The sequence below is a fragment of the Hippocampus zosterae genome, chromosome 1 (assembly GCF_025434085.1).
Source record: "Hippocampus zosterae strain Florida chromosome 1, ASM2543408v3, whole genome shotgun sequence".
Taxonomy (NCBI): domain Eukaryota; kingdom Metazoa; phylum Chordata; class Actinopteri; order Syngnathiformes; family Syngnathidae; genus Hippocampus; species Hippocampus zosterae.
In genome coordinates this window covers 22,314,920-22,387,008 of record NC_067451.1, presented here as the reverse complement: position 1 = coordinate 22,387,008, position 72,089 = coordinate 22,314,920, and the positions used below count along the sequence as shown (strand labels likewise).

The 72,089-nt window shown below is 43.7% G+C and overlaps 3 protein-coding genes across 5 annotated transcripts in view; all 3 read left to right on the top strand.

Moving 5' to 3' along the window:
• Nucleotides 1-8,035, top strand: part of spon2a (spondin 2a, extracellular matrix protein) — a 21,631-nt gene extending 13,596 nt beyond the window's left edge. For both annotated transcript variants that reach the window (XM_052081208.1, XM_052081199.1), the window contains exons 5-7: nucleotides 3,562-3,753; nucleotides 4,132-4,303; nucleotides 7,197-8,035. In XM_052081208.1, coding sequence (XP_051937168.1) covers nucleotides 3,562-3,753; nucleotides 4,132-4,303; nucleotides 7,197-7,384 — 552 coding nt within the window. In that variant the 3' untranslated portion in view covers nucleotides 7,385-8,035. The remainder of the gene's footprint in view (nucleotides 1-3,561; nucleotides 3,754-4,131; nucleotides 4,304-7,196) is intronic.
• An 8,018-nt stretch (nucleotides 8,036-16,053) lies between these two features.
• On the top strand, nucleotides 16,054-40,171 carry kdm3b (lysine (K)-specific demethylase 3B). Of its 2 annotated transcripts, XM_052079888.1 has the most exons (25): nucleotides 16,055-16,574; nucleotides 19,110-19,265; nucleotides 20,045-20,158; nucleotides 20,364-20,469; nucleotides 20,684-20,808; nucleotides 20,888-20,947; nucleotides 21,339-22,034; nucleotides 23,688-24,894; nucleotides 24,968-25,184; nucleotides 25,288-25,502; nucleotides 31,125-31,277; nucleotides 31,423-31,530; nucleotides 31,616-31,743; nucleotides 31,817-32,114; nucleotides 32,192-32,445; nucleotides 32,664-32,936; nucleotides 33,070-33,241; nucleotides 33,342-33,432; nucleotides 33,561-33,691; nucleotides 33,825-33,944; nucleotides 34,789-34,812; nucleotides 37,267-37,406; nucleotides 37,517-37,693; nucleotides 37,790-37,924; nucleotides 39,157-40,171. In XM_052079888.1, the coding sequence occupies exons 1-25, from the start codon at nucleotides 16,371-16,373 to the stop codon at nucleotides 39,235-39,237; spliced, it is 5,385 nt and encodes a 1,794-aa protein (XP_051935848.1). In that variant the 5' UTR covers nucleotides 16,055-16,370; the 3' UTR covers nucleotides 39,238-40,171. The 2 variants fall into 2 exon arrangements, with proteins under 2 accessions (XP_051935857.1, XP_051935848.1); XM_052079897.1 differs by lacking the exon at nucleotides 34,789-34,812 and having other exon boundaries at nucleotides 16,054-16,574.
• Nucleotides 40,172-41,259: 1,088 nt separating this feature from the next.
• On the top strand, nucleotides 41,260-55,726 carry reep2 (receptor accessory protein 2). Its single transcript, XM_052081281.1, has 8 exons — nucleotides 41,260-41,620; nucleotides 43,764-43,836; nucleotides 45,311-45,387; nucleotides 45,606-45,726; nucleotides 45,830-45,943; nucleotides 50,420-50,600; nucleotides 51,932-52,101; nucleotides 54,024-55,726. Exons 1-8 carry the CDS (start codon nucleotides 41,589-41,591, stop codon nucleotides 54,090-54,092), a joined length of 837 nt encoding a protein of 278 aa, XP_051937241.1. The 5' UTR covers nucleotides 41,260-41,588; the 3' UTR covers nucleotides 54,093-55,726.
• The last annotated feature ends 16,363 nt before the right edge of the window (nucleotides 55,727-72,089 follow it).

Genomic DNA, 72,089 nt, shown 5'->3' with positions numbered 1-72,089 from the left:
CTGCCTGTTTTCCAGCTCTGCAATGAAACTGATTCAGATGATCAGCTCATCAGCCAGCTCTGAGGCAGCATTCAAACGATCCTGATGATTTGAATCAGGTTTGCCACTCCTTGGAGAGCTGGAAAACAGTCCGGACATCGGCCCTTGAGGACCGACTTTGGTGAAGGTGAGAATGTAACCCGTCAAGTCCTTGTAACCAAGATCTTACAGACCACCCCCCAAGAAGTGAAATCCAGTTGGAGAAATAATGTAGAATGGAACTGTTGGTAGAATGGAACTGTTATCTTGGTCCCTTCCATACATTTTGAAAAATGAACCAAAAAAAAGTGTATCCAGTCCTCCAGTGAATTGTATTACTGGGTACCAAACACTTGACCGTTGATTTCCGTCACCCAATCAGACTTGTGTTTAACCAGCGTAGCTACAAGCGCCCACATGTACCCTGAGCAGACTGGGCTCTGTATGCCTGACGCCTGTCCCATCGAATTCGGTCAGATTGTCAGATGACTTTAAAGTTAATAGTTATGCTGCACTCATAAGTTTTCTTGAGAGTTACATTACAAGAGAAATACAGCTAAGTAATTACATGGAAACATTCGGCCATCTGGCGGCACTAAAACTTTTGAGGCAGGTTTTATTTTCTCTGGACTATATTTAGATATGAGGACTAACACCAGTCTGATTTTTGGATGAGCAAGAAGGCGGCGCAACCATAAGTCTACAAAGATTGTGTAATACCTCAAGAAATAGACATGACCCAACTGTGATGGCTCATTGTGTACACAAGTCTGAAGGCTTCTGTAATGTCGCACCAGGGTGCCAAAGTCAGATAGTGTTACTGCATTCCTAACAGCTTAAGTACCTGGAATAAGTTGCCATACACTTTCAGCCACTCACCTCATTTATGTCATACTTAATTGGCGGAAGAAACAATTTGTAATCATTACACATTCAAATTTTCCTTTCAAAATCTTCAAAAAAAGTAAATGTGCATTCTATTGTTGTCAGATCACCATCTTTAGCAGTCCTTATTAATGGACCAAGTATGAGTACTAATTTTGCTGCTCTGACTTGTACATCAAGTTTGCAAGTGGACCTCAGTGTTGCAATGCACTTTTCCTAATTCAGGGCTGGAAAGGTCCAAATTCCCAGCTGTTCCGAATGGAACATAAATAACACTTCACATCCTATATTTGTATCTTGAACCAAAGCCCAGGCTATTTTTATTAAGCCTGGTGAGAAGTTCGCTTTGGGATGTCGACTGCAAATTTGATTTCTCGCAACTGCAGCTGTACTGAAAAAAATGGGAAAGGTCAACGGGGAACACTCAAGTGGCTGGGAATACATTGAATGCACCAGTCGTTTCCATTGTTTCATTTTTCTTTAATTAAAAAAAAAGATATATATATATATATATATATACAGTATATTAAGGGTGTGGAAAATAATCGATATTAATCGATACATCGATGTGCACGTCCGCGATCCGAGTGCATCGGCTCATTCACTGGGTACGACGCGATTGACGGGTGAAATCGCGATTCATCACGATGCATTGATGGGTATCGGTGAAATCGCGATTCATCACGATGCATTGATGGGTATCGGTAAAATCCGATTCAATCGCCGTTTTATTCATGTTAAACGTCACATATCTGCCCTTTCCTAGGCGCAATGAATGCACCATCATTGCTTTGCGTTTTGTGTTGAATACGGACGGTAGCCGTGCGTCACATACAGTCCAGTACACAACGAGCGAAACATTATGGAAGTTAGCGCACGCTATATATATATATATATATATATATATATATATATATATATATATATATATATATATATATATATATATATATATATATAATTTTATATAAGACACTCAGTGAGAATAGTCTGTTTGTGTTTACACTATAGCAACAGCTGTGAGTCTCAGGTGCCAAATTGTTTACATTTTCTTTGCACAAAACCCAATTGTGAAAGGGCTTAAATAAGTTGTTTTACAAGTTCTACTCTTTATAAGGAATAAAGTGGTATCCTTTTTGTAATACCATACTGAATTCCATCTTTTTAAAAGCTTTTTTTCTTTGCTTATTTGCATCATGTTTAATTGCACAATATCGCAACAAATTGCATTGTATCGTATCGGATCGCATTGATTTGAACTTAATGTGTATCGAATCGTATCGCATCGTGACGACGGTGAAACGTATCGCATCGTATCGCCAGAAAATTCCATGTATCGTTTAAGTATCGCATCGCTGGCAGTGGATCGTGATCTGTATCGAATCGTCCTCAGTGCTGAGATTCACATCCCTAATATATATATATATATATATATATATATATATATATATATATATATATATAGTAAAAACATATATATCAAATATATATATATATATATATCAAAAATGATATATATTTGATATATATCAAAAATACATATATATCAAATCTGCAGATGTTCATATTGAAAACAAATATTTTATGTGTACATTATAGCCCATGTGGCTCATTAATAAGTGGGTCAGTGGTGTGTTTTTATAGGTATGAGCCTGGTGACCTACATATCGTTATTGTTTATTCCACTGCCTGAACTCGGGAGCCCTGAAAAGCATACACAATCTCACATTTTGTCATCTGTTTCCGATGCCTGAGGCTCTTTTCGAATGACTAGAGGATGATGTGGCGGACACGCAATGTCGGGTCACACAGTTGCGCGGTTTGTAGAACACGACAGAATTGTCTGTTGACATCTTAATTTGTTATTGAATTTTTGTGCATGCTTTTATTCCAAAGGCTATGCTTTTCCGTCGATGCTCAAAACCGCAAATATCTCAAACACAGACAGTACGACATGTCTGTTATTTTGTTTATCTAAAGCAGACTGATAACACAATACAGTTGCCATTGTGAGTCCAAATGGCACAAAGCACAAGGTAAATAACCGTCCAGGTCCACTGGAGATTGCAGGACGGTTCCTTGGTAATATTTCTGACTGGGAGCAATTGGTGAATGGAAAGGATGTAAACAGATGGAGTTTTGAAAAGCAACAAGGCGATTTTGACATTGTGCTTGTTGAAGCACTTTATTTTTTTTAATTATTGGATTAAGAACATTAATTTGCTAATGGTGCTTTTTACATCAGGTTTTTCATCACTGATATCACTTAACAAAATGAATGCAATCCATTGCACACTTGGTAAGTCTCTCTTGAGCATATCTTTTACCAAGGCCAGCAAATCGTAAACACATGTGTCAGACTTTGTTTTATTGAGCAATCATCAAGTGCAAGGACAAAGTGTAACTATAGGTGCAAATCTGTCTGCTGAATCTCATTAGGCAGTTGGTCCCAGTACAAGTAGACTCTAAGTGCAAAAACTAAAAAATACATTCTTTTATCTGCACAAAAGAAACCAAAGTCTGCTTCTCAGCTCCCATTGGCAGTGTGAGAGAGAGATTGGTTTCAGATGCTAACCAATCGAATTCTTTGATAGAAACACCTCTCTCTGTATGATGCAGACAAACCTTCAAAGCCTTATTATGATCATATTGTTTCAGCTGTCTCTGATGGTGAAGGTGATCCCCAGCCCTGACTGGTTTGTTGGTGTGGACAGCCTCAACCTTTGTGAGGGCAGTCAGTGGAAACAGGACGTGACCGTTGACCTGCAACCTTATGACGCCGGGACAGACAGCGGATTTACTTTCTCCTCGCCCAACTTTCCCACCAGCCCCCCAGAAAACATCTCAAAGGTAAATTGCCTTCTTAGAATGTTTACTCATACAGAATGTGGAACTTTGAGTACATGGATACTGGTTGTTTATTTCACATCAAGAGTTTACTTGTTCTGTTGGCCACTATGCCGTTGTTTCCATTGTGTGACAAGATGAGGTCACCGCCTTTCATCATCTCGTATGAGAAATAGATCACGAAGTAGGATTTCACCACGTTTCCCCTAAAAGTGAAAGCTTGGCAGAACTCACCTGACCTGGAGCCATTATAAAAACAACAATAATAAAAAGATCCTTCTTACATAAGAAAAGGCGTTTAAAGGTTGGGCCGTCGGACATTTGTTGGCTCCCCTGTGAATGATGACTGACTGTATGTTTTTGTTTCTATGTGTCTTTCAGATCACCTCTCAGATGCCAAACCACCCCGCCAACTCCTTCTATTATCCACGCTTAAAAGAACTTCCACCCATTGCCAGCATAAAGATCATGCGGCAGAGCAGATCTCTTCACCGCCAAGTCCCCATGTCCAATCATATCCTCCCAAACTCCATCAGTCCTCAGAGATTCTCAGGTGAGCCTCCCAGAGGAGAATTAACTGAAAAAAAACAAACCTGATGTTGAGTCACTGTGAAGCACTGGTTCAGTAGCCTTCCAATGATGTCATAGCGTTCCCATTTGATTGGCCCTTCCAGACATGTAATAATTCAACAAGGCTGTTATTGTGTGGTTCGCAGTGTTTGAGAATTGAACTGCATCGTCCTGGGAGGTGCTTCTAATATTGTGATAACCTTAAGTGGTGTCCATACTTAACGTTTAACTTATCATCTTAAACAATTTTTTAAATGTGAGAGACTGTTAGAAGAATCTATGAGCAAAATTGTATCATGTTTAAAGTTTCGGTTAATTTGGGCATGTCTAGACATGCTCAGCGCAGAGGTGTCGGCCGTTTGGGCGGAGGGCCTTTTTCTTGAGTAATCACGTCAAAGCAAGGGGGGGCGAAGGCTAGATTCAATCACAGAGTGGGAATAAACAAATTGGGAACAAAGAGTTGTTGAATACCAAAAGACAGTTTGGGAACAGCTGTCGCGCCCAGGTGGACATTGGTCATCAGCCAAGTCTGTGACTTGTGTATTCGGGTAGATCAGATCACTACAGAGGGGCCGGACCGGGGGGCGCGGTATGCTAATCACTGGGGCAGGGTCTTTCTTGTATTTTGCAATAAAAGTTCGAACCGGCGGAGAGGGAGCCGAGTGTGATCGCGGAGCAACAACCGTCGTTCGCTCTCAGAGGTCCGCTCCCGCCGATATTGAAGACAATTTTCCTGTGTGCCGAGTCGTTTCTTTAACTTTGTCCGAGAAAATCTCTGACAGAGACCCCACGTAGGATGAGGAAAAAGTTGGAAATTGTGGGTTTATTACCCTTATAATGTGTGGTGTACTAGATGACTAAGAGCACACCAGACACATAATGATCCACCAACTATTGAAAGTATCCTCCACCTAACCGGCGGCACAATGCCACAGGCCTCCAGACTGCCAGAAAATAAAGAGCAGAAGCGCTGTTGCCAATTTAGCACGAGACTTTATGGCTTTTCTGAATCCTCTAGCCACATTTTTTTCCCAAAAAGTTGTAATTCATTCATTCATTCATTCATTCATTCATTCATCTTCCTAACCGCTTGATCCTCACTAGGGTCGCGGGGGGTGCTGGAGCCTATCCCAGCTGTCTCCGGGCAGTAGGCGGGGGACACCCTGAATCGGTTGCCAGCCAATCGCAGGGCAAAAGTTGTAATTATTGCCTTTAAATAAGTCTTGTCACACCTCGCACCACAGGATGATCTTTTAGCAGCATCAAAAGTCAAGCTTTGCTGACTAGTATGATCAGAAGGAGGAGCCTCTTAAGAGAACATGCTGATGCAGTATATTGGCATAATGAAGGGATTCAGGAATAAATAATTGGCGACAGTGAGCATGACCCTACTGCATTATGAGCATTAGTCAACTGAATAGGCGTGCCTGTCCATGTCTTCCACAACATTTTGTCACAGTTGCAAACAAACGGCTCCCTTGTTTGACTATTTGCCAGAGTTTGTAAACGGGGGCAAAGGAAAACAGTTAGCTTATCTCAGTCTGAATCGTCCTCATTATGAGTGAGCTTCATTGAGGTTCGTTGATTTGTAAACTGCTGACATTTTACCCATCCGTTGGATACTCATCTATGCACAATGTATTCCATAGTTTTAAAAATCTTCACGATGCAACATAACATAGGGATGTGTTATGTAGCACGAAATTGCAGGAGAACATTTGGATACATAAAAAAAATTCTAAATAAACATTTTCTTGCTTTCATTGACCACAATCTCAATCTGAAACGGATGCTACACACCTCACTGTTAGCGGAACAGTGATTTAACGCATTGATCAGATTTGGAACATTAGAACACGTACCTAATGTGCTGCAAGAATTCTGTTTTAAGGTCAAAAGAAATGGAGTGCCCCTTCGTACTTTGTGTTAAATAGTTGGGCCATTCCATTTGCTTGTTGTAAGTCTCTCAAAATAAACTTTGAGTTCTGTCTTTTTTCTCATTTAAATCTGATAATACACATATTGAAATGTGTATTTGCCCAGGTCAAGCAACTTTTTGATATCATTGTTTTAGTTTTACTGAAATTGTTCATTTGAGTAACAGGACTTAAAATTAGAGGATTGAATCTGAAATGCACGTATTGTCGCCACATGGCATCGACGCTCATAGCATGTTGGCACTAAGCACATTTCAAGGATTCAACCAAAACACATTTTAAAAATAAGCAAATCGTCTTAAAATAATGCAGGTAGGTCTGCATCAGGCTATTTTCTCCCTAGGATCGAACTATGTACTGATTCAGTGGAATGGTGCGATTATCATTCAAGGAAGCAAGGTGGATCGTGGTTCACACATATGTATATCTGAGGTTTGGGGCTCTAATCTCTGCTCTGGCCCTTCTGTGTGGAATTTATTTGTTCTTCCCGTGCTTGAGGTCTGGTTCAACTTTTTCAGGATAATTATAAATTACTGCATATTTGTACCCAGGTACACTGAAATAAAACTGTGGTTTTCAATTTCGTGGATAAGTAGTGTTGTTGTACAGTGATCCCTCGCTATTTCGAGGTTCGTTTATCGTTGATTTAAAAAAAAATCCATATACAGGTACATGGAGTACAGTACTGTATATGTTACTCTATATGACTTGCGGTTGTTTTGCAGCTTCTCGCGGATCGTTTGCTGACTTTTTGCGGACTTAAAAAGTATATGTATATAAATATACTGTATGTTTATTTGTCGCTACTTCACAGATTTTCGTTTATTACGGGTGGTTTTGGACCCCATTAACCGCGATAAATGAGGGATTACTGTACTACCTTGTGAGAATTCGTTGAATCGGCGTTTCATCAACATTTATGGTTTTCCACCAACACAGTGACTCCACTCGACTGTGAAGTGTCTCTCTGGTCATCCTGGGGCTTGTGTCTGGGTCCCTGTTCCAAAGGCGGCATCCGCCATCGCACACGCTACATCCTTCTACGGCCGGCCAATGCTGGCGTCCCTTGCCCCGAGCTGGAGGAACAAGCTGAGTGCATACCACACAGTTGCATGAAGCTCCAGTAACCCACAGAGCACAGGTGCCGCCAGTATTCAACACTGGGACTCATGTTATTACTGCTGGACTGAGAAAACTTTCTGCATTATTCCCTCGGTAATGCAAAGGATTTTCCTCCCTCTCAAGACTGCATTTAATGTGTTTCCTATTAATTTTAGTGTGTAGTTCTCCCTTGATATCAAACATAGCAGACTGTTGGACCAATGGTTTAAAAAAAACCCAAATAAATAAATAAAAACACTTTTCATGTGAGGTGTTGGAGCTGAGTTGAGCAAAAATGTAATGAAGTCAAATGTGCCCTCATAACCTCCATCAACTCAGTCAAGTGCATTACCCGCTGTGGCACTGTTACACACGCACAGCACATTCTTTTCACTGACTTTTAGAATGAAGGCATTACTTTACATCACACATACATGCTGATCACATGCAGCGCTTTCCAAAATAAACTCACCCCCAGCTGCCGAACAAAAGCGATGACCTGAAACACCCATCCATCCAGTAAAAAAGCATATTTGTTTTTAAAATGAGATGCCATTTTTAAAAAGGGAATATTTATACAATGCTCTTTTTTGTTATTTTAATAATGAAGTTTTGTATATACTGTATTGTAACTCATGTATCACTCATGAATAAACGTTACATGTTTTTCAAAATAGGACACTTCTCTGTAACTGTCAGTTTGGGAAAACTAGCATGAGACAAAAGCAACATGGAGAATACACATCTGCATTAAATTTGACACTACTGTGTGTGTGTGTCTGAGCATGTGTGTGTGTGTGCATGTGTGTGTGTGTGTGTGTGTATGTGTGTATATATATATTTCCTTATTTGTTTCGGAATCATTATTTATTCAGTCGTTTTTCTCTCTTTTCGTAATCAGCTAAGATTGATTTCAATTTGCTTTCATAAATTTCGTTTTTAATGTGATACCGTGATGAAACTGGAGGTTCAGATAGGATGGGTGAGATGGCGCGACGTGTCCACCGGGCTGTATAGCTCAGTTGGTTAGGTAGATAGCTTCAGTGTGGGTCCTTGGGCAAGATCCTTCACGCTAATGCCTACCTCATACAATGATGAGAGACAATAAAATGAATGACATGCAGGCTCAGATGTCGCCCGGCCAAACAAGGTCTGCGTCAGGTGCTGGGGAACCAGTGCACCTTGATGAAAAATAGGCTACTGGAACAAAGCGGAGATGGGCGAGATGCGATAACATGGCTCTGTTGGAATGCTACAACTCAAACAATCCTAGTCAGAGGGATTACATGCAGAGAATGTGGGCTAAATGGTTACTTCGAAACCCACAGTCACGGTTGACCACGAAACAAATAGTAGCTCAGTGTTCCAACATCCACAAACGGCAACTGCTGTCACACCTTGAGATTTATGAGGTACAAGGCTGGTTCCATGGTGAAGGGCCCCAGCCTGCCAGATCAGAGGAGGAGGTCAGACCAGAGATTGGGAGGCAAGCCCCAATGACTGCAGATGATGAGATTGGAGGCCAGCCCCAATGAATGAAATGCTGAGCGAGGCAGCAACTGACCTGAAAGCTAAAATCATGGCAAGAATGAAAGCTGGGCAACCTAGAAACCGATTACAACGGCTATGTGAAGTACCACCTGAAAGTCTCATGGAAAGTGTGAATGCAACACTGATCCCTACCGTAACGATCACGGGAACCAATGAGCTGATATACGCTTCAGCATCAGTGATCCTTGAGATGCTTGGCTATAAGAGCAACCAGGGGAGCCATGAGATGTTACCCACCACGGAGAAGACTGTTGGAGGCGAAGATCAAGGCGGCTCGGAAAGATGTGAGTAAATTGACGGAAGCCCAGAGAGGTGTGATGAAAAGGCCGTTACCCGAGAGATACATCCAGATGACCATACCTGAAGCACTCGAAACTGCCAAACAAAGGCTCCAAGCCTTGTCCAGCCGCCTAAAGCGGTACACGAAAGAGAATAAGGCCAGATGAATAAACAGGCTGTTCGCAACACAACCTGCGAAAGTGTACGCTCAGTGGCAGGGTCCTAACAACAGAGCTGACCCACCAAGACTGGAAACTGAAAGGTACTGGAAAGGCATATGGGAGAAGGAGGTTGCACATAACAGCAGTGCACAATGGCTGGTGACCCTGAGAGAGGAGCACAGCAACCTCCCTGAACAGAACCCAGTTACCATAACAGTGGCAGACATACAAGAAAGAGTCTCAGATATGAAGAACTGGACAGCACCAGGCCCGGACATGGTCCACACCTACTGGCTAAAGAAACTCACAGCACTCATTGAGCGCCTAGCCGTACAAATGAACCAGCTGCTGAGGGATGGGACTCACCCAGAATGGCTAACCGAAGGGCGAACGATCCTGATCATGAAGGATCCCTTGAAGGGTGCAGCCCCATCCAACTATCGGCCAATAACCTGTCTCTCCACAACATGGAAGCTCATGTCAGGCATCATTGCGGCTAAGATAAGTGCACACCTGGATCAATACATGAGCAAAGCACAGAATGGCATTGGTAGAGATACCAGAGGAGCCAAACATCAGCTCCTGGTTGACAGAACAGTCGCACAGGTCCTGACGTACCAACCTGTGCACAGCCTGGATTGATTACAAGAAAGCCTATGACTCAATGCCACATTCATGGATCACTGAATGCTTGCAGTTGTATAAGGTGAACAGGACCCTATGAGCCTTCGTTGCGAACTCCATGAGGATGTGGAAAACCACACTTGAAGCCAATGGCAAGCCACTTACCCAAGTGTCCATCAAATGTGGCATATACCAAGGTGATGCACTCTCCCCACTGCTGTTCTGCATAGGACTGAACCCCCTAAGCCAAGTAATCACCAAGACAGGCTATGGATACCGCCTCAGAAATGGAGCTACAATCAATCACCTCCTCTATATTGATGACATAAAGCTGTATGCCAAGAGCGAAAGGGACATAGACTCCCTGATCCACACGACCAGGATCTACAGCAGCGATATCGGGATGTCATTCGGGCTTGAGAAATGTAGTCGGATGGTGACTAATAGAAGAAAGGTAGTCCGCACTGAAGGGGTCTCACTCCCTGAAGGAACAATAGCAGACATTGATGACAGGTACAAGTATCTCGGTATACCACAAGCCAATGGCAACCTCGAACTGACAACAAGAAAAGCGGCTATGGCCAAATACCTCCAGCGAGTGAGGCAAGTCCTAAGAAGCCAGCTCAATGGCAAGAATAAGACCCGGGCAATAAACAGCTATGCCCTGCCAGTGATCAGATACCCTGCAGGAATAATAAGGTGGCCAAAGGAAGAGATTCAGACCACGGACGTTAAGACCCAAAAGCTCCTAACCATGCATGGAGGGTTCCATCCCAAATCCAGCACCCTGAGACTGTACGCAAGCCGAAAGAAAGGAGGCCGGGGACGAGTGAGTGTGAGAGCCACTGTCCAGGATGAAACATCCGAGCTCCATGAATACATCAAGGAGAAGGCTCCAATGGATGACATACTCAGAGAATGTCTCAGACAATGGGGAACAGAAGATGAGGCGCTGGAAGAAGGACCATCATGGGAGCACAAGCCCCTACACGGGATGTACCACCGGACCATAACTGAAGTGGCCGATCTCAAGAAGTCCTATCAGTGGCTAGAGAGGGCTGGCCTGATGGACAGCACAGAGGCACTCATCCTGGCTGCTCAGGAGCACCAGAGCCATTGAGGCCCAGGTAAACCACACCAAACAAGACCCAAGGTGTAGGTTGTGCAAAGAGGCACCTGAGACGATCCAACACATAACTGCAGGGTGTAAGATGGTGGCAGGGAAAGCCTACATGGAACGCCATAACCAGGTGGCTGGCATAGTCTACCGAAACATCTGTGCGGAGTATGGACTGGAAACCCCAAGGTCAAAATGGGAAACACCTCCGAAGGTGGTGGAGAATAACAGAGCGAAGATCCTGTGGGACTTCCAGATCCAGACTGACAAGATGGTAATGGCGAACCAACCAGATATCGTGATCACAGATAAAGGGCAGAGGAAAGCCGTTGTAGTGGATGTAGCGGTCCCAAGTGATGGAAACATCAGGAAGAAGGAACATGAGAAACTCGAGAAATACCAAGGGCTCAGAGAGGAGCTGGAGAGAGCCTGGAAGGTAAAGGTGACAGTCGTGCCTGTGGTGGTCGGAGCACTCGGGGCAGTGACCCCCAAACTAGATGAGTGGTTGCAACACATCCCGGGAACAACATCGGACATCTCAGTCCAGAAATGTGCAGTGCTGGGAACAGCAAGGACACTGCGCAGAACCCTCAAGCTTCCTGGCCTCTGGTAGAGGACCTGAGCTGAATGAGGGACGGACACCACCCAAGGGGGGGGGGGGGGGGGGTGAGACGAGGAATTTTATATAAAATCTGATTTCTTATAAAATATGAGTTATTTTGGTGGCTGTTTTTCTAACTGGGAAGTGGGTCACAAAAATCGTGCCTCCCCCCTTTCATGAAGTCCTTTGCTGTGCGCATCACCCACGAAAAAGTAAATCGTAATAAACATATATTGTGGAACCTCTAAACGTTCTTGATCCAGAGTCAATTGGCAATCTTTATACAGCACTAGTCGTCCATGCACATGCCAAATGTGAGGAACATCTTTTTCATAAAGCAAAATGTGTCTGATATATTGTGCTTGACAACAAACCTAACATTAGTGCATCAATGCTAATATTATGTCATAATTTAGATAACAGTTTGATTGATTTACAACTCTGGCCTCTCCAGTTGGTTTGATTGTGATAATTGTGCCAGTTTTGCCATGAGATTTCCAGGCCAATACACTTTTGTACTGGCCAAGGTTCATCAGGCAGTCCTTTGAGAAATGACGATCTGACAAACAGCTGCTGGATCGTCTGTCGCCACGGAGGCCAGTGCCTCGGCTGAGGTGGCCACTCAATAGCGCCTCTTTTCCAGATTTGTTCCGCTGTCTGTCAGAAAGTGTGTGTGTTTACTGAGAAAAACTTCGTAAGAGTGCAGCTCCAGTCAGGGAGGAAAGGCCTCTCGGAGCGCTCCTTCTTTGGACACACGTGGGGCGAGCGCACAGAAGTTGCAAAATTTCAGAGCAGTGGAGCTCCAGCCGGAGAGGCCCAAGGTGAATACTGCCTCTTTCCTGGATAGGCTTGTTGGGCATCACGGCTGCTCCCTGAGAAAGTGGGCATGTGCTTCGTCTTCAGAGGCGTTACAGGGGTGGCTCGTCACTTTGTGAGAGAGGAAAATGAGAGCCCAGCTGTTTTCTTGGAATGGGAGGGACTGGTGCTTACAGAGCAGGAATAAGATGGTTGAATTGATTTATTTTTCTTTAGGTTCATTGTCATTCGTCAGCAAAACGGGCGTTCATCAGTGACGGGCTGATGGACGTTTCATCATTACTGATGGAATGCTCTCCTCTGGTATTTCCCGTTAAATGAAAACCATGAATAACTGTGACAAATTGCATATTGATAAAATACCACAAGTCATCAAAGGGTGAGTAGTTGTACTTTGTCTTAGTTTTATTATGTAGTGATTAAGTTCTCTTTATACTTGTATGAAAATGACAAGTGATACATATTTTCTGGGGCAACACGGTGGAAAAGTCGTTAACACATCCTCCGCACAGTCCAAATGTCCGGGGTTTGATTCCGGCCCGGCCTTCCCGTGAGGAGTTTGTATGTTCTCCTCGTGCCTGTATGGATTTTCTCTGGGTACTCCGGTTTCCTCCCACATTCCAAAAACATATATGGTAGGTTGATTGAACGCTCTAAAATAGTCCATAAGTGTGATTGTGGGTGTGAATGTTTTTTCTCTCTGTGTGCCCTGCGAGTGGCTACCAACCAGTACCCCGCCTACTGTCCAAAGACAGCTGGGATTAGTTCCAGCACGCCCGTGACCCTCATGAGGATAAGCAGATCAGATAATGGATGGAAATTGTTTCTCTTGATAACAGATTATTTCTTTTGAAATTACTTATGTTTGGGAACATTTTTTGAAATTATAAAGACCTTCACATGTGATTTGTTATTAAAATACCATTCACCATTTTATGGGATTTGTCCATGAATCCTTACAACTGCGGGCCAGTTGCGCTGATTTGATTTTAAAAATTAGTCACTGCTGACCCTAAAAATTATTGCTCTGCTGTATTTACAGTCAACTTGCCTCCCACGGCGCTGCTGCAATCTTGGGTTTTTTTTTGTTTTGTTTTGTTATTTAGCGCCATACAGTGGCCGCCTAAAATAGGGCAAGTACTATAACGTACATTGTTTTGCACCATTCATTGAGCCACGACACATTGGAGTAATTCACATGACAAAAATCTTATGCACTCTCAAAGAAACAAAAAAACGGTGCGTAGATTTAGTTCTACATTGATGATTTCAAACTGAAAAATACTGATTTACTCAGTGTGAAATCTTGGCCAAGTGGAAACTGTTTTTTCTGCCCACTAGTGGAGAAACATTCCATTGCCCCATCTATCATAAAACATTAACAAAAATACATTCATTCATTCATCTTCCGAGCCGCTTAATCCTCACGAGGGTCGCGCGGGGTGCTGGAGCCTATCCCAGCTGTCTTTGGGCAGTAGGCGGGGGACACCCTGAATCGGTTGCCAGCCAATCGCAGGGCACACATAGACGAACAACCATCCGCACTCACACTCACACCTAGGGACAATTTAGAGCGTCCAATCAGCCTACCATGCATGTTTTTGGAATGTGGGAGGAAACCGGAGCACCCGGAGAAAACCCACACAGGCCCGTGGAGAACATGCAAACTCCACAAAGGGAGGCGGGAGCTGGAATCGAACCCGGTACCTCTGCACCGTGAAGCCGACGTGCTAACCACTGGACAACTGGGCCGCCCACAAAAATACATTTCTTGTAAATAAATAATATTTTCGGACATATTAAGTCAATTTTTTTTTGTTTAGGTCAAATAATTTTCCAAACACATGATGATCTCTCGTGACACCATGTGGTTGGGAATCACTAACATACCAATGCTGCTCACTAGCAATTTTCTTATTCCTGATTGTAAAGTGTCCGTGAGTGTTTTGAAAGGTGCTTATAAATAAAATGTATTATTATTATTATTATATTGTTACTTAAAAATGCACAGTGTCATAGTTTTATTGTGAGGTTCATATACAGAATGCAAAAAGATTATCGAGAAAATCTGCTTATCCTGTTATTCAGGTGCAACAAATACTTTATTGGTTTTACAAGTTACCAATATAAGACGAGGATTGACAGTCTACCTTTTCAAATATAATTGCACCCTGTTCAGTTGTGTTTGCCATTGTCACAGTTATTGATTTAAGAGCCACTACCCCGTTGAAATACCACGAACCCTCAATCCAATCCAAAAACCACAACATTATCTGGTGCAGTTCAGAATCAATGTTTATCTAATCACATGACAAAAACTTAACATGTTTGAATACATTCACTAGAGATATCTATCCATCCGTTTTCCGAACCGCTTAATCCTCACTAAGGTCGCGGGGGTGCTGGAGCCTATCCCAGCCGTCTTCGGGCAGTAGGTGGGGGACACCCTGAACCGGTTGCCAGCCAATCACAGTCACCAGATATACTGATAATTAAATCTTCACATACGTCAGGGTAGGGAACTCTGGTTCATTGAAAGCCAGAACCTATCTATTTTAGATCCATCCCTACTCCAACACAGCTGATTCAATTGATCATGATCGTTTCAGGCTTCTACAGAGCTTGCCGATGAGCTGATCGTTTGAATCAGGTGTGTTGAAGTACGGAAAGATCTAAGTCAGGCAGGATATGGCTCTCGAGGAACCAGAATTCCCTACCACTGATACATGTCCTTGACTACCACCCACCCCTCCCTCTTATTCCATTTCGTCCACAATCTGCGATGGGCATGCACATGCACGGAAATATTTTCCCCGATATTCGAGTGTGTGTGTGTGTTTGTGTGTTTGTGTGTTTGTGTGTGTGTGTGTGTGTGTGTGTGTGTGTGTGTGTGTGTGTGTGTGTGTGTGTGTCGGGGGCGGAGGGGGGTTTAGCTTCTCCCTCTGCACGCACCTGCCGCCCATGGCAAATCTCAGATTTTTTGGGGGGAAAATTAGAGAAGTTCTCCTAATTTCTCCGACCCGGCTGTTGCCAGCTGAAAACGTCAGACAAGTAAAATAACTTTTCTTTCCCCATTAAAAGCAAAAAACGAAAGTGAAAACAATCACCCTAAAAGTAGCAGTGTTGCTAGCAAACATAATGAAATGAAGAGAACATAGACTGTTGGGAATAAATTGACAGTTTGATGGAACAAATATTATAATTTCTGATAGAGTGTAGGCCAGCCCTGGCCCATGACTGACCACCAACCACATCTTCTTGCTATTTGCAGTGTGCAATGGAGTAGAGATGCATTGATGTTCTTAATAGCTCACTAGGTGAACTTGAAGTGTTGTTTTGTACAAAGATCAGAGAATTGTATGCGTTCAACGTTCCTTCGCCTTCATATAGCGTGTGTGACGCTGGTCTCCTCCATCATATAAAGAAAGAGGGAGTGCTTTTGAGGTGGGGGAGGTTGCGTTTTCCCCGCAACAAGCAGTCACCATTCCGCAGTGGTTCCTATTGTTATTTACAATATTTCCACTAGAGATCGCTGCTCGCCCAGACAAGATCTGTGTCTCCGCAGTGCTGGTTGCCTACGAGGAGTGCGTTTGATTGTTGCAGGGCTCAATGGCGGACCTAGCAGGGTAGTCGCGTACAACACCGAGGACAATAACATCTCCTCCGTGTTCATTCCGTGCCGCCAGGTGCACGGCGCGATTTCCAGTTAGCGGTGAGTTTAGCGGTACATTTAGCGGCCGCCATCGGCTGTTTACCTCCTTCCTTGTTTGTCTTTTCGGACTTTCGAGTTCGCATCCGAGCGAGGAAGTTCACACCGTTCGTTCATGCTGGCTCCATAGAGGCGGCTAGTTTGCGGGCAAAACATGGGGGAGTCTCTTGAATTGATCGGGAAGCGTCTACTCTTGCTCCTCGGCGACGGCGGGGCTGCCAACGGATCAGAGTCGCAGCACACGCCGCGAGCCCAGGACTGGCTGCGGGGGACGGTGCGGGCGGTGAGCGTCATCGGCCTGGCCGCCCCGGAGGCTAGCGGAGGAGAGCCGACATCAACTCCTGCTGCGGGACTGACGGTCGGTGTTTACATACGGTGTGGTGTCATACAGTGCAACCAAACCACAACCTGCTGGGGTTAACGATCTCATAATTGTTGTTGTTTTTCCTCACTCGACTGGCGCTTGTGTTAGCGTGGCTACATTTGTTGACATTGTTGCTAACGTCACAGGCAGCCAGTTGACGCTTTAAACTCGAGACCGAGGATTCTCTGGCCTTCGCAATGGTCGCTTTTTTACCATGTTTACTAGTCTCAACCACCTTCGAGGATATTACTCAATCGCCACCACATAGATGGAAATACCATAGCTCGCATTGATTTTTGGCCAAAGAAAGACCATTAGATCGTTTTTGCTCCCCTTCTACATTGACAAGTAGTATTAGCTTCTTGATTGCTAGCTGTCTTAGTCCACTTAAAGGCCTTATAACTTGCGAAGCAGTTCACTTTACATAGCTATTTAGATCGTCAATGTTCATAAACAAGGACAGTTTAAATTTGTTATTTTTTTTAGATTGGAATTGTTTTAGCAAAGACGGCCTATTCTACGCTGTGTATGGTTGCCAAAGAAAGACGTTGAGGTGGGTGACCTACATAAATTAAACCCATTAGAAAACCTAACTGGGGATAATACAACTTTTAAATCTATTGAATGATCTTCCACGATTTTTCAATTTCCTGTACATACGCGGATTTTACTTTATACATCAAATGCATGCATCCATAAGAAGTTGCAAAAGTAGGGACGCTTTAACGTACAGATTTATAAGTTCTACGGATTTCTTACTTGCCTGCATTATTATTATTTTTATCATCAATGCTTTCATTTTCCGTACTTGCTTTTACATTTATTTTCGCCACCACCAACATCAGAGCTCTCTCTAATGGAGTTTTTTTTTTTTGGGGGGGGGGCGTTTTGTCAAAGATAAGAAAACCAGAGTTGATTACCCTTGTAACTCCTTCAGTGAAACATGAACTTGAGATGAACGAGAAATTGATAACCTCGATGTCAAAGTGTGCTTGAGTGCAAAAACAAGACTCCAGAAATGTGTAAAAGGCCAGTTTAAGCTAATTAGTAATTGTCCTTGATGGTAATTATTATCTATATTTTTTTCAATGAGGAAAAACTGCATCCCTACTTTTACACTAATTTTACGTGCAAAAAAATGTAATTTTAAGGATATGAGCAGTGTCTGGTGTTAGCAGGTACATGCCCAGAATTGTTTTGTATCTCAATTGAAAAAGAAAGAAAACTTGAGTGCGAATACTACTCGGAGTGAGGCATGCATTCAAATGTCACTATGCAAAATTCTCCACCTTTAAATAGGGCACAACAGCATCGATAGCATGGAAACAGTGCAACTTTCAGGAATACTGCAATGGAATGGAAGATTATTCTTATTTTTACAAAGTCAGAGCAAATGGGTTTCACCTGTCTATGAATATTCCGACTGTGTTCTGATATCATACATCACTGACATGGAGGCTATAATGTGGAACTGGCCTTTATGTTGACATGAGTGGTTTTCTTCAAGTATCAAACACTGCTCAATTTTCCAGTGGTTTTCATCACATTTATGTTTATCACACTTTTTTCTCATGGATACAAATACAGCATTTGTAAATACCGGTACATTGTTTTATTTTCCGCATTTCAGTTATTTTGAAAGTATAGAACATATGGCTGACATCGGGTTGAAACCTATGTCCACATTTGTTTGATTTGTTCTTTTCTCTACAATACTACGGTATTCATTTCGTCAGTCCCCACGTGGGTGTGTCATTTTTACAAATTACTTACCAATCTTGAGTTAAATTGCGCTCTTTGAAAATGCAATGTGAGGATTCCGCCTGACACCCACAATAGATCCAATTGGTTTGTTACAGCCATTAACCTCTGTGGTCAACATTTTTTTTTTAAATTAAGAAACATTAATCCATAATAAAGACGTATGAAAATACGTCATGACAAATACTCTAAATAGGTAGTGGTTTGATATAAAGATGGATAAGAGAACCAAGTAAAAAGTTTAGAAATTGAAGGTAATCGACTGAAGCCAATATGAAATCATTGAAAAAAATTGCATATTAAATTGCAATGGCAATTAGATTATTTTTCAAAATCCTTTAGCCTACAATGATGAAGTAATCACAATTTGTATGGAAATTGGAACTATGACTACCTCTACCAACCTAATGCAGTAGTTGAATCTTTATTTCTAAAAATATCTTGATGCACTTTTATAACACTTTTAAGCCACATGTATAAAACAAATGAATAACTAACTACGGCTTGAAGTAAATGTGTTTTCTTGAGCCTTGTGAAAACATATTTGTAAGTGCTCAAAATATGTGATTATACACCGGTCATAACCTCGGACTCCTTGCTAAGACTTTGGAGCTTTACAATAAGAACACGCATGCATAAAATACCATCTGATGTCACTGCTTTTTATTCTTCAAAATGAATTATCTGTTGCATGAAGCACATACACACTGACGCTAGGATGATATTTTATTTGCATTGTTTGAGTAACTGACTTGTTGTCAACTGCAGGTGTTTGTGGAGTTTGAGAATGCGTCGCAACGGTGTTCGTGGGTGCAGGTGTACGATGATGCCGTTAAGGCTTTGTTAGTGGAAGATTCAATCGTTTGGGCCAACCGGAGTGCTGCTTGTGCTTCTTCCGGCTCAAGTGCAGCCTGGCCTGCTCTGGTGAGTGTCGGGCAGTGTTCACACTTGAAATTGAATTACGTTTTCACACCAAACTCGGGGGGGAGAAAAAAACCCCAAAACAATACACGGTACACATACAGTACAGTATTTACTACAATCTGCTTAGCATTCACACTGACTTTTTAAAAATCATCAGTCCACCAGTCACATGTAAAAAAAAAAAAACAAAACTAATGGGGGTAAAAGGAAATACCCAACTTCACTTTCAGTGTTATTTCTCAAAGGGATGCACCGATGTATCAGTTGATCATGATGACCATGCCAACAGGATCTTAGAATTGTGATGAAAAAGTCTTCTTTTTAAATGAACACATTTCTTGACTATGGTGTATGTAAGTCTAATTGAAATAAAAACCCTTAGGTTGACAACTTGGCATTAGTGACATCGAAACTTTCAACTTAATGTTTTTCGAACAGCCTTGCCACATATTTCACCTAGATTTTTTCGCCTGTCACAAGGCAGTTGAGTGATGTTGTATCTCAGTCTGAACATGAGGGGATACCAAGCAAGTGGAACTTGAACCCCCGAGTATCGCTATCCGTGCATCCCAAGCCAAATCTTGGGCTTTGAATATTTTGATCTGACTTGATATAACATGACCTTTATTGTTGATGTGTGTTGTTGCCTTGTTCTGATATGACTACTTAATTAGGTTGAGTCATTTGAATTAAAATGTGCGTTTTCCCACTTGCAAGTTGCTCTGCCAAGTCTAAGGCTAAATTCAGTGGTATATGTTTTTCTTTCTTTCTTTCTGTAGGCGTTCCACTCAATAGTGGACAGAGTGGGTTTAGGATCTGTGTTTCCGGTGCAGTATTTTGGAAGCAACAACCTTGAGTTCCTTCCTGATAAAAAGTCTATCCACAGGTTTGAGGTGTGTAGATGTTTCTTTTAGTTGTATTTTTTGCCTTTCGCCTAATTTTAAATGATGACAATCTAAACCATGATACAACATGGACGAAACAATGCGGACATTTGAACTAAATTGACATGAGAGGTAAAATTCAATTAGTGGATGATGTATCTATGAAGAGCATGAAAGCACTGAGACACTGAATACGTTTGGTGTTCTTATGCAGGTTGAGAAAGATATAAGACATCCCCTGTTGTTGGAGCAGCCCTCGGTGCAAACTGCCATTTCCAGCTGGCGAAGTGATTTTGAACTGCAAGAGATTCTCAGGAAGGGTAAGAACTTGCAAGCTCTTTGTGTCTTGTGGCTCCATTTATGACTGCTAAAAAAAGGCAAAGGTTTGGAAACATTTTTTGCATTGTATTTTATTATTTCCTTTTATCATACCAAGTCCACCTTAAATATGGCTTTAAATGGCATATACCATCCAGATCCACTTTTCCCTACAAAGATCTGCAAAGGTGGGAACCCTCACTTTTCTTTGCGCAGGTTCATACACAATTCAAGGACGAAGGGTGTGCGTGTACCAGCCAGAGCTTGAGGAATGCTGGGCCCTGGGACTTGTCTCACAACATGACCTGATCTCACACATAATGGAGATTATGTTGGATAAGGTGATGATTTTTGTTGACAGTTGACGTAAAAATAATTGAGAAATAATGCTCCCACTAACACGACACATTTTTGCTGTAGAATAAAGAAAAGCAGCTGGTGGATCCCCGTGTCATACATGTCATGCTGGGAGATGAAGAGGTAAGGCTTTTTAAATCAATGCATGCTTTTTCTTTATTTACAGGGCTATATTCTCTCATCTTCTGTAGTCCAAAGGGCAATGTAACTCACAAATTTGCCGCAATTTTTTCACAAGTAGTAATGGGTCACTTTGATGCTCGGCATTTACACCAAGAGTAAGATATTGTAATTCCCCGCACATGACAAAGTCCAAATCATGAAAATGTCCACACAGTTTCAATATTCTGCCGGTGCTAAATTTATGTTTGTTGTTGTTACCGTGTTTTGAGAGATAATGATACAGTAAATTGCAATATTGATATTTTGTCCCGCCCTCTACCCTTTGTCATATTTTACCTTTTGGATACTGTTTAATACTTGTATTAAAATAACTTCCAATCACTGTTTTTAGCTTGGCAAGAATGGCCGCCGAAAGATGGACAGTGAAACATTGAAGGGTGATAACAGTCGCAGACGTAGAACTGCCTCTGAGGAGGAAGACATGAACTTGAAGCGTTTTAAAGGAGCGGGAGAATTGGGACCCGACGAGCAGAGATGTGATGATTCTAACAAAAACTTGACTGACGGGGCAGATGTGTGCAGAGGAGACTCTGGTGAAAGAGTCAGCAGTACAACCAAAAATGGCGGCACCTTGGAGGCAAGCTTTCTTCAAGGCAAAGTGTCACCCCCTGCCAATTCCTCTGTCCAGATGGACCAGTCAAATGCCAACCCAACACGTTATTACACCCAAGTGAAAGAAAATGGTCGGATGCTCGCCACACAAGGGGCAGCGGACTCAACCACCTCAGTTTCACATACTCCAACCCCTCCTCCCCTCAAACCAGCACCCTCTCCCTTCTCCGCCACCTCTTTCCCCTCTTTAGGCCAGATGCCAAGCCTGGTCCCGGGAGCCCCAGTCCATAAAGCTTCACCATCCCAACAACCAGTCAGAGAAGATGCCTCAAAATCCTTTTCCAAAACTGCAGCCCTTGTTTCCCCCGGGCCTGTCACCATTTCTTGGTCTTCGCCTGACAACAGCCCGAGTGTGGCGCTGTCTGGCTCTGGAGGCTTTATTGCAAAGGCTCCCACTTGGGGAAGCCAGACGGAGGTAAGACAGCCACAAGTTCTTGTACCTTTTTATATTGTATGTATGAACATCTTGCTGTGCCTGTAAAGAGACATGATTGTCTTGGTATTCTTGTGCTCAGTTCACACGCACACACACATACAGGACGCAGACCTATCTCTATTGACACAGTATGCTGCTGAGACTGTTGAGCTTCTTTTTTTCCTTTTTCCAGAGGGGGTTGTCTGTAATGTCATTCAGATATTTCTCACTCTACCCAGGGCCATGCTTGGAAGGTATCTTTGGATTATTACAATGATGTCCTGATCATGCTTTTTTGGCATCAGAGTCCAAGCCCGAGTCTTTGGTTTTAAGTGTCTACCGATACAAAGTCCCGAACCAATACCTCAGCAATACATTTCAATGTGTATTGGTTCATCTCAGAGATGGTTTTATCACGTCAGTTTTTTGTACTGAGACTCTTACTGGGGTTTTACCATAAAATGAGTAATTAGCACTATAGCCATGACACACTAATTGAATGTTAACTTTTCAGCACAATACATATCTGCAGGACGCTTTATAAAAATGTATTTCCATGTAATTGCCTGGCAAAGCAAATTGCACCAATTTGGTTGAATGGCCCATATCAGCATTACCATCAATTGAGGCAATTCTGTGTTTGTTAAATTTGATTTACAGTGAGGCAAAAAAGTCTTGGGTCCAGCCACCAGTTGTGCCAGTTCTCCCACTTAAAAAGATGAGAGGGCTGTAATTTTCATCATAGACGTACCTCAACTATGCGATATAAAATGAGGAGCGGGGGTGTAGAAAATCACATTGTCTGATGTTTAAAGAATTTATTTGCAAATTATGGTGGAAAACAAGTATTTGGTCACTTACAAACAAGCAAGATTTCAGGCTCTCACAGACTTGTAACAGGCTCCTCTGTCCACCCCTCATACCTGCATTCATGTCACCTGTTCGAACTTCTTTATTGGTATAAAAGATGCCTGTCCTCAACCAAAAACAGGCACTCTCTAAACTAAACTTTGGCCAAAACCAGAGAGCTGTCAAAGGACACCAGAAACAAAATTGTAGACCTGCACCAGGCTGGAAAGACTGAATCTGCCATAGGTAAGCAGTGTCGTGTGATAAAAAGTCACCTGTAGGAGCAATTATTAGAAAATGGAAGACATACAAGAGCATTGATAATATACCATGGTCTGGGGCTCCATGCAAGATCTCAAAATGGTCAAAAACCCCAGACCCACTCGGGGGAACGTCGTGAATGACCTGCACGGAGCTAGGACCAAAGTAATAAAGTAGGTATTACAAACAAAGTAATAAAACAAAGCTTCTACTATTCTATTTGGACATTTGGATTATTTTTAGCCTTGTGACCTTTGTGAAAATAATAAAACCGATCTTTCTCAGCTGGAAATCACGTGATCCCGATTTTCGTTCACATGGTCGGATCAGGACACCCCTATTTGACGATGATTTTAAAATTTTTCTATTTTCTCAAACCAAATTGTACCGTAAGCATAAGCCCCTGTTCGAACCTTATTTTCCTGATCTCTAATGAGATACACTGATATTATTTCACTACCCAGGATGCAAGCTCACTCATAATCAAATATGCAGCATTGCTATCAACCTACTGCATCTGCAATGGATTTTCCTATCTTACAGGCAACTAAGACTGCATTGGGTTTTCGGCTTCCAGCAGCTGTGCCTGCTGCTCCTGTTTTTGGAGAGGTTACCTCACAGACCAACGGAGCCGTGACTGCTTCTGCAACCTCCAAGGACGCTTCTAGACCCTTTGGATTTGGCTTTGGTAGAGATAAAACTGAGACTCAATCCAAACAAGACCAAAATTTGTTCTTCCAGTGCATGACAAATAGTCCTGACTCCAACCCAGGCCTAGCTGGTGCTCAAAGCCAGTCCAAGGACACAAATTACTTTGCTGCCGTGTCAGAAACCCTTAACAAGGAACCCCCAAGCCTTTTCAAGTCTGCTACAGAAGGGATGAAAAAGCCAGAGCAGACCAAAACACTTGACATTCATCCAACAGGTAATGGTGTGCTGAGCAACTCTTCACCTGCCTTTCCAGGCATGGGAAGCTCTTCTGCTGGAAGGGGATCTGCCATTGGGGCTTCTGCAGCAGCATCTGGACTACCAAACCCATTGAAGAGTTGTAATAACGGTGCCTTGACAGGGGCCGTGGTGATGCCGTCTAATTTTAATCCCCCAGAGAGTCATCAGAACCTCTTTCTGCAGGGCTCGAAAGAGCCAGCGAATCCGTTTTTGGCCTATGGGGACAAAAACATACACACACCATTTGTTGGACTCCCCAGAGTTGAGTGCGCCTCGGACAACAAGCCCAATCTTTTCACTATGGCAGAGCCACCTAAGGGAATTCTGTCCTCCCCTTTTGCTGCACTCTCATCTGCTGCTTCCCCCAGCTCTTCAAACTGTCCACCACCAATCACCACACAAAGGGCGCAGAATGAAGACACGCAGATAAAAGAAGAAAAGGCAGTTGGGGAAATGCCATCATCCACTTCTGGCAGCTCTGTTTTTGTTACAGCTAGTCCTGCCAGAGCAGGCAACGCTGTCTTTGGAACAACTGGCCCCGCTAGAATGGATCAGCTGCCTGTGTCTTTTGAGCATAACCCCACTCAGAAGTTTGCCTTGGAGGAAAGAGCACAATCAACCAAGCGTGACTCTGACCTAAGCAGTAACAGCGACCTATCAGACCTGAGTGAGAATGAGGAGGGTCCAGACAAAGGCCAAACCCATGGAGAGTCATCACAGTCTGGGAAGGATGGAGCCATGATGCAAAAAGCTAAAATACAAGGCGCTGGTAAAAGCCGTCCACGAAATAAGCCTTTCAAAGGTAACCTTGGTCTCAGAAAGTCAGAAGCGTAACATTTGATCGAACGTATTTAACATTGATTTTTATTTTCCAGTGGGCCAGTCTGTGCTGAAAGACCAAAGTAAAGTGCGCCGTCTCAAGCAGTCTGGCGAGTCCTTCCTCCAGGATGGCTCGTGCATCAATGTGGCCCCTCACTTGCACAAGTGCCGGGAGTGTCGCCTGGAGCGCTACCGTAAATCTCGCATTGCTGATGATGATAGTGAGGATGACGATGATCCAAATGTGGCTTGTCGTTTCTTTCACTTTCGAAGGTACACCATTATAGCAAGTATTTGTTTTGTACACCTGATGAGTTTTCCACAATATGACAGATAATTGGTGATCGTTTTTCATCCCTCTTTTAATTGGCACCAGGTTGGCTTTCACTCGTAAGGGTATGTTACGTGTTGAAGGTTTCCTAAGCCCCCAGCAGAGTGACTCAATGGCAATGGGTCTGTGGCTACCTGCACCCACTGTACAAGAGGGGCTTGACCTTGATACATCAAAGTATATCCTGGCCAATGTGGGTGACCAGTTCTGCCAGCTGGTGATGTCCGAGAAAGAGGCCATGATGATGGTGGAACCTCACCGTATGTAGAAAGATCTCATATTTGTTCTTGGGACATATACACAAGATGCCAAGTGTTCCGATTTGTCCATATTTTGTTATGGGCAGTTGCCACAGGTTCCGCTGCTACGAATAACTCGAGTGTTCTGGAGACGATATAATGCGAGCTGGGTTAGTTTGAAGTTTGCCACTGAGCGAACGAGTCGCAAAATTTGGACTGTACCAATGAATTGCAATACTGTACCGTTTGTTGGTCATGGTAATTGCATTTTCCTCTTGTCTGACTAGTTTGGGCAGCTCCATGTAAAAGTTACTAATCATCACCTCTATTGCTATGAATTAGCTACACTTCTGACAAGTGCCTTTGTCATGAAAGGAGTAATTAAAAGTATGAAGCCATGCTAAACCACTAAGCTACCATTAAATTCGGTACCAGCCTTTTTTAGCCCCTCCCCCTTATACATCTATATATAAACATTCTCTCCCTCTCTCGTTTATATATATATATATATATATATATATATATATATATATATATATATATATATATATATAGAGCTGTCAGCTTAGCGCGTTTTTATTGGCATTAATTTAAATGAATTTTAACGGGATTAAAAATTTTCTCGCGAGATTAACGCGGCACACGTCACAAGCGGATGTTACGTTGCTCTATAAATACACCAGAACAAAACAACAAGCGCGCTGCAGAAGTCCACGCCCATGTCTGTTTTGCCAGCCAAGGCAGCGCGAGACACCGAAAACGGATACTTAAAGAGTTTATGAATGGAAAGTTTACTTTTAAAAAGTTGCCAGATTGCTCCACTGACAAGATCAAAGTTACCTGTTCTTCTCTCTCTCTGCATCATACAGGTATACGATGTATGCCACTGATGCGATTGTTACTTGTTTGGAACTATTTTGTGTGGAAGGTTACAGCGTTCCGTGTCCATATAAATAGAGCGGGTGGAGCTTCTCTGTGTTCGTCTGACAGTGACGGTGCGCAGAGGCGGTGACATGACAACGAAAGTTCAGCGGTGCAGTGGTAGCGACCTAGCGAAAATAAAACGTCTCCAGTGTTGTCATCGAACCAAGTGTAGTCATCCGAAATGAGGTAGACACAAAAACCGTAGAGAGACTTCCGCGCAAGAAGTACCAACACAATCAACATAGCCTGACTGTGTTAGGGGGAGTGAAACCCCCATCTTTCAGAATGGTTTGCCCCAGCAGCACGGTGGAATGCTTGCGCTTGTTTGTACGGCCGGCAGTTTTGAATACAGCGGCACATAATGAATACTGGTGTCCGGTGTCTCGTTATTCAACAAACAGACAGAAACAGACTGCTGTGTTCAAAGCAAACTTGAGAAAAACGAAGTATGCAACCATGGTTTAAATCCACTATAGGCTGAGTACTAGTTTACCGTAGATGTGCACTTTATAATGTTATATTGCTCTGTTTTGATTTTATAAAAAAAGCTGTTAGAGCAGCTGTTGTGTGACAATTTTTTTTTTTCACTGTTGTTGATGGACAGTAATATTGTGTGAGAGATTGTGTGAACAACTGCTCCATGTGAAAAATGTTCTCATGTAAAATTGAAAATTGAAATTATTTCAGTAAATATTTGCATTTGGCACATAGAAAACTGATTCATGATTCCAAGTAGATGAGAGCATTAACATTGGGGAAAAATAGGACAAAAATGTAAAAGGAAATTCAGAAATGATAAAAAATATGTGAGTAATCACGATTAATTTTTTAGTTCATTTGAGTTAATTATGACAATTGCATTTTTAATTAGATTAAATATTTTAATCGTTTGACAGCTCTAATATATCTATCTATCTATCTATCTATCTATCTATCTATCTATCTATCTATCTATCTATCTATCTATCTATCTATCTATCTATCTATCTATCTATCTATCTATCTATCTATCTATCTATCTATCTATCTATCTATCTATCTATCTATCTATCTATCTATCTATCTATCTATCTATCTATCTATCTATCTATCTATCTATCTATCTATCTATCTATCTATCTATCTATCTATCTATCTATCTATCTATCTATCTATCTATCTATCTATCTATCTATCTATCTATCTATCTATCTATCTATCTATCTATCTATCTATCTATCTATCTATCTATCTATCTATCTATCTATCTATCTATCTATCTATCTATCTATCTATCTATCTATCTATCTATCTATCTATCTATCTATCTATCTATCTATCTATCTATCTATCTATCTATCTATCTATCTATCTATCTATCTATCTATCTATCTATCTATCTATCTATCTATCTATCTATCTATCTATCTATCTATCTATCTATCTATCTATCTATCTATCTATCTATCTATCTATCTATCTATCTATCTATCTATCTATCTATCTATCTATCTATCTATCTATCTATCTATCTATCTATCTATCTATCTACAGTGCCCTCCATAAGTATTGGCACCCCTGGTTGAGATGTGTTTTTTAGCTTCCAATTATTTTATTTTTTTTCTAAATAATATGGGACCTTAATGGAAAAAAAGAGAAAAATCCAACCTTCAATACAAGTGCATTTATTCAGTGGGGAAAAAATCCCACATAAAGAAATAATTATTTGACATCAAATAATGTGTGTCACAATTATTAGCACCCCTGGTGTTAATATTTTGTACAACCCCCTTTTGCCAACAAAACAGCACCTAATCTTCTCCTATAATGTTTCACAAGATGGGAAAAGACAGAAAGAGGGATCTTCAGCCATTCCTCTTTGCAGAATCTCTCTAAATCATCCAGAGACCTGGGTCCTCTCCTCTGTACTCTCCTCTTCAGCTCACCCCACAGGTTCTCAATGGGGTTGAGGTCAGGGGACTGAGATGGCCATGGGAGGAGCTTGATTTTGTGTCTGGTGAACCATTTCTGTGTAGATTTGGCCATATGTTTAGGGTCATTGTCTTGCTGAAAGACCCAGTGACGACCCAGCTTCAGCTTTCGGGCAGAGGGCAACAGATTTTGATTTAAAATGTCCTGGTATTTCAAAGCATTCATGATGCCATGCACCCTAACAAGGTTCCCAGGGCCTTTGGAAGCGAAACAGCCCCACAGCATCACTGACCCACCCCCATACTTCACAGTGGGTATGAGGTGCTTTTCAGCATGCGCATCTTTCGTGGTACGCCAGACCCACTTAGAGTGTTTGTTGCCAAAAAGCTCAATCTTGGTCTCATCTGACCAAAGCACACGGTCCCAGTTGAAGCCCCAATACCGCTTGGCGAACTCCAGACGCTTGCGTTTATGATTGTGAGTGAGGAAAGGTTTTCTCCGTGCATGCCTCCCAAACAGCTTGTTGGCGTGTAGACAGCGCCTGATGGTTGATTTGGAGACTTTGTGACCCCAGGATGCTACCATTTGTTGTAATTCTGTAACAGTGAGCTTTGGAGATCTTTTGATTTCTCTTACCATCCTCCTCACTGTGCGTGGTGGCAAAATAAACTTGGCTCCTCGTCCAGGCTTGTTTACCACTGTTCCAGTTGTTTTGAACTTCTTAATTATTCCTCTCACAGTGGATATGGGCAGCTGCAGTTGAGTGGCAATCTTCTTGTAGCCTCTGCCTGACCTGTGAAGGTCGACGCACATCTGCCTCACTTGTATGCTGTGTTCCTTTGTCTTTCCCATGTTTAAGAGTGGATAAGAGAAATGGCCTCGGTGTCACGTCATATTTATACCCCAGGGAGACAGGAAGTGATGAATTACTAATTAAATGTTCCTACATACTCTGGTAAACTTTGTAAACTACTGTAGAAATGACAGAAATGCTTCAATTATATTTATTTCCTGGGAATTGTTAAGGGTGCCAATAATTGTGGAACAGGTGATTTGATGTCAAATAATTATTTCTTTATGTGGGATTTTTTCCCCACTGAATAAATGCACTTGTATTGAAGGTTGGATTTTTCTCTTTTTTTCCATTAAGGTCCCATATTATTTAGAAAAAAAATAAAATAATTGGAAGCTAAAAAACACATCTCAACCAGGGGTGCCAATAATTATGGAGGGCACTGTATCTATCTATCTATCTATCTATCTATCTATCTATCTATCTATCTATCTATCTATCTATCTATCTATCTATCTATCTATCTATCTATCTATCTATCTATCTATCTATCTATCTATCTATCTATCTATCTATCTATCTATCTATCTATCTATCTATCTATCTATCTATCTATCTATCTATCTATCTATCTATCTATCTATCTATCTATCTATCTATCTATCTATCTATCTATCTATCTATCTATCTATCTATCTATCTATCTATCTATCTATCTATCTATCTATCTATCTATCTATCTATCTATCTATCTATCTATCTATCTATCTATCTATCTATCTATCTATCTATCTATCTATCTATCTATCTATCTATCTATCTATCTATCTATCTATCTATCTATCTATCTATCTATCTATCTATCTATCTATCTATCTATCTATCTATCTATCTATCTATCTATCTATCTATCTATCTCTAATATATATAGATATATACACATACACACACACACACAGTATATATCCCCCCAGTGTTGATTTTCAGACTTGATACTTATTAATTTGTTGTTCATAGATGATTACTCTCCGCTCTAACACAGTTACAGTAAGACTTCTGGTAAAAGTGAACCATGTTTTATGAAACGGTCCGAAAGACATATCTCTTTTCAGTTTCAGCCCCCCCTTAATTTGATTTATTATATAGCGCTTTCACAACAGCGGCAGCTGTAACAAAGCGCTTAACAAAACAGTTAACATAAAGTAAAATAATAAACACGACACATAACATAAGACACGGACAGTCATGCAGTTCTAACCACTTTTCCATCACACGCTTTGTTGTTTGAAGCAGCTTGAGATGAAAGAGGAGAGAATCAAAGTGTCCTTTAACCAGTGGATCAGAGACGTCATGCTCAAAATGTGCACGTCGGCTACAAGCTAAGTTTCAAAGTCAACAAGAAGCTGTAGCATCCATTGACGAAAAAAGAGATTGGTTCACTTCTCCTGTCCCATGGAAATCCATTTCAATTCCAAGCCGTGACTCACGGTTCCGCACATACACATACACAGTATATAAGGCGGGGCTGAAAATGGCTGGTACTGAATTTACACAGAGACTGTGTTACAGTGGAGAGTAGTCATCTATGAAGAGCAAATTAAGTGTCAAGTGGGAAAACCTGAACATTCTTGGAATGTGTCATTCCATTAATGAAACTGTCGCTACGTTAATGTATATTTAGCAGTATAGTCAGTGGCAAGACATTTTATTGAATAAATCAATACTGAAACAACAAAAGTTAGCCTTATTTCATTACTGAAAACTACTCAAAGACAATGCAAAAGACAAACTGTAAAGAAAATATTAGTGTATTTGGATTCTTCCCAGTGGCATTTTTTTGTTTAGGCTGACGCGCAAATGCTCCTGACGAAATTAAAAATGTTCCTGACAAAATAACCAGAATGTTCCTGACAGGCGATTACAGGCGGATGGCATCTCTGCATACAACTATTCAGATTACCCAAATGTGAGTGGACTCTCCTGTAGTGACATTACTTGCCTTGGTGCTTCTACAGAGAAAGTAGCATGGAAACGTGCGGTACGAGGAGTGAGGGAAATGTGCGACGTGTGTGAGACCACTTTGTTCAACATCCACTGGGTGTGTCGCAAGTGTGGCTTTGGCGTGTGTCTGGACTGCTATCGACTTCGCAGGAATAGACCAAGAGATGGTAAGTCTTCATAGATCGTGGGCTTTAAGTAAATGTTCCTCGTCACTTTAGGTTCCCCATTTTACAGGTACGATACACGTAAATTCAACCTCAAATACTTGGATGTTTTCGTTGTGGTGTGTTATAAGCATGCTCTATATTTTAGATTTAGAAGATGGTCCAGTGGATGATGTTTTCTCTTGGTTGAAGTGTGCGAAAGGCCAACCTCACGAGCCAGAGAACCTCATGCCGACACAGATTATCCCTGGGACAGGTAACTATTTGCGTTGATACGTTAAGCTTGAGCTGTAAATTTGTTGTCCTGATGTTTGGTTGTTTATGCTCATTGCTTCTCTTAGCTCTTTACAACATAGGTGACATGGTGCACTTAGCAAGAGGCAAGTGGGGTATTAAAGCCAACTGCCCGTGTGCCAGTCGGCATACTAAATCCCTTGTCCGCCATAGTGCCCCCAACGGGATTACCCAGGTGCATCATTTTGTCACGATTGTCACATTTGGCGTTGAATGCGTTCTTATGGTTGATTTGCTTGTCTCAACAGACAACGCCAAACAATGGTGTCATCCCTGGAGCTACAGCCTCTGCTGTTGGCACAACGCCAAAGTCAGAAAGCGAAACATCAACTCTCAAAACTGAAATGACACAAACGGCGGTATCGTCCAGTGGCGGGATAGGGGAAAGTGTGGGCAGCACCAGCAACTCCACTAGTGGTACATCATCCCTCAGTAACCTTGTACAGTCCTCCTCTAAGGAATTACGGCCATCGGGAGAGGGCAACAGCTCCGCTCTGCACTGGCTTGCAGACTTGGCCACACAGAAATCCAAGGATGACACAAAAGGTGAGGCGAAAGACAAATCGGCACCACTGTTATGAATGAATTTGAAAGAGTTACATCACTCTCTTCCTACCATTCAGAATCTGGTTCTCTTCGCGCCATTATGAATCGGGAAAGTCGACCTCCTTTTGGGCTAGACTCACTCGGTGCCCTGTCAAGGCCTTCGGCTTCCAGCCCCAAGCTCTTTAACAGCCTTCTGCTGGGCTCCAGCGTGACACAGTCCAAACCTGAAGGTTCTAGTCTGCGGGACCTGCTCAATTCTGGACCTGGCAAGCTTTCCCAAGGACACGGAGAGAGTGTCGTACCGTTCCCATCCGTCTTTACCTCTGGAAGCGTAAGTGTCAATTCTTTTTGTTTGTTTGTGTGTGCGTGTGCGTGCGGCAGAACAGTACCGGTTTGGTTGCCACGTACTGGTTAATTTATGAGCCTGAAAATGACAATATTTTGAAATTGTTGCGCATGAAACCCCTAAAAACACAGGACTTAAAAAAGGCTTAAAGTATGTTCAATAAGCGCATAGCTTGTGAAGCATATCTAATTGTCTTTCCTCAGAGTGACAAACTGAAGAGCAGCCTTCCCAACTTCTTGGACCACATCATTGCCTCAGTCGTGGAGACGAAGAAAGCAGAAGGCCGCCGCACCGGAGCCTCTGAGGGAAGCGAACTTGGTGTGTTGGGTGCCCGCAAAGAGGGAATCATGGGGCTCAGTGTTTTGGAGCCACACACCTCGCACTCCTGGCTCTGTGATGGGCGTCTCCTTTGCCTCCAAGATCCCGGCAATAGCAACAACTGGAAGATCTTCAGAGAGTGCTGGAAGCAGGGACAAGTAAGAACAAAGATGCAAATTCCATCTAGTGCTTGTTTTTCCTTTCGTGTGAAACAAGGAATATTTTTCATTAAAGTATCTTAACATTGTTTTGGCTTTGGTATATTTACAATTCCTTTTCCTTTCTGCCTAGCCTGTCTTGGTGTCAGGCATACATAAACGACTGAAAGCTGAGTTGTGGCGTCCTGAGGCCTTTAGTGAGGAGTTTGGGGACCAGGATGTCGACTTGGTCAACTGCAGGAACTGTGCCATCATTTCTGATGTGAAAGTGCGAGACTTTTGGGACGGCTTCCAAATCCTCTCCAGTGAGTTCCCAATACCTCTTTGTGAATTGAGCTTTTTAGTTTTTTTCCTTTGGACTGCATAGCTAATTTCAACATGTTGAAATGTTTTTATCACCTACAGAGCGACTGAAAGACGGTGAAGGTAACCCAATGGTATTGAAATTAAAGGACTGGCCTCCAGGAGAAGACTTCAGGGATATGATGCCCACACGGTGAGGACAAAGAGACAAACATCAAGGGGGAAACATTTTTATTTTCTTTACATCGCGTTTCAAACAGACTTGTACGTATGTTTAGAAAATGTGTTCATGTTTGTGTTTTTCTTCTGTGCGTGTCACAGGTTTGACGATTTGATGGAGAACCTTCCCTTACCAGAGTATACTAAAAGGGATGGCCGGCTAAACCTTGCTGCCCGTTTGCCTAACTTTTTTGTACGACCAGATCTTGGACCCAAGATGTACAATGCTTATGGTGTGATAACATTGTCAAGTTTAATCAATCTTCACTCTCTCTTTTTTTTTTTTTTTTTTTTTTTTGCTCTGTAGTTGCATTTTTGTTTTCATCTCTGATCCTCTAACTTTTGTATGATCGTTGATTTTCTTAGGACTGATCTCGACAGAAGACAGGAAGGTGGGCACCACCAACCTACATCTTGATGTGTCTGATGCCGTCAATGTCATGGTTTATGTCGGGATACCTCAAGGAGAAGGAGACCTGGAGAAAGGTCAGTGAACTCGCACACTCTAAAGATGTGCACTTTATGGTAGTTATGATATTTTGAAAAGGAGTGCTCTGCTCATGCTATTAGGTATTATACCATCAGCATTTTTCCAGAATTGTTTATTCAGATACATTTCTCACCATGATATTCCAAAAAATACATGCACAAACTTTTTGAGTTTCATTGTCAACTGTTACTCAGTGGGAGTGGCTGGCCTCCCCAGAATCTGAATTCTTTTGTCTTGCCAACATTTTGTGGATGATTCTATGCTTCAGTCTTTGCGGAAGCAGTGTGAAGAGGGCCGGTCTATTTAGTTTTTTCTTCTTGCTTCATAGCCAGAACGGTGGCACTTGGAATTAAACTTGTTTTGCAGAGTAGCTGTGATTTTCCCCTTTTTCTCCAAAACTAAACAATAAAATGATCTTCCTCTAGGAGTGGTTACGCCATAGTTTTTGCCAGGGGTTGTAATACGATCAGAACGGACCACGGACCTCATAAATGTGTTCCGAGAAACAAAACAAAAATTCCCTCAGAAATCCTTGTACAGAGTTCTAGTTAGACTAGTTTCAGTTCGAGGTTTAAAGCAAAGCCACAATCCGGTAATCCATAATGTTCAACTATATTGCTTGAGCTTGATAATAGTAATTAGAGCCAAGCCAGTTCAGTTGGTGGTGAATTGTGTAGCTCAATTGGCGGGAGTCAACAATAAATCATATACTGCGGTCGACACACAGCCAAGGCATACATTATTCTGAACACTGTTGTTCCACTTTGCCACTCTGCTCCCGTAAAAGACAATTCAGTGGCTATCTGTCCATTTCATTACGGCAACATTTCTCATTCACAGAAGCAGATATCAATGGACGCAAAGGTGTGTAGACTTTCAGTTGTATCACTTCAGTAGCATGCATTTCTTCCTGACTAACTCCCCCACTACCACTCTTCGCTTTGCAATAGGGCAGGGCGATAATGACCTTAAAATATATAGAACACCCCCCGCACCCCCTCCTTCGCTCAAGGGAAGAGCAAATGATAGAGTTATTAGAAAAGACAGTGCCCTCCGTGATTTACTTTATATCTTTCCGAGCAAGTCTTCTTTTTCTACATTAATTTGCATCAACTTCAGCAAAAAAAATCCACACTTGCCATTCATATTTTTATTTGACAGATCATGTGCTAATAGTTGATTTCTACTGGAAAGTGTCCATTTTCTCAATATGTATCTAAACATGATCCTTAATGAAATTTAGATATTCAGCAATCAAACATTTTAATAGGAGCCGTCAAAAGCATGGCACGGCTGTTCCATATGTATTTGGTGAAAGAGAATTGTCACACCTTTCTTTATATACAGGTACCTGTGACCTTAAAACAAATACCTCGGATCAAAAATGTCCACCATTCCAGTTAATTCTGCTTTTGCAACAGATAAACGGGATGCAATGTTCAGCGGGAGTGACGCCACAATTGAAACAATTCCCCTTACCTTGTCTGTTTTGTAGCAAGAATAAGTTGCAAATTAAAGAGTCTCTAGTGGAGTTGGAAAGGTTGCTGACAATGACCTCTATATAAATAAATATATTTTGTATTGTATTAGCTAGCGATGGGAAAATGAAGCTTCAGGAAGCACTTGTGATTTCTTTTCTTTTACTTCTCAAGCTGATGCTCTTGGTTGAAAGGTAAAGGCTAATGCAATGGAAATTTATGACATTTTCACTCCACCAAGAATGCCAATTACAGGAGTAAACGATATCACAGGTGCTTCATTTGCCCATCATTACCTTCATTACGTTTCTGTAATGATCATCAATGAAAAAGATGATTCTGATTCTGATTCTAACCATGTTGCTAGTGGAAGCAGTGGATGTCAATGGGGCACTTTGAGCTGCAGAAGCTGATGAAAAATGTGGCTGAAACAAAATTGTCCTGATGAACAAACTTTTAATTGATGAATTCATCGGCTAGCCCTGATTTGCAATTATGTATGCAATGATTGGGTTATATGATAATCTCCATTCTGCATTGATATGAACAAAATCATAATAATCATTGAAAAGTGTCCCTGCGGTTGTCACATTCTTCCGTATCAATGCAAAACCTCCTCACCCATCCACCGACCTACCACAAAAACATTGCTGTGGGAACCAAATTTGAATGAAGGGCTACCTGACTTGGCCTCCATTATGTCTGGCAGGCATCTCCTCTCTCCTATTCCATTCTTCAGATGACATTGCAGACAAACTCTGCTTCCCCCTTTCCTCTTTGGCATTGGAGCAAGACATTTTGCAAAATACATTCACAAGAAAGCACTAGGTGTCATTTAGACCAGGGGTCCCCTACCTTTTTTGCCTCACGGACTGATTTAATGTCAGACAACATTTTCAGGGACCGGCCTTTAAAAGCCGGATAAATACAACAAAATAATATGATACGACTGGCATGAAAACCGTGGTATTTTTTTAAACATAATAATAAACATGAATCACGACACGAGGAACGTCCTATCTGGCCGCAACACACTCTGGTCACTGTGATCATGTTTACACGTGCCTTCAAAATAAGAAAAAACACAAATACGACTCAGCATTGCCGCATATTATGCAGACTGGGCTTGGTGCGTGGGAATCTCCCGTTGTGATCAATCCGTATTTTAAGTCAGACTCCTGACACGGTCTATTAAATGTAGCCTTCTTTTTCTTGAAAGTCGTAGGCTCCTCCTCTATCTCCTGGCTGGGCCTTTCCCCCTTCCCAAAGAAACTTTCCAAAGACCTTTGTTTTTTTACTCATTTTGCTATCTCTGCCTATCATGTGTGACTGAGAAGCGCGCCTTCACCTGCGTTAAGGGTGACATATTGTAGATGGATGTAACAGAGGATCTGGTAATTTTTCAAAATAAAACATCTTTCAGATTGTGAACTGAATAAAACGGAAATAATCTAAGTTATGTATTCTTTCTGTGCTGCCCGGTACCAAATGACCCACGTACCGGTCCGTGGCCCAGGGGTTGGGGACCTCTGATTTAGACCACCGAGTGAATAATATTTATAAGCAAAAGATTATCCTGCAATCACATTTATAGTCCTCACATAGGATGTATTCACACCTGTACTGTTTAACGAATCTTCGTGCGGCTCAAACAACCAGACCCTGACCCGCTTTGAGGTGGTCATTGTACAAATTATGAATAGGTCATTTCGCAAAAGTGAAATGGCAAATAGGCAACAGATTCCTATAGTATATAGCAAATGCGTCGAGAAAACAAGACAGAAGGTGCAGGGAGGTAAGAAACTCTGCTGATTTGTTGGTGTTTTATTTGGATGCCCAGAGGTCATGACCACTATTGAGGAGGGAGATGTGGATGAAATGACAAAGAGGAGGGTATACAATGGAAATGAGAAACCCGGAGCTCTCTGGCACATCTATGCGGCCAAGGACGCCGAGAAGATCAGAGAACTCCTCCGCAAGGTTAGCAGCCATTGCATACTGTCCCGAATGCCCCTCGCTGACCACCTAAATCGGTGGCAGCATTGGTACCTTGGCAAGCTTTCAGTTGACACCCGAGTTTTTCTGTCAAGGTTGGAGAGGAGCAGGGTCAGGAGAACCCGCTCGACCACGACCCCATTCATGACCAGAGCTGGTACTTGGATCAGGTTCTCCGCCGACGACTCTTTGAAGAATATGGCGTGCAGGGCTGGGCCATTGTGCAGTTCCTGGGCGATGCCGTTTTTATCCCTGCTGGAGCACCACACCAGGTAAAGATGTGCATATGGAGGCACATGTCCTCATACATCCCTGCCTGTCTGTTTACTTTTCAATGAACGTAACATTGTTTGTTCTTCTGCTCTCAGGTGCATAACTTGTACAGTTGTATCAAGGCGGCCGAGGACTTTGTGTCTCCAGAGCATGTGAGGCATTGTTTCCGATTGACGCAGGAGTTCAGACACCTTTCTACAACTCATACGAACCATGAAGACAAGCTACAGGTAGATGTGCCAGATAACAGGCCCCTTTTTCAGGCTGACGGTTAAACTGCACCAAGGGACGTGTGTGCTTTAGCATGACTATTATGCAAAGCCTACTCAAACCATGTCTACAAAAACAAAGACGTTTTGGTGTAGATTCGGGTCTTCCCTTTGTTTCTACACAAATCATTGTTGAAATTGATTTGGTAGTGTCTGTGAAATCCCATGTTGTTTGTTTATTTGTGAGAAAAACAATTTCCATTGTAAATGCGGCATTGCCACTGTTAGTTACTCACATTATTTGTTTGGTAGCTTCGCACCAGACACCCTCCCTGAGCAAACTACCCATTTTCTACCCAGCCCTGGGATATCGAACCCATGCCGAGTGCATAATAGACAGCAGCATGGAACACTACCAATGCCCCAGAGCCCATAAATTAAGTCAAAGCCATTTATTTTATGTAAGATTTAACTTTTAACGTTCACAACTGTCATAAAGACAATACAGCAATTTCACTGTATTATCAACAGAAATTCCCGCAGAAAATACTTCCCCTCGGAAAACGATGACCCAGCAGAACTGAGCGGTAACGGGAGTGCGTTTGCAGCACATTACTGACCCCTAGTGGCGCTTTGTTTGTGCACAAGAGACCGTAACATGTCACACCAGTGCCCCATAGCAAATAAAGTCAAAGTAATTTATTTTATATAACCTGCAGTAGCTGCATTATTTTAACTTCCACCACTGTCTTCAGGACAAGCACATCATTGCATTAACGAACATTCAGTAAAAAACCAAACAAATTTGTCCCCTGGAAAATGATGACCGAGCAGAACTGAGAGGTAATGGTGGGTGTGTTTGTAGCACGGTACTGGGCCCTAGTGGTGTTTTGTTCAGTAATGTGGAATTTTATCAGACTGACTAACCAACATGAATAAAATCCATCTTATGTTTGAATACATGGTTAGAGATGGGAAATCCCGGTGCAGAAAGTAAAAACCCTGCCACAAGCTCATTTACCTGCCGCTTGAGTCGAAGCACCTGTGGTGAAAAACAAACTGTGGCAGGGTTATTACTCTCTGGAGCTGCATTTACCATCTCTGTACATCGTACACACTAGACTGTGAGTTGTTTGCAGGCAGGTCACTCATGATGCTAAGCATTTCTGTGCTTGTTGAAATGGTAATATTGTCTACCATCCCATTGTCCTCTAATTGCTTCCATAACCGTAATTTTTTTTTTTCTTCAATAGGTGAAAAACATCATTTATCATGCGGTGAAGGACGCCGTCGGCACACTGAAGTCCCATGACCCGAAACTAGCCCGCCCGTAGTCACTGACCCTTGTGCCTTGATGACTAGCCTCTCAAGACCACTTCACTCCACGACATAAGATCTCTACATGCGCATACACATTATATATATGTTATATATACACACACACACAAACACACAAACACACAAACACACATACACATATACATATACAGATACACACTCAAACTGCAGAGTTAAGGCATCAAGTGTAGTTTTCCAGGGGCAGTGACAATTTGGATATGGCGGAATAGAATGTCAAATTTGGGAGAAGGGTTCAACCTGGTTCAGTTGCTTGTCGGCGCCAATGAAGGAAGTCCTTTACCGCTGTGCACAGTACGCGTAAACTTGTCTTTTTTGTTTGTTTGTTTGTTTGTTTTGATTAAGGCTGTATTTAAGGTCAATGTGTTTTGTCGTTTCCATTGTATATTGTATGATGTGCAAGCAAGGGAGGTAAAAGCTGACGTGCCTTCAAAGCAGATGTTCAGCAACCATATAAGAAACTGCGCGTTCCAGACTCATGTTTCTATTTTATGACGTCAGTGTATTTCAATAGATGCAAGGTTAACCTGTTTTTGTAGATTTTTGTTGTTGTTGTTGTCGTTCTTGCAGTTTTCAAACTGGGTGCTCCTACACTCAGTGGCTGAAAATGTATTTGTGAAGCAGCCAGTGAAGGAAGCAGACCAAAGTTTTGTATTTTTAGTTTTCACTTTAAGGAGTCGTTTCTTTTGTACACCTCTTTATCATTGCACAAGTAATGATTAGGAGGATTTCATAGAAGAGACTTTTTTGGGTTACTTTGTTTCACAGGCTGAATAACTGCAGGTTTCCAACAACATTGTTCGAAAATCACATTTGCAGCTGAACAGAACTACTGGCCATTAACATTGTATCAATATATATTGATCTTAGCAGTCTGTTTGATTTTTCACAATAAAGTCAAGAAAAATGGCACCGTGTGCGTGTTTTCATAATGGAACTATGACATTGGCAAAATGCTTGTTTTGGTGATCATCAATAAAATGTGTTTGGATATCGAACACAACTTGCTATTTGGAGCATTTGACCATTTGAATGTTGCATTATAAAATAGGACCTGTTAGTGGGGCAAGAAATAGAGAGTGGAAGAACTGCTGAATTCCCACCGTCAACCCTCAGAAGTTGACGGTGGGAATACTCAAAGATAAATAAACAGAAATGCTAATTAATACAGTACGGAAAGAAAAAGATCCAGACAACTGATTTAATAGAGGACACTAAAGATCATTTATGATCACACGGCTTGAATTCAGCAATGTCAGAACTATGATTGGTATAATGTTTGACAAATTGAATAAACTTATTAAAATGTGTAATTTGTTTAATGTTTTTCCTGGTTGAGTCTGATTTGTGCACAGAGCTGCCCCAAAGAATATGTGAACTAAGAACATTTTGATTTATTTGCTGTCACCTTGTTTCATGTACCTGTTCGATTACATCATTAGATACAAGTATTTGCTCAATATTGAATTATAAGTTATTTTTACACATCCAAATGCTTCTGCAACTTTTTCCACCAAATACCGTTAAAACAAAAATCACATGCATATAGTGCACTTTATAGGGAATATATAGTGTGCAATAAATTACGTCAACGGTGCTCCCTCCTTGTTAGAATTTACGCAAATGGCATTCACGTCAGCGGTCCTCAAAAGAATTAATCGCTAGATATTTGAACACAAATGGTGCAACAGCACATGTAGACAGACAACATCACAGTCACCGCAGGCATATTTTCTCTATCTTCTGCAAAAAGATTGATACTCCTGAAGTTCACTAATTCAGTAGTTGTGAAAGTATTCCGGTTCTTGATGACTGTATTGTACTCCCCCCCCCACCCCCCATTGTTAAGTCACACCCAACTGCAGGAGTCACAGTGAATTAATCACGATGCTTAAATTGTTTACAATATTATTTAAATACCATGTGTATAAATAAAACTATGAAGTATTGCAATTGTAACAGAAACAGAGTGCCGTAAACATCTCATTTTGGATTAGGACCCCATTGAAGCGTCGGCTCACTCTGCGTGACTGAATGGGAGGGGCAGCAAAAAACTTATATCCGTTTCAGATGGGTGCCGGGCATTGCTGCCCCTTTAAGAAGCACACAGTTGCAGAAGCCTCACACCCCGACGCAAAGCAGCTTGTAGCCAGAGACTGCAGCACACATTCGGCCGCTGCCTCCGCGCACCTGACTGTCAACCGACCCCCCCGGCCAGCTTCTTCACCACAAGCGGCGTCCACGAGGGTAATGGAGCGCCCTTAGCCCACTAGCTCGTCACCGTTTCAACCTTGAGGCGGAGAAGGCAAGCGGCAGGAGGTCCAGCAAGATGGTGTCGTGGATGATTTCGAGGATGGTCGTGTGAGTACCGAGTACTGTTTTTGTTGTTGTGGTTGTGGTGGTGGTCCAGTGTTAGCACATCTGAGCGACGACTCCATTCATCGGCTGTGTATCTGATGCTGGACGACGAGGCTGTCTCCCGTGACAACGGTCATGCTCTGCTCCTACTCAGCCCACGCAGGCATAAACGCTTCAAACTGGCAGTTACGTAGCTTATTCAACCGCTCATTAATTAACATGACGCGTTGCAACCTAGCAGTCGCTGGTAGCTAATAGCTAGCCAGTAACGTTACCACCTGGCAGTATTATTGGCAGGAGTTGTCCGCGCTTTGCCGAACTGAAACAATTTGATCAGGCGTCCCTTGCTGCTGGAAACATATTGGAAACTTACGAAGGGTAGATTTTTGTTCAAACAAAACCCTCCTCACCGCAAGGATAACACTGGTTCCGTTATGATGACGAGGCAGTTGACTGTCCTGACTGCAGAAACTCGGCTGATAAAAGCAGATTTTTAACACAACGTACGTTGTGAAGAACGGATGCCAGGAACGCCATAGGGTGATTTCAGCGTATAGGCCGCGACATAGGCAGGGAATGACTCGACTAAAGTCAGCAGCTGTCACTACTGCTGCATTGCTCTTCACAGAATTGTGTAGCAAGATAAGGTTCCGTATAAGGTTACTACTTCTGGCAGTAATTTGCATATAATTATCTTCTATATCTAGAGCTTGCAAATGGGTACCTTTTGAGAGCATCCGTCTGTCTGGCTTTTCCACACTGCTGCGCCTGAGGTGGAAAGCCTTTAGAGGAAGAACTCATGGTAACGATGGAGAGGTGGGCCATTTGCTCGATTCAAGTTTCTCAGTCGGTGGCCTCGTGCCATGCACGTGACTGAGTTCATCCATACCTGGGACAGAAGACCAACTGCATACCCAAGCAGTAGCTCCGCTGTGAATGCCAAGACCTTTGTAGGAAGAGTATGTTTTGTACATATTCATCCATGTACAAAATGAACAGGACCCACTTTGTGTCTGTGGTTTCAATCTGGTCTCTGTTACCACAGACTTCGACGAAAAGAATCGTCTTGGATGAGATTACAAAGTCGGGGATACTTTTTGTATGCAAATCCTTGATGACTTGTAAGCATTGCAAGCAGGATGATTTCTTTTATTTTATGACTTAGACAGTAGACATCTTTGTCACAAAATTCTAACAAAACATTCAAGGAGCTCTTAGGATAAGCAGGCCCCATCTTGGGATAGTCCCCCGCCTCCCTTATAAAATCTGGACGTTTGTCCTTTACTGTCAGGTGATTAGGCTTTGTGTGTCAAAGCAGGTTTGATGGCTTGGTTGTCCCATTTGCAAGCTTGTTGCAAAATATTACGCAGAGCGGGTTTAGTGCGAGACAGCTTCCTTAAGTAGGACTTCTGATTTTACTGACTGCTTAGCCACCGGGGCATTGAATTTCTCGAACCCGGTCTGTGGCCCAGTGCCCGAGATCTCCTGTAGTAGGGTATAGACGTATAATACTGTGGGGTGAAGGCACATCAACGGGGCAATATGACGTTAAAAAGTTTCTTTTTGTCGTTTCTAACCACGGGTACGCGCTCTACCAATAAGCGACCGGCACTGGTTTACGTCACCCATATGACATCGGCTCATCTTGCTTTTAACCTCAATTTATCAGGTCCTGCAAATAGTACCATGTTCTGCATCTCCAAAGCATAATTAGCAGCACACTGCCAAATGACATAATATGACAATGACAAAAATAACGCTTGTAGTCTCACCGCTCTTTCTTTGCAGGCATCTCACTGCTTCTGTCACATCAGCAACGCTCACCACTTTAGGTGAAAGAACATCAGTTTAAAAAATAAAAAAAAAAAAAGCTCACAATCACACAGCACTCCACCCATGGCAGACATCTTATCTCACTTCCTGACTCTGTGTATCAGGTTTGTGCGTTTTGGCAAACCGCCAGCCATCATCTCAGCATAAAAGGGCAGATAATACAGAAAGTTACAAGATAAAATATGGATCACAAGCCGTTTAAGCAGGAAGTCATTTGTTTAGGTTTTAGAGTCCACACCAAGAGCCTCTATTCTCATATTTTATCTCCTCTAACCCTGATTCTTTTTTTTTTTTCCCCCACCCACCCCGCCAGCCTGGCCTTTGGGACGCTCTATCCAGCATATGCGTCATACAAGGCTGTCAAAACGAAGAATGTGAAGGAATATGTGAGTATCACCGCTGGTTACAAAATCCGAGTGCATCATTTTTGTCCTCTCTCTACTGTTCCACTTTGAAGATGTCTCGCCCCAGGTTGCTGTCGACTGTCTTTTCCTCTACTGATGAGCTCTTTCTGGCAACAGTGTTGAACAAAACCGCAGGACAGGTTATTTTTATTTTTAATTTGTTTTTGTCCAGTGGGTGCAGGGCATGCGACCACTGAAATTTAAGTAGTATTAAATGCATAAAGTTACATTAGCCAAGACAGAGACTCATGCTTCTTCTCTACTCTCCAAGTGTCGTGAAATGTCCCCATGGTTGCATTTGAAGGAAAGCAAGACTTCCACAAATATCAACTTTAATGCACGCCACCGACAATGACATTATGCTCAATGAAATACAGGAAGTCTATAATAAGATCTTGACCTTTGCTGAAAGAGGGAAAGCTTGAACACAGTCAGAGGGCTGCTAATTAAACAGTTGTTCATTGTTGGTGCTGTAGTTGCATCGTACTAACAGCTGTTTTTGTATTTTGCCCCCCAAGCTGTTCTTGGATTTGGTCTCATTAAGGCATACAGTGTTTAACCAAAATTACATAATGGAATGGCAATAAGTGAACACACTCGTGTCAAAATAGTTGTTTTGCTTATCCGAAAGAGATCACTGTAAAGCGTTGACGTGAAAGCATCTTAAAAAAATATCTTCACAGTATGTGATGGCTTCATTCACGTTTCTCCAAACAGATGTTTCTATTTTTTTGCTCAAAGGCCCATTTTAAAAAATAAAGTTTTGAAGTTGTTTCTGCAACTTTTTATTCATCACGTGGTGGATGTATTTTTAAATGTCCGATGTTTTCTTATTACACCTTGTTATTGTCCGACGGCCATTGCTGCTAGTTGAGTGCATGGCTGCGTCTTAAATAAAACGGGGTCCTCCCTGCTTACCTCATCACTGCAAAGGATGAGAGCAAGGAGGTCGGTCCACGTAGGGGAGGAGCAGGAGCAGCAGCAGCGTGCTGGCCTGGCGCCTGGATTCGCACTCGAGAACAATCTCCTCCTCCTTGACACGTTACCATAGCAACCCCCTTTCTCTCTGTCACTACTCAAGCAGGCGGCAACAGAAGGAGGGGAGTGTGTATAGAAGTGTTCTATACCACCATTTTTAGAAGTGTTCTGATTTCTGTTTGCTCCAGTTTGGTGTCACTGGATTCAACATAATTTTTTATGTTCTCGACTCCTTGGCTGACTTGCTGTTGTTTGAAGCACATTTTGTGCTAAAGTGATCGTATTGTGCGATGCCCTACATTCCGTTTGTGTCTGCGGGAAATGAAACCATGCATACTGATACGCATTTGAATGACTCACATATGTTGCATTTCATGTAAGCACATCTTGTTAAACGCCATTTGCCTTGGCACGTGATTCACAACGCCCCCCCCCCGCCCCGCCCCCCACCTCCCTGTCTGTGTTTATATGAATTCAGGTCAAATGGATGATGTACTGGATAGTATTTGCCTTATTCTCCACAGCAGAGACGGCGACGGACTTGTTCCTCTCATGGTGAGTCAGTAGCTGCACATGATCAGTCAGATCATCATTCTCCGTGCGCTTGAAATAAATAAGCGCTTATATAATATCAATTGACGCATTCATGTGTTTCCAGTGCCATGTGAACTGGATATTTTTAACACTATCAAAGGATGCTTTGCCTTCTTAAAGTGAGCTCACAGTGGCTGCGTTTTCAAACCTCATTCTCTGTGTTGGGTTTAATTGTGCAGGTTTCCTTTTTACTTTGAGTTGAAGATCGCCTTTGTGATCTGGCTCTTGTCCCCGTACACCAAGGGCTCCAGTGTTCTCTACCGCAAGTTTGTCCACCCAACCTTGTCCAACAAGGAGAAGGTATAGACAGCCACTTGGTTGGTTTCCTAAATTGTCGTATTTTTGCATTTAGCTCCATTGTTTCCCTTTGTTCTTTTTGTTTGCTCATCATCACCTGCTGCAGGAGATAGACGATTACATTGCACAGGCCAAAGACAGGAGTTATGAGACCATGATGAGGTTTGGAAAGCGCGGTCTCAACTTGGCTGCCAATGCTGCAGTAACTGCAGCCACCAAGGTGAGGCTGCCGTGCCGTGTATCGCATATCTTAAGGCCTTTTTGTTTTCATGGCCGTGGGGAAGAACATAAGGTCGACAGTGCCCAAGCTTCAATTTCAGTGATTCTGTAGCAGCTTACTCAGAAAGCAAGGCTTTTCCTGCTGGTTGGGCTATCGCTGTTAGCACTCTGAAATCACTCTGCCAGACCCTCTCCGGTTGGACGTGTCTTCTGACATCACAGCAATGTGGCTCCCGAATTGAACATTTGGCACCTGCCCACCATGCGCGGTGCGCATTCCCTTCTCAAGACATCATGGCACATCCACATTGAATGGATTCATCGTCAAGAGCACGTGGCGTCTTGCTGACTTTGGTGTGAAAAGGCATTTACTCATACGGAATTAAATCGGACGTTTGTCGTAGTCTCTGCTTAAACTCATTATTTTTTCACTTGGTATATTAGAGTTGCTCCGTGAGTCGTCACCTTACCGTGGTGGAGGGGTTTGTGTGTCCCAATGATCCTAGAAGCTAAGTTGTCTGGGGCTTTATGCCCCTGACAGGGTCACCCATGGCAAACAGGTTCTAGGTGAGGGGCCAGACAAAGCACGGCTCAAAGACCCCTTATGATGAACAAAATATATGGACCAAGGTTTCCCTTGCCCGGACGCGGGTCACCGGGGCCCCCCTCTGGAGCCAGGCCTGGAGGTGGTGCTCGTTGGCAAGCGCCTGGTGGCCGGGCCTACACCCATGGGGCCCGGCCGGGCACAGCCCGAAGAGGCAACGTGGGTCCCCCTTCCCATGGGCTCACCACCCATGAGAGGGGCCAAAGGGGTCGGGTGCAATGTGAGCTGGGCGGCAGCCGAAGGCGGGGACCCTGGCGGTCCGATCCTCGGCTGCAGAAGCTAGCTCTTGGGACATGGAATGTCACCTCTCTGGCAGGGAAGGAGCCCGAGCTGGTGTGTGAGGCAGAGAATTTCCGACTGGATATAGTCGGACTTGCCTCCACACACAGCCTGGGTTCTGGTACCAGTTCTCTCGAGAGGGGTTGGACTCTCTTCCACTCTGGAGTTGCTCACGGTGAGAGGCGCAGAGCAGGTGTGGGCATACTCATTGCCCCCCGGCTCAGTGCCTGTACATTGGGGTTCACACCGGTAGACAAGAGGGTTGCCTCCCTCCGCCTGCGGGTGGGGGGACGGGTCCTGACTGTTGTTTGTGCATATGCACCAAACAGCAGCTCAGCATACCCACCCTTTTTGGAGTCCTTGGAGGGTGTGCTGGAGAGTACTCCTGCTGGGGACTCCCTTGTTCTGCTGGGGGACTTCAATGCTCACGTGGGCAATGACAGTGAGACCTGGAGGGGCGTGATTGGGAGGAACGGCCCCCCCGATCTGAACCCGAGTGGTGTTTTGTTATTGGACTTCTGTGCTCGTCACGGATTGTCCATAACGAACACCTTGTTCAAACATAAGGGTGTCCATATGTGCACTTGGCACCAGGACACCCTAGGTCGCAGTTCGATGATCGACTTTGTTGTTGTATCATCGGATTTGCGGCCGCATGTTCTGGACACTCGGGTGAAGAGAGGGGCGGAGCTGTCAACTGATCACCACCTGGTGGTGAGTAGGCTCCGATGGTGGGGGAAGATGCCGGTCCGTCCTGGCAGACCCAAACGTATAGTGAGGGTTTGTTGGGAGCGTCTGGCGGAATCCCCTGTCAGAAGGAGTTTCAACTCCCACCTCCGACAGAGCTTTTCCCATGTTCCGGGGGAGGCGGGGGACATTGAGCCCGAGTGGACCGTGTTCCGTGCCTCTATTGTTGAGGCGGCCAATCTGAGTTGTGGCCGTAAGGTGGTTGGTGCCTGTCGTGGCGGCAACCCCCGTACTCGCTGGTGGACACCAGCAGTGAGGGATGCCGTCAAGCTGAAGAAGGAGTCCTATCGAGCCTTTATGGCCTGTGGGACCCCAGAGGCAGCTGACGGGTATCGATTGGCCAAGCGGGCCGCGGCTTCGGTGGTCGCCGAGGCAAAAACCCGAGCGTGGGAAGAGTTCGGTGAGGCCATGGAAGCCGACTTCCGGACGGCTTCGAGGAAATTCTGGTCCACCATCCGACGTCTCAGGAGGGGGAAGCAGTGCACCACTAACACTGTGTACAGTGGGGATGGGGCGCTGCTGACTTCGACTCGGGACGTTGTAAACCGGTGGGCAGAGTACTTCGAAGACCTCCTCAACTCCACCAACACGCCTTCCTTGGAGGAAGCAGAGCCCGGGGACTCTGAGGTGGGCTCTCCTATCTCTGTGGTTGAAGTCACCGATGTGGTTAAAAAGCTCCTCGGTGGCAAGGCCCCAGGGGTGGATGAGATCCGCCCGGAGTTCCTCAAGGCTCTGGATGTTGTGGGGCTGTCCTGGTTGACACGCCTCTGCAACATCGCGTGGACAACAGGGAGAGTGCCTCTGGATTGGCAGACCGGGGTGGTAGTCCCTCTTTTTAAAAAGGGGGACCGGAGGGTGTGTTCCAACTACAGAGGGATCACACTCCTCAGCCTCCCTGGTAAGGTCTATTCAGGGGTGCTGGAGAGGAGGGTCCGTCAGGAAGTCGAGCCTCAGATTGAGGAGGAGCAGTGTGGTTTTCGTCCCGGCCGTGGAACAGTGGACCAGCTCTACACCCTTAGCAGGGTCCTTGAGGGTATGTGGGAATTCGCCCAACCAGTCTACATGTGTTTTGTGGACTTGGAGAAGGCGTTTGACCGTGTCCCTCGGGGAGTTCTGTGGGGGGTGCTTCGTGGGTATGGGGTACCGAACCCCCTGATACGGGCTGTTCGGTCACTATACCACCGATGTCAGAGTTTGGTTCGCATTGCCGGCAGTAAGTCGGAATCGTTTCCAGTGGAGGTAGGACTCCGCCAAGGCTGCCCTTTGTCGCCGATTCTGTTCATAACCTTTATGGACAGAATTTCTAGGCGCAGCCGAAGCGTTGAGGGGGTCCGTTTTGGGGGCCTCAGTATTTCATCCCTGCTTTTTGCAGATGATGTGGTGCTGTTGGCTCCTTCAAACGGGGCTCTCCAACTCTCACTGGAGCGTTTCGCAGCCGAGTGTGAAGCGGTTGGGATGAAAATCAGCACCTCCAAATCTGAAACCATGGTCCTCAGTCGGAAAAGGGTGGAGTGCCCCCTCCGGGTCGGGGAGGAGATCTTACCCCAAGTGGAGGAGTTCAAGTATCTTGGGGTCTTGTTCACGAGTGGGGGTAGGAGGGAGCGGGAGATCGACAGGCGGATCGGTGCAGCGTCTGCTGTGATGCGGACGTTGTATCGGTCTGTCGTGGTGAAGAAGGAGCTGAGCCAAAAGGCGAAGCTCTCAATTTACCGGTCGATCTACGTCCCAACCCTCACTTATGGTCACGAGCTATGGGTCGTGACCGAAAGAACGAGATCCCGGATACAAGCGGCTGAAATGAGTTTTCTTCGCACGGTCTCCGGGCTCTCCCTTAGAGATAAGGTGAGAAGCTCAGTCATCCGGGAGGGGCTCAGAGTCGAGCCGCTTCTCCTCCACATCGAGAGGAGCCAGATGAGGTGGCTTGGGCATCTGATTCGGATGCCTCCTGAGCGCCTCCCCGGTGAGGTGTTCCGGTCATGTCCCACCGGGAGGAGACCCAGAGGAAGACCCAGGACACGCTGGAGAGACTATGTCACCCAGCTGGCCTGGGAACGCCTCGGGATCCCCCGGGGAGAGCTGGAAGAAGTAGCTAGGGAGAGGGAAGTCTGGGCTTCCCTGCTAAAGCTGTTGCCCCCGCGACCCGGCCCCGGATAAGCGGTAGATGATGGATGGATGGATGGATATTAGAGTTGCAAGACTGCATGCATTGGCCGGCCACAACAGTGGGAAAACTTGGTCAATCTAATGGGGTCTTGGCCAAGCATACAAAGTTTCTAGTTTCCCTCGGCACACCTGATGATCTCTCATGGCACACTAATGTGCCCGAGCACACTGGTTAGGAATTACTGGTCGACAGAATATTCCTCCACAAGTCTTGGGGATCTTCGACATGTTTCTTGGCAAATGTAATGCAAGCTTATTTACAAAATGTATTGTCTTTTTTTAATGTATTGTCATTGTGATTTTTGCCATGGAACTCCACCATGGATGCAGTTTATGGCGTGTGGTTTTCGTGTGGCTTAGCTGAGGCCAGTTAGGACTTCAGCATTTTGGATATCATTCTGACAGCGGGGCTCTGATTGACATTGATCGGCCTCAATGAATAAAATCATATAGAAACTGCATTATGTTGAAGGTATTGACTTTGCTTGGTTTAGTAAGATTTTTAATTTGGTTCTATAATCTGAAACATCCAAGTGTACTCCGTATGCAAAACTGTTTTTTTTCTTGGTACTGTTTGTATACATCTCGATATTTGGGCAATCTGTTTCTCAAATGTCTTTCGTCTAACATTAGACTCATCAGGCGTTGTCCTATGTCTGGTGTGTTTTGTTGATTGCTGTGCAGGGACAGGGTGTGCTGTCAGACAAGCTGCGCAGTTTTAGCATGCAGGACCTGACACTCATCAACGCGGAGGATGAGCTGTCTCTGCATTCTTCTGATGGCCGCATGAGGCGAGACTCGGTGGATGACATGAGCTCGGGGGCGAGTACGCTGCCCCGGGCCAGGAGCGCCGCTGCACGACAGAGTAAGACCACATGTAAACATCGACCGAATTCTCATTGAACTGGATGTCAACTGGTCACCCACGTGGCTATTTCTCCGAGATGTGGATACCTGGTCGCTGTGTCAATTTCTCTTTTTTTTCTGCTCAAGAACTTTAAAAAGCTGTCGGATGGCGATAAAGACGATGCAGAGTAAGTCTCTGTGTCGGCCTCACAAGCTGTAGACGGAATGCGGAAAAGGCAGACAAAGAAATGTACAAGAGTAATTCTGATACAAATGTATGTAAAAGCAATTGAAAGGGAATCAAAGTATTGTATTTCATTTTGGGCCTCTTCCATAATAGTACGGTAGTAATAATTGGGACTACAGTGAAGCATTGCTATTTGCGGCAGATAGGGAGCGAGTCTGGCTATAGGTAGCGAAGGAAGTGCCAATCACTGACACCCCTCCTAAAAAGGGTTACTTGTCACTACTTGGCTCAACACAACACCTCCTGTCAAAATGATTTCTTGGCATAAAGATACCACCAGATGGCGCCAAAGCAGAATCTATTGGTGAATTTGTGAATGCTGAAGTGTGAATAGGCATGGGCATCGCTGTGTGTTCTCTGTTGGAAAGGGTCCATATGCCCATGATACCCCCCAAAAAAGCTTTCATTTAGTATTAAAACTTTTCTTTTGTGTGGCCACATTTTGCCACGAGGTATTGAATTTGAGTGAAATTTAGGCTGGGCAATAAATCATCATACCCATCTAGATATGAACAGTTACTGTATTGAAAAATTCTAACACTCATCTCTGTGGACTTACCACACTCGCGGCGCATGTACAGCTCAAGCCTAGCCACAAAACTTCTTTAGGTGTGATGTTGATCGACAGCTAAAGCCAGCCAATGACAATAATCTGACAGGGAAGGAGAGCGAGACGCGCACGCATGGCTACACGATGTGATTGTGTCACAAATTGCCAGTCAAAATGCACTGACGCTTTCACACACGCAAGACATTAATTTCCGTAACGCAAACAAGCGAGACACGGCTGGGCCTGCCAATCCATAGATACTGTACGCAAATATCAATTATTTTAACAAACGATTAAACTGTTGAGTTTTTTTTTTTTTTTTGGGGATTGTTGTTGAGCCATCGTGGTTGGGACGTGCAGATGAGGCTGTCATTCTCTCAGGTGCCTGAAAGTCTTGTTTTGCAGCGTTGTTCCATTTTGTGTATATTTTATAAAATTACTACTTGGCTTTAAAACTTGCAAGCAGTTGGTGTACTATTGCATCTAAAAAAATGGAAGAAGTAGAAGAAATATAACCTGTCCTGATAACATTTTTTTTAATACAAATCCACAGCACGCTCAATGACTACGACATCCCTTTCAGACGAGATATCGTCCCACCAAAGCTCAGACCAGTCAGATGCAAGAACTGAGCACCCTGATGAGGATGGTGGTGAAAAGGCCTTTAAACGGACCACCGCCACAGCCGCCAAAACAACCAAGAAACCTGCTGCAAAGACGGAGGTACACACTCACAGGCAATATCGTAGTAAAAACAACCCACTCGGTTGTCACCCCAACAACAAAATTGTGAGATGTGAAGGCGATCGTGTTGCAGATGCGACTTGACATCGAATTATCACGAACCTCGTTTGTGCAGTGCTAGGAGGCCTTCGCCATTGGCTTAAACACTATCAGATATGCTGACCTACATTCCAATATTGGTTGCATGAAATTGCATTCATTTGTTACCAACAGCCTATTAGCTTCTTTTCGTAGCATTTCTCTTGGCTCCATTGCTTTCAGTGCTGTTTGTGGATGTGATCTTTTTATTTATTTATTTACTTTGACCAACCAAAATTTAGCCTCTTTGGTGACCCATAGAGGCCAAAACCCATCTCATATGCCAAGGGCCTTCGGAATCAGTAGTGCTGGTCAATAATTATTAGTAATTTGTCATCACAGACCCAGAATGCTGGCTCTCAGTCACAACAAGAATTTTCTACCCTCTGACTGGTTGGTCAGAGCAAAACGTGATGGGCAACTTTGACTTGCAAACAGTTGTTTAGCAATCTGAACACATCAATGCATCACTGGCGTTGGGATTTATTTCATTGAAACATTTTGTTTATGAAGGTAGCCCGGTGGTCCAGTGGTTGGTACGTCAACCTCACAGTTCAGAGGTACCGGGTTCAATTCCAGCTCCGGCCTCCCTGTGTGGAGTTTGCATGTTCTCCCCGGGCCTGCGTGGGTTTTCTCCGGGGACTCCGGTTTCCTCCCACATTCCAAAAAACATACATGGCAGGCTGATTGAACACTATAAATTGTCCTTAGGTGTGAATGTGAATGCGGATGGTTGTTCGCCCTGCGTTTGGCTGACAACCGGTTCAGGGTGTTCCCCCACCCCCGCCTTCTGCCCGAAGACTGCTGGGATGGGCTCCAGCACCCCCCCCCCCCCCCCTGACCCTTGTGAGGATAAGCGGATCGGAAAATGGATGGATAGATGGATGGATTTTGTTGATGACTCAAACTGGTCCAGATGATTTATGAGGCACAGTTGCATGCTGGGGCGGCCCGGTAGTCCAGTAGTTAGCACGTCGGCTTCACAGTGCAGAGGTACCGGGTTCGATTCCAGCTCCGGCCTCCCTGTGTGGAGTTTGCATGTTCTCCCCGGGCCTGCGTGGGTTTTCTCCGGGTGCTCCGGTTTCCTCCCACATTCCAAAAATATGCATGGCAGGCTGATTGAACACTCTAAATTGTCCCTAGGTGTGAGTGTGAGTGCGAATGGTTGTTTGTTTCTGTGTGCCCTGCGATTGGCTGGCAACCGATTCAGGGTGTCCCCCGCCTACTGCCCGGAGACAGCTGGGATAGGCTCCAGCACCCCCCGCGACCCTAGTGAGGATCAAGCGGTTAGGAAGATGAATGAATGAATGAATGAATGAATGAATGAGTTACATGCTGTTTTTGTGATTTGTATAATTGCGACATGATATTGGTGGTATGAAGTCAGGTCAACCCCTACAAAAGCAAGATGGCCTGCCACGGCGTTTGAAGTTGGCTCCCTGGTCCATCCATCCATCCATTTTCTGAACCGCTTAATCCTCACTAGGGTCGCGGGGGGTGCCCCTGGTCTCAAATGTAATTTTGTGTTGAGGTTATGCTTTTCCAGTTTCGACACATGCCAAGCACATTCACTCTACCTTGTCAAATGAAAAAATAAGCAGTCTTTAGTACTCTCAGTGAGAATCCACTTGAGTCTGACAACTTTCTATGATGCTTGGGACATAGCCCTCATGTGAGATTGGCTTTCTGAGGCAGCGCGTGAACTGTACCCCGGGTCGGGTGTCTTCACCATCTAGATGCCTGTACATTGTCCTTCAGTGTCACCAACTGTACTTGACTTGCTTTGTCTTTGTTCTTTCCTGTCCCGCCCCTCCCTTCGGAAGACACAAAGCAAGACGGTGAAGAAGGCACCAAAGAAAAAGACCACATCCAGTGCAGACACACCTCCGTGAGGGCCTCTGTCGCTGTCCGCAGGCAGATACACTCCACACCCACAGCCTAACAGCAACCCCTCCTACGTCCGGTCTCGACATGAACACACAAACACAACATGAAGCACCAAATGCTGTCTGCATTTAGTTTTAGCTTTTGATAGCTCCCACGTTTTGAGGGGACGGGGTTCTAGGGAGGCTTTTCTGTGGTTCTCTTAATTTGTCTCACTGTGTATAGGTGTTATGGTCTTTTAATTCAACATTTTATTCATGTTCCTTTCTTGTTTTTTATGTACAGTGTGACTGGACTAGCTGAGAATGTAACCTGACTAGTAAAGTAACATGCATTAGGCGTGAAGCACAGATAAAAAAAAATAGTTTTTAAAATTGGGACCTAATCTGTTGCCCGTCCAGCCAAGACATGGCCTGCTCGTAGTCTGGTTCATTCTGCAGCACCGACATCCTTCTTCAACAACTATCTCTATGTGTACTTCACTGTAGTCGCGGCCTTTTGTTGAATGTGTTTTTAGATTTGGATTAAGATTTTCATTTGTCTGCTGGACTCGTTTTTTCATGTAATTACTGCAGCTTTTGTATATTTTGACTTGGGAAAGAGACATGATCTTGGCAGCACGATGGTTGCTACAGTATATGGAGTTTGAATGTTCTCTTCCGCTGTACTTGAGTGTGTTTTCCCCGTGTGCTTTGTCTTCTTTCCACTTTATTTAAATAAAAAAAAGCCTTTGGGTTATTCAAAGATTCTAAATTACCCATAGATGTGAGGTTGAGTGGTGGTTCGTCTACAAGTGCCCTGTAATTGGGTGGCAACCAGTCCACTGTGTATCCCGCCTCTCGCCAAACGTCAGCTAGGATAGGATCAGGCGTGACCCTAATAAGGATATCCACAATGGAAAATGTCCACCTATGTTATGCCGAACGCTCAGTTGTGACCACTGTAAATTTAATTTTGTCTCTATTGTCAGTTTTACTTTTTCCTCACCCCCACTTTGTGTTCTATCCTGAGGGAGTGTCGGGACTTGGCTGTGCCATTTCTGGTATACCGGGCACCAAAGGTGTCCCGCCGCCCTGTTGCGTTTAGTTTTCTTTTGCTGCTCCTCGAATAGGATTTCAAGCATGATGCTGAAAAAAAGGAAACCAGTTGGAAGCAGCAGGGGGAGACAAAGTCCGCCTGTTCTACTGACAATGTAAATAGATGACTGTAAATACAGTACAATGCAAGCTTGCTTGCCTTATGATCTGAGCTTTCATCTGTTGAGTAATCCAGCATTTTCAGTTCAATTACTCAAGGATAGTTTTATAAATGGAAGATGATTCAGTTTAGTTTTGAATTACGTTGTATTTTACCCCCTTGGCGTAAGATGATCAAATCATCCATTAGACTGATATTAATCAATACACGGGGACTTTTTCCACCCTGCTCCCCTCATTACCCAGATTGAAAGGTCGAGCTGCCCACACTGCTGGAATTTTTTGAACACCATCAATTTTTTGTTTACATTCTGTTTTAAGTTGTGTTGTACACCAAGATTCTAATGTCCAACTGTGCAAATTCTCAAAACTCCATGTGAAACACAAAGATGTGCGTACTGGAACAATATTGTCATGTATCAGTAATAAATCTGCTAATAAAAGAGTTGGTGGACTTGTCGTTCAATTTTTTTAAATTGCCTTTATTCAGGAAAAAAAAATATTGAACACATAAATGTACTGAATTTAAACAACCAGAAGTCAACCAAGACTGTTGAAATATTTAATTCTTTAGTATGTATGTGTAGGCTCTCATGTCACTGAAAAAGAAGCAAAATTAATCTAAGGTTTGTTTGTCATGCTTGATCTTTAAACGACATTGGCTTCAGCAACTGGCAGTATTTATTCATAACTTATTTTTCCGTTTCTAATACTACAAAAGTACAAGTTCTGTTTGGACAGCAAATTATTTTTAAGTGGTAGTTGATCTGTAAAGTTAAGAGAAGTAGTATACAGTAGTGATTCCCAACCATTGTGCCAACATGATAGCATCGGGTGTGCAATGGGAAATTAACCAATGTTAAATATTTTGTCAAAATCGTTTCTTTTCCTAAAAAAAAAATATTTATGCTAACCATGTATCGTAACAGGAAGAACAATAAAATGCTCTTCCACTGGGTAAAGCGAGACAAGGACCTTTTAAACACAAGGCAAGGGGGAAAGCAGGTGGAAACAATCAGACACACCCAGGGGGAGGGGCACTTGAAACGAGAGGAGAGTCATTCTTTCAAAATAAAACGGGTAGTGATCAGTCAAATACAAACAATTCTCACTGCGGCGTGACAGTATCCAATTGTAGCAGTGTCAAACAATGTGTAATGCTGTTTTGAACACTCGGTGGCGCCATCAAACCGATAAAGACCACAACGTCTGGGTGCGTCCTCCGAGAGTTTGAAGGGGCGACCCCACTTGGTGCTGTGCCATCTGTTATGCAGAAGTATCCCAGAATGTAAACACTTGGATCAGGGAATTTAATTCCCATTTAGTATGCCATGTGCCACGCGGTGCTTGCGGCGAGTAAGGTCATGTCTTTTAACCCCAAACATGCCTCGTGATGTGACCTATGGACTGCTGATGTGTAAGGAGCCCCCCCCAACCACCACGCTCCCCCTTCCCCACCGTGTCTCCCTGCCTTTGAGATATACAGTTCCCGACAGCTTACGTAACACATCATCTAAACGAGAGAGACATTTGTGTGTCCATTTGAATTGCACAATCAAGCAAGTGGGTGCATTTGAGAGGATTTTGGTCTGAATGTCTTTTCCTGCATTAGTTAGTGTGTGGTCCGTGTTCATTGAAACTTCAGAATCATCTTTACTCTCAAAGTAAAGACACTAGGAATTTGTCGCTGGTACTTTAGCACACACACACACGCACATGCACACGCACACGCACACACGCACGCACACACACACACACAAACAACACACACTTCTCACTCTATAAAGTACATGGAGTCATTTTGCATTTGAAGTGTGTGATCGTGCAGTTATACTGAGCAATAATATAATTGTGTCTTAACAAAATGAATAACTCCTGGAAAATATCAGCAATTTGCATTATTGTCTTTGTAAAGCAGGGGTGACAAACTCATTTTTGCATTGGACCACATCATAACTACGCCATTGTGAAATGTTATATTTCTGTGTGACAACATCCACATAGCATCGACTCAAAATTGCGTACACTTTAAGATGGTGTGTTAAATTGACTTAATTTTGTTTCATCAAGTGGCTCACAAAATAACATCATATGGATCAATTTAAGTAGATGTATTGTCTCCTTAAAAAAACCTGGATGCAGATTATTTTATTTGATACAACCACTTGACGAAGTAACATGGACTAAATTAAACGCACCATTTTCTTCAGTGCTCACCAATTTAATGAGCTAAAAATTGCTAATTTGTGAGGCGGTCATTGATTGGTATGGACATGTTGGTGCAAAGTCTAATAAACCTTAATAGTTCACAAAAATTAATGACTGTGTTCAATGTCATGAGCCAAACGTGGTCCAAGAAATAAAAAGTAAAAAGTATCCAACCTAGCTAATTTTACTCTCAAAAACAAAAACAGATGTACTTTCTATCTTGAGGCAACTTAATACTGGGAGGCTCCCGCAGAGTCAAGAAGAGGCAGAGTTGAGTGGAGACACTTCTGAGACAGTTAAAATGTCTAAAAGGGTTACTTGACTTGCTCTCAAACTACTGTAAATTCAACATTCTAGATTATCGGAGGTTAATTATTTGCAAAAATATGACACCGTAGGAATTGACCATTTTTAGCCATTATTTATGATATTTGGAAATATGCCATCTCTGCTTGACAAATGACCCAATTGATTGTTTTATGTGTGGTTCACAACAAATACAATTTTCAAATGAAAAGTCATGGAAACTAGTGGCATGAAAATATTGTATGAGTCAACTGTTGTTCAGTTTGTTAAGAAGGGATGCGATGGGAAAGAAAAATGCTTGTAATATTGATTAAAAGTGAAGGAAAGTGCAATTTTGGAACTGAACAACAAATCCATTTCGCAACAACCATAGAAGAAGGCAACTTTGTTTGCCTCAAAGGGTCGCATAAAATCTTAGAGCCGTCGAGCATTAGAGCCTTGCATTAGACACCTGTCTTGTAAAAGATTTATTCTATTTCATTTTATTTACAGCTCTTGTATTGAATAATGTGATTGGACAATGTCCATTTACAGGTGTAACTTTTGACAGGTTGCGGGAATCAGCGCTCATATGAGATAAATTAGTTTTCTAGGCTCCTTTCTTGGTTACATAAACACGTTGAATTTGTTGCCAACGTGTGCGTATCTGATCTGCTCCGGTCGCCAGTTGGAACGCTTGTGAGCTGAGCACAAAGCTGGGATTCCAGTATTTCCCTCACTAATGCACCTGATGACTGCCTTTTCAACTGTCATTCCTTGACAGAGTTAGTTGTTAACGCGGATGACACACCGCCAACCGCCCTCTCTGAACTAAATGTTGTTACTTCTTGCTTTGCCTTTGTAGCGCTTTTGTTTGCCTTCGCTCTGTCTCCACATCTTGTTGTTCCCCCCCAACTCTTTCATCTATTTCCATCTTCTGTGCTCCTGCGCCGCGATATAGGATGGGGAGGTATCCATAGCAACGAATGTGTGTGTGTGTGGGGGGGGGGCGCCTTTTGTGCAAGACACAATGTGGTCATTACCAGTGCTTACCTCTGCACTAATGAACCGTCACTGTGGTAATTGGAGGGGTCAAGTGAGCAGGAAGTTTGGCTCACCTTCTCAGCATCATCTCCTCCATTCACCCCTTGTCTATTTCTCCTCCGGTGACAACCTCTCACCCCTCTCTCTTTTTTTCATACCTGGCTGTCAGCCTCTTTGACTGCAAGAAGGCCACAGGCCTCCTTTTGTTGCCTCGGTTGGGAGCGTCGCCAATTTGCCCTTCCTTTGGCTCGTGTACGAAAAAATAAATCAATAAATTCAACCCAGCCACCGCTTCACTGGATTGGGCAGACAGACAACTGGTTCGCAAGCAGGTTTGACCTTCACAGCCTCCAGGAGCCTCCAACACCCTCTGATTAGCTTACCTACCTTAGAAAAACATCCATGTTATTTTGTGTGGTGACACTGATAAACAAGCTGACAATGTGGAATGCTTGCAAAATCTTGAGAAATAGATACTTAAAACATTGACGTAAAGGTCCGTAACAGCCATATATAAAGACATGAGTGAGTGCAGAAGCTATTTGGTACCTTCAACTTTCTTGCCTCTTAGTGACTATGGTGATGTCATCCATGAGCTTGTGTGCCAACTATCTGCTAATCTGCTAAATTCCTGTTTGGCACCAAGGGTGCTCGGTGGTCTTTTTCAACACTTTGTTCATCCCGGCATTCCTTGAAGGAAAAAAAAAAATCTCACGACCCTTACAATTGAATAAAGCAGTTTCCTGATACTTTCAATACTATCATGAGCTTTGCCTTGTGTTCCCTCTCTTTCTGACAGAAAGCACAATGTTGTCAAGTTATGTATGTGTAACTCTCCTTGCATCCCTCATTTCCCTTGTCCCATCCTCTTGATCCTTCTTTGGGGGTGATTGTAATTCCACTCATCTTTCTTGTTCTTCAGGTTCACGAATAGAAATCCATCTGCCCTTTGGAGAAAAGAGTAAAAAGTAGTCTTGTGGCTTAAATCAGACAGCAGGATGGATAGAAGTCCTTTAGAGAGGACAAAAAAAAGGAAGGTGCTGGAACGGCGAGGTGTTTACGGGAGCAATGAGGTGAGGAAGCTTGCAAATGGTTGTCGATCGGACAAGGGAGGTGCTGACATTACACATGTGGTGAAGAAGAGGGTGTTAAAAGAGGGGTCAGGAAGGAGTGATAGATGGTGAGAGGTTACAATGAAAAGGGTCCAGGAGGGAGCAAAAGCTGAGATGGATTAGCTAGGCAATGGATAGCGTGAGCCATGGGCAGCCTGAAAAACGTCAGCAAGGGTGCCGTGTAACTTTGACATCATTCTTTTTAGTGGGGCTTATGTTCACCGAATTGCCTGCTCTGAGTGGACACGCACGCACGCACGCACAGAGTTGCAGCTGCGTCGTAGTGCTCTCCTTGGTGCTGAACCCAAAGTGAGCTTCGCATCACAAGCTAGGATGGAGCAGACGTCCTCTGCTGTTCTGCATATGGAGAGACTCTTGTCGGAAACAAGAACTCTGAGGCTAAGTGGGAAGTGGTGGTGGTGGTGGTGGTGGGGCCGTCTAAATTTAACCACTCATAGTTTATTAATGAGCCGGTGTTTAGTCAGACCTGGAGTGCTGTTTAATGTATGATGACAACGTTGCTCTCAGGGGACCTTTCCCATCCTCCACGCATTGCGTTTTACATAATCGAGACAGATATAAGGTGGTGGTGGAAAAGGGGGGGGGGCAGTCTTGCCAAGGGTGGGGTTGGAGGGGGTGAATTCCAGGTTGGGAATTTTCTGCATTACACGCTCAGACAAGAGGATATCCTCTCCACGGAGTGCTTTGCACATGGGGAGGTTTAACAAGGGGCCACACCAAAGTTCCCATCTCTTCCTCATGCTGCGAGCGATCCAGAAATGTTGCTGTCAGACATTTTTATATCGAATGCATGCAGACTTTGCATGAACAAAGCTAACTAAGTGGAACTTGCCTTAACTTGTGGTCTAGAGTCCAAATAGGCATGCATATTCCAAAAATGAGATCAATTGTCGCAGCTAAAGGACATACTTTAGACACCCGGACATAACTCGGAACAAGACATTACACACACACACACACACACACACACACACACACACACACACACACACACACACACACACACACTAATGCGCCAAAAACATCTCACACACATCCAAAGACATTTTTACACCACCGTAAATCCCTCCCACTCACATTTCTATAATTCGCCACCCACAATGTCTTTTACTGTCCAAAAGACCTCTTGGACACACCAAACAAAAAAACTCACTCACACTAGAAAACATCTCACACTCAACAAAATACTCTCACGTTCTCACTTAGATCAAAAAGCCTCTGTGATGCAACCCCCAAAAAACCTTTCACACTCCAAAAAAAATCTCACACAGATACAAAAATCATTCACACATGTACACGCTCACACTGACACACACATACAAAAAAGAACATCACACCCATAAATGATCAAATTTTCAAAACACACTTAAATCAAGAAGCCCCTGTGACGCACCAAAAATGCTTCCGGAGCCCGAAAATTGTCACTCACTTTCAAAACACACCAAAAGAGCTTTCAGAGCAAAACACCTGTCACTCCCACCGTAAAACACTCTTGCAAATGCCCCCCAAAAAACATTCATAATTACGAAAAATTCTCACATACAATCTCTCACAACTGTCTCACTCTGCCATACACCTCTTACTCATCCAAAAAACATTTCAAACTCACACAAAAAAACTCCAACACCAAAGAACTTCTCAAGTTGACCCACAAACTCTTACATTCAGAGAAACCCTCTCGTTCTTACAAAAAACTCTCACACATACACCAAAGAACGTTTCACTCAAAAACATTCTCACTCACCTAAGAAGCTTCTTTGAAGCACCCAAAAAGCTCCTACACCCCCCACAAAAAACAAAAAATACAAAACGCACTCACACCAAAACCCACATTAACACATGTTAATTACACCATGAAAAAAACCCTCAACAGATGCCTCCAACCCCCAAATATATCATGATTACCAAGAAAAAAACAAAAAAACCCACAATAATCTCTCAATCTCACTCCCCAAAAAACTCTCGGGCTCAGTTACTGGTTTTTGGAAGATTGTGAGAGGTTTACTGGTTCATGTGAGCGGTAAATGTTATTTTTAGCCGTTACAGCACAATGCATGGCCGTGCCTGCTTTCACATGAGCTGTCAGAATATGAATGATGGAATCCCGCAGTCGTGTTTGAATGACACACACTCATTTTGAGCTTTCTGGGACGGCCTTCCTGGGTGTGAAGCACAAAAGTGAACACTAGCCAATTTGTTTCCCTATGCCAGGACAATAACTACGCACACACCCACCCACACACACACACACACACACACACACACACACGCACACACACACACACACACACACACACACACACACACACACACACACACACACACACGCACACACGCACACACACGAACACGTGTGCGCGTGTGCGAATAGGAGGGGTGAGTCACAAGAGCTTCACGGAGCGTCAACATGCTGTCATGGAGGCCATGAGAGAAGTTGGCAAAGAAAAAGAGGTCAACATAAAATGCAACATAAAGGACTGATGATAGCTCAGTTCTTGGATCTTTATGAGATACACTCGGGCTTAATTGGAGCATAAATACATAATAATGTAACTTAAAGCAGAATTTAATTAACATTCCAATAAGTGCTTTAGTCAGGCCGGGGGATAAACAACAGGGACTTTGAATTTGCATGACAGACACAAACAGCCTGCACCACAAACCAGGAAAGAATGGCTGCATTGATCATGAAGAGAATTTGCTCGAGAACAGAACAAATGATTCACAGTGTTCCACAAAACACAGTAGACAAATGGCAGTGTTAACACATTGAAGTGTTTGAGTGCGAGCATAACAAACGGCATTAAACCGGTGTAAGAATAAAATTGCTGTTACCAAGCGGAATGGAAATGCACATCCACTGAAATAAATGCAGAGAGTAGCTCTTTCCCAAGCAACCTTTTCGTCATTACTTTCTAGTGTGCTACTTTATTGAGTGTCATTTTTTTGCATGCAACGGGCTGTACGGGCGGACATTAATGTACTTCTGGGGGCTCGGCGCACACGGTCTGAAAACACGTCTGGCAAACGGAAGTGAATCTCGCTGTCTGTGAAGGCTGAAATTGTCTCTCACTTACGAAAGAGAGTCTCCCAGATGAAGCTCAACCGAGACCACGAATTGGCAAAGTCGATGATTTCGACAATCATCTGTCATGGCAACACACTCATGGCAGAGTTCGGGGCCAACAGATTGAAAGATGATCGGGAACGGCTTTGGGGCGCGGCACATCCTGAATTGGAGAAGAGGCACTTTTCATTTGCTGACTGAATGTTTTCAGACATGAAGTAGGAATGCAGCGGCTGTTTGTTTCATGTCTAATTAAATCATTTTTTTCTTCAGACTACATACCCGCATTTGTACTTGACATGTTCATACTGTAATACCTGTTTTATTTTCACATCTATGTGTTCATGTGTGTACCAACGAAGTCCTTCCGCTCCTTCAACAATAACAAGCCATGGTTTACTCCCAAACTCAGGCAACTCAGGAAAGAGAAAGAGGCCGCATTTAGAAGTGGAGATCGGGCACTGTACAAACATGCCCGAAACCAATTGACAAAGGAAATTAACATCGCAAAGAGAAGCTATGCAGAGAGGCTCAAAAACCAGTTCTCTGCTAACGACTCTGCATCTGTATGGAAAGGCCTGAAAGCAATCACTAACTATAGAATGCCATCCCCCCAAACAGTGAACAAAAAGGGTCTTGCTAATGAACTAAATATGTTTTTCTGCCGATTTGAAAAGGACACCCCCATTTCCCACATACACGCACCTCTACCAGAAACCACTCTACCCCCCCCCCCTCTTTTTCTCCACTACAGATCCACGAACAGGACGTGAGACGGCTCTTCAAGCAGCAAAAGATCAAGAAAGCTCCGGGGCCCGACAAAGTGTCCCCCTCCTGCCTGAAAGTCTGCGCTGACCAGCTGGCTCCGGTCTTCACACAAATCTTCAACATATCTACCATCACCAGTCTACCATCATCCCAGTTCCCAAGAAGTTCGGCCACATCGGAACTGAACGACTATAGGCCTGTCGCCCTGACGTCTGTGGTCATGAAGTCCTTTGAACGCCTTGTGCTGAACCACCTAAAGAACGTCACTGGACCCCTGCTGGACCCTCTCCAGTTTGCCTACCGGGCAAACAGGTCTGTGGAAGACGCAGTCAACATAGGTCTGCACTACATCCTCAAGCACCTCGACAGCACAGGGACCTACGCAAGGATTCTGTTTGTGGATTTCAGCTCTGCGTTCAACACCATCATCCCGGAACTCCTCACCCCCAAACTACTCCACCTCGGTGTGTCTCCTGCGATCTGCCAGTGGATCCTCAGCTTCCTGACGGGACGGACACAACAGGTGAGACTGGGAGCAACAACATCATCAATACGCACCACCAGCACTGGAGCCCCACAGGGATGTGTCCTCTCGCCACTGCTCTTCTCTCTCTACACAAACGATTGCACCTCAACAGATCCAGCTGTCAAACTCATAAAGTTCGCAGACGACACCACGGTCATCGGTCTCATCAAAGACGGCGACGAGTCTGCGTACCGCCAACAAGTGGAGCAGCTGGAGCTCTGGTGCGGCCGACACAACCTCGGGCTGAACACGCTCAAGACTGTAGAGATGATCGTGGACTTCATGAAACATTCTTCTCCTCAGTTGCCCCTCACACTATCCAACTGCCCTGTGTCAACCGTCGAGACCTTCAAGTTCCTGGGAATCACAGTCTCCCAGGACATGAAGTGGGAAGTCAACACCATCTCCATCCTGAAAAGGGCCCGGCAGCAGATGTACTTCCTGAGGCTGCTGAGGAAGCATGGCCTGCCACAGGAGGTGCTACGACAGTTCTACACGGCAGTCATCGAATCAATCCTGTGTTCTTCCATCACGGTTTGGTTTGGGGCCGCAACAAAAAAGGACAAAATCCGACTTCAACGGACAGTTAGGTGTTAGGTGTGTGTGAGTGGAGTTGTGTGCAGTCGCAAAGATGAACCTTTGAATGTTTCTTTATGTAAGAGTTCAGGTTTTTTACTGTTCCATGTCATCGGGAAAGCCCTTTGCCACCCACATCCGCTGCCTCACTAGGTTAGACACACACACACACACTCTGCAACTTCTCCGTTGAATAATGAAATAAATATGACCTTGATATGGCTTCCTGAATATTCTATTGTCGATCCAACATTAATGGATTTTTCTTCGATGTAATCTTTGCAGTCTTATGTGTTGGAAGCAGTCTCACACACGCATGCGCGCACACACACACACACACATGCACACACGCACGCACACGCACACACGCACACACGCACGCACACACACACACACACACACACACACACACACACACACACACACACACACACACACAAAAGAATCCTGAAAAGCTTTTCCTCTTTTTGAGGATTTATAGGCGACCTATAGAAATTATATGGCTATGCATTTATACTCTGTATAGCAACTAACTCTGTAATTTAAAGGTGCTTGGAAGAGTTGTTTCATTTAAGTTTACCTGCAGTAGAGTTCGAACCATCGACCTGTACATGATTTCTTGATTGTCCAAACCCCTCATGCTGTAGGTACTGAGTCATTGAGAAAATCGTGGTGCACACAGAGTGGACAACCTTGTGAATAATACATGCTTTACCCGCTACTCCACCTAGGTGTTGTTGTTTGCTTTGATATGAGGCCTGTTACAGCAGAAGGGAAGCCCTTTGTGCATGTGTGTGTCTGCCTGTTTGCTTTTGTAATGATGCTAACCTCCACCCACTCGGCATAGCTGGATGCGATTACACTGAGTCAGTGTGTGTCTCTCTCTCTCAAGGGGATGTGTTTTCGGGTTTTTAAAGGTAAACCGTCACCGATTAGAACAGATCTGCCACCGCGTTTCCCAGTCAGAAAAAGGCGAACAAATAACATTTGTGTTGCAGTGTTATATCACTTAAGCAACGGATATTTGTAAACAAACAATTGAGCAACACATGTAGACAGATAACAACAGACAACGCTCACAGATAGGGATGGGTACTGAAGACAGTACTATTTAGGGATGGGGAGAACCGCAGGGCACACAGAGACTAACAACCATTTGCTCTTACAATCACACCTAAGGACGATTTCCAGTGTTCCTTTCTTTTGAGTTTCATTGCCGGGTGCGTGAGAAACAAAATCAGTCCCCTTTCCGAGGGCCTTTTAAGTTTCTGTACAGATATACATGCAATGGGCAAAATAATATTGACTAATTGAAACTTTTGACACGCTACTTGACAAACAAAAATCAGTGTGACTGACCTACGCTTACAACCTAAATTTTCATGTAACATGAATTTCTATTCCCAACAGCGTAATCTCTCGATTTCAGAGTATTTCTCTTGGCTGCACCTTTTCCAAACACTTCATGAGTGTAGATGCTTGATTTTTTTTCCTCCAATCAAGTTTGATGAAGAAAACACATCTGTGCAGCAATCTGTAAACATGCATAAATGCAATTGTTACACCCTGGATTTGGTCTGATAACAGGGAGAAATGATCACGACAGGGAAATAGCAATTTCCTTAGCTGGGTTTACTTGTGTGTGCAATTTCCAGTACATTCCATAGAAAAATAGTAAATGAAATCTTGGACATTTGCATGAAATAAAGATAGACATTTGCAGTCATTCCTATCATGTGTAATATTCAACGTAACATCAAAAAGCTTACATCTTCTCAGAACAGTCGAACTATGCTTATACTGTACTTAGTTCCTACGATAACAACCCATAGCTTAGCAAGCTTACTGTTTTAGCAAATTGGGACGCACAGGCCCGCGCACACTCACGTCCTAATATGGCTGCGACAGCACGTGACTACTCTCTATTGACGAGTGGTGCCTGCACATTTATACACTTTCGACTGTCGAGGAATGAACTTAAAACAGAAAATATTTGCACAGAACTCTCTTTTAAACTCGGAACAATGTAGACTTCTTAACAACAGACAATAAATGAACTACTCGCCCGTGACACACCTGAAAACAGGAAGAATTCATCACGACAGCGACAACGTGCTCAAAACTCTCGCGCGGTCGCCTGTTCTGTGCATGAAGACGCAACCAATCAATCTCAGACTGCTTGGTCACAAACTATGGTGAACTCCCAGAGAGCCAACGTTATTGCTGTGATTGGCAAGGAAATATTAAAATGACAAAATGATCTTTGTAATTTTCTTAACATTTTCTATGTTCCTTTGTTTTTCCATAATAAAGTATTTATCTTTTTTATCGTCAGCGATACAGTATGAAACTTTAAATCTTATCAGAATTCCTTCTTATTACAAATAATTTGTCATACTGCAATGTTTTGACTACTGTGTTTGGAATTTTGAGTTTAAACTGTGTCATGCAATCTGCGTCTGCTGCTGTGACAATGGCAACTTGTTTTTTTTTTTTCTGAGCTCCGGCTGGTGGGGACAGGGCTGATTGCACCCAGCATGCTGAAGATGTGTTTCACCGACCATCATTCGAAAAGTATTGCGAAGATATGACCATGTAAGGTCATGCATTTAGTGTTTGTGCTATGAGGATGAGACGGTATGAAAGGATGGACCTCAACCCTGCGGGGGAGAGACGCTCTGTTACAGACATTTCACTTTGTCACATAGTGTTTCTCAACAGTTGCAGCTGAAATAAATCTCATTGCTGTATAAACACTTTCGCTCTCTTGATTTCCCTGAACAAGACTATTGTTACATAATACTCAGCATTTCTTCTGTTTTATTTATATTTTTAATGTTTTTGTCTGGTTAATCAAGATTTATTTATTCTGAAATGCTCCAGATGATGAACGTGACACAGTTGCGTGCAGTTTTGTTGTTTTTTGTTGTTGTTGTAAAGTAATGATGTTTTTTTCGTTTTTTTTGTGTTTGGAAATAATTGCTATGTGACAGTGGGACAGTGGCAATATTAGGTTGCTTACGTAAGCGCAAGTCACTACAATAAGGCCATGCACCAAACGCACAGCCCACCACTGTTATTTACAACCCCCAAAACTGCATCCTGGTTATGAATAGTGATGCTGACAGAAGCAAAAAAAAAGCCTGACCGCACTGCACTGCACTGGAATTGTGGGGTGGCCTGGTGAGCTGCCGGAACAAACACAAATGCACCGTCATCCGGCCTGCATCACACATGAGGCTCGAATTCGTGTGTCAAATTGACACCCACGTTTAATAAATCCAAGTGGAGGATCCATGACACCCCCATGCCGTGTGACATTACTCCACAGCATTTGTTTCTGAATTCATTTCCATCCTTATTGTTGAATCAGTCGTCCTCTGTGTGTGTGTGTGTGTGTGTGTGTGTGCGTGTGTGTGTGTGTGTGTGTGTGTGAGTGTGTGTGTGTGTGTGTATGCGTTTGAGTGTGGGGGTAGGTGAGGTAATAGGTAGAGCCTGCAAGTCGCATGGTGGTGGGTGGAAAGGTGCTGCATGTTTCTGGATGCAGAGTGGGAGGCAAGCAGGGCTCCCCTGGCTACTGTTGTTCTGTGGGTGGCGAGCAGCAGCCAGGCTCTCCACTCGCTTCCCAAGTCGCCAAGCTGAGGGGGCGAGGGACTACCTCATCCCTCTCGCTCTCTGTGCATCTCACACACTCTTTCTTTCTCTTGCTCCCTCTGCCCACAGCCCCTTCCTTTGCCCGGTGTCTCCTCTTCTTTTTCCTCCTACACAATCTCTCTCTCTCTCTCTCTCTCTCTCTCTCTCTCTCTCTCTCTCTCTCTCTCTCTCTCTCTCTCTCTCTCTCACTCACTCACTCACTCACTCACTCACTCACTCACTCACTCACTCACTCACTCACTCACTCACTCACTCACTCACACACACACACAGTACGGCATCCATCAGGTCCCTCCAAGTTTTTGTTTTGTTTCCTTTTGGGTTTTCCTCGGCTGCTCTTCCACACTGGACAGACCCCCACGCTCAGGTCCCTGCGGGATCCAAATTGGTACAGGAAAGACCTTTCCACACGGTACATGAAAACCTTACCACCCACTTGCTTGACTCCCCTGCTCCCAAACATCTCTCTTCTATATTTATTCGTTCTGTTTTTATATCGACTTTAGCGCCACCTCAGTGTGAAACGTTTCACTTTGACCTTTTCTCTCTCCGAGCGTTCTTTTTCTTTTGACTTGCTGCATCATTGCTGTCCCGTATACCGCGGAGTTTGGTTGTGCGCACTTTATTACTGCTTGCTTTTGCGCTCGCATTTGTGTGTGCGTGGTCAGCTGTTGACGTTACACAGTTGATGTCAGTTGGAAAGTCTCAAAGCAATAAGGCAGTAATCTCTTAAAGGCCCAGAGGCTTATAAGTCCACAACAGTTTCATACTGTTCCATCCTCTCTCCTTTCTTACTGTCGAGAAAGAGAGCGCACGCAAAGGCCCTCTAAATGGATCTTCAGGTGCAGTGGCGCACCCGACGGTTCCTGCACGGTAATGCATACATGCGTTAAACAAAAAGTGCATGAACACACACTTGCACGCCTCTGAACTTTGGTCTTTATGAAGCTGAGAATTATCTCACCATAGGTAATCATAACTTATAATACCTGGGACTCGTACAACCGCGCCCTGGGCCCTTTTCTCTTATAATGTCTATACGATGATCTAATATAAAGCAAGAGAGCACTTGATGGTCATGAAAGCAGTGGGAGTCTTCAGTGCTCTTTTTACTCTTTTAACGGTGTCGCTTTTATTTCTTTATTTTTGTGCATGTTAGACAGACACTCATCGTCATGCGTTTCCTCTGAAGGGTCGCTTCAGAACGCCCTTGCCTTCATTGCAGCACGCACAGAAATAGAAGCATGCTGCGTCTTTCAATACAAAATGTGCGCGTTGGGGCAAAATGAAATCAGTGCGGGCAGCGGGCAGACGTTGGAGAGTGGGAGCTGGGCCCAAGCTAGCAATTTCATGATAATATGTCTAGGATATATAGCACACAGCGGATCCATAGCGTGGCTGGTCAACAGCAGAGTCATTTAATTCGGGCCAGTCGGAGCTTGATGTGCTGATGTGCAGATGATGCGTCTATCTCAAAGTTTCCAAGGAACTTCTGCTGATCGCAGTTCTACCAAAGTTTGAAAACCTGAAGCGCACCGGCTAATAAGAGGCCTCCGACTGGATGCTTCGACTTTTCTTTGGAGCTGTCGCGATAGCAACCGCGGTAGGCAGTTGCTGTGGTAATCACTTCCTGCTCATGCCCCTGGCATAGTTAAGTGTTTGAAGTTGTCTCTGAGGTGCTTCACTGAAGGGGTTAACTCCCAGCTCCCCAGATAGGTGCGTTAGCCAGCATGTTCGTTGTCTCTTTGAAGTTGTCCTACTCAAAGGTTTATATGGCACGCGGGTCCATCTGGAGGTGTTTGGACGAGAACAAGCATCGGGGCGGCTGTCTGACGTTGATGCTAAAGCCAAAAGAATAGGTCAATGTGTCTGGCGATTTGCAGATGCGCCGCACAAACGAGATACCCACCACTCAGCGCAGCGCCATGCCCGGGGGTTACTGGGGTGTCAGCAGTCATTAGCCGCCGAGACAGAATGGGCGCTGACACCAGTCAGAATGGCAGATGTCCACACGACTGGGCAGGGTGGCACGTGAGGGCATGGGACCGGCCAGCGCTGTCGCCCCAGGACATGGCAGATAGTTTTTAGATGGAGGCTTTTCTCCCGTGCACCTTCCACCTCTCCTAAACCTACGGCCGCATTTGCAACTGACGGAGTTGTGTCTCATCTGGTACTGGGACCGTTGTGGGTGCGGGCGGTCTCGTGCGTGCTTCTTTGTGAGAATTGGTTCACAGGATGGATTTATGACATAAAATGGCCGGTACCTGTTGATGCGTTTACGGTATAAACCTGCACCAATCCATGTCGTTTCAAAGGTTAAAATTCACGACATGTGATTGCTCCCTTCTCTTAGAGTTTGTCAGAATGTTCACAGGAAGAGCATTTAGCATATGCCAGTGACTAAAACTGTGGTCATGAACGCACTATGAAGCAAACTGCCCCTTCTTGAAAACTTGAAAAATGGCTGCATAATCTAGCAGGCAACTGTACAACAATAAGCAAAAACAGACAAGTTGACTTGACCCGATTTGGTTCAATCGTTGTTTTCACACCATACGAAAGGGAAACAAGCGCCCATATTCCACTGTTTGAAAATAATACAAAGACACTGAATAAACGTTGGCTTTTGGGTGTTGAAATATATAATAAACAAACCTTTCCACGGAGAGGACAACCTCCAGGGTTTCCCCATTCAATTTCTATTGCTTCACTTTGTCATATCGGTGCTCTATTCTGTAGTTCAGCTGTGCGCCTGACAGGTCAAACACACTGCTTGCTTCAGCTTGTATGACCTGTGCTGCGCTTGTGCCTGTACACAAGGCCTGTCAGGTTGGGTTTGGCTACGATGCTCTTCAATAGAACTCAGACTGCGTTTGCTGGCTTTTTTTTTGTTTTTTTACCTGACGTTCCATTCAAGAGAAATTTGGCTCTGACATTGAGAAATTTATTAAGTTTGGCTTTAGATTGATCAGTAGAATGCTAACAAGAATGTTAAAGCCTAAAATGAAAACTTCTGTTACTTGGTGAGAACTGTAAGAACCTTCATTCCGTAATGTAGTAATTGGACCTGTTCAGATGGCTGCACCGCGAGCAAAGCAACTTCATACTCACTTTTTCTTGTATACGATAAATAGGCCTACAGGTGTTTGGGAGCCAGCTTCCATTGACACTACTACTACTGATCTACTGCGACTTTGCATGTACCGGTAATTAGAAAGAAAAGCTTTGCATATCGGTAATGTGTCATGGAGCATGAAATAGGTCAATCCAGGGAGTTTCGCTTATGCAAGTTTAGAGCTCACTGGCAGGCCTTCTCTTCCTACTTTTCTGTAGTGCTGATCTCCACTTGTTCCCTCTTGTCTCCTCCCTGAGATTACCTCGATTCCTATGGCAAGACATCAGAAAGGAATGCGGAAACGGAACACAAATAATTATCCGTGACTGAAAATGCAGCTTCATCATGGCCACCGGGCGAGCGCAGGTTGGCGTCAAGTTAAATGTCCTGACGTTGTGCAGTTTCGCTACGCTACTATTGATTGGTATCATTC

What these genes read in the sequence shown, in the direction of transcription:
- kdm3b (XM_052079888.1), top strand. Translation starts at nt 16,371, where the DNA reads ATGGGGGAGTCTCTTGAATTGATCGGGAAGCGTCTACTCTTGCTCCTC. An exon ending in CTTGGGGAAGCCAGACGGAG is followed by an intron (nt 22,035 to 23,687) that starts GTAAGACAGCCA and finishes CCTATCTTACAG; the next exon opens with GCAACTAAGACTGCATTGGG. An exon ending in AGATATCAATGGACGCAAAG is followed by an intron (nt 34,813 to 37,266) that starts GTGTGTAGACTT and finishes TTGGATGCCCAG; the next exon opens with AGGTCATGACCACTATTGAG.
- reep2 (XM_052081281.1), top strand. Translation starts at nt 41,589, where the DNA reads ATGGTGTCGTGGATGATTTCGAGGATGGTCGT. An exon ending in CCTTGTCCAACAAGGAGAAG is followed by an intron (nt 45,727 to 45,829) that starts GTATAGACAGCC and finishes CACCTGCTGCAG; the next exon opens with GAGATAGACGATTACATTGC. An exon ending in AACCTGCTGCAAAGACGGAG is followed by an intron (nt 52,102 to 54,023) that starts GTACACACTCAC and finishes TCCCTTCGGAAG; the next exon opens with ACACAAAGCAAGACGGTGAA.